This window comes from Anarhichas minor, unplaced genomic scaffold, assembly GCF_050575085.1.
Source record: "Anarhichas minor isolate MPS153535 unplaced genomic scaffold, ASM5057508v1 ptg000040l, whole genome shotgun sequence".
NCBI lineage: Eukaryota > Metazoa > Chordata > Actinopteri > Perciformes > Anarhichadidae > Anarhichas > Anarhichas minor.
Genome location: NW_027466486.1, coordinates 4868158 through 4938257, shown reverse-complemented (window position 1 = coordinate 4938257; position 70100 = coordinate 4868158). Strand labels below are relative to the sequence as shown.

The window sequence follows — 70100 nt, the reverse complement described above, 5'->3', positions numbered from 1 at the left end:
CCCACACTGCAGTGAATGAGTCAACAGGACCTTGAATGCTCATGTTACACAACACTGGGGCCGCAGTTTGCGCGCACACACACATTCTGGTCTACTGTAGACGACCAAAAAGGTCAGGAGCTTTTGAAGGTGAAGTGCAGTCGCCATAGAAACCACTGTTGACTCCCCTGTCTCCTAGCAACGGGATGTAGAGTGATGTCAATGGAAAGCGTGCTATTTTCTCCTGCTGACGGAATGATGTCACTCTGTGTGTGTGTGTGTGTGCGCGTGTGTGTGAGAACAGAGAGTGGTGGAAAGATGGAAGTTTATTTCTATATGCTCTCCTGTGTGTGTGTGTGTGTGTGTGTGTGTGTGAGCGGGGGGTGGGGGGGTGGTGATGCTGACATCCCATAGAATCAGAGACAAAAGGCAGAGGGTGAACTAAAATAGCTGTCCAAGGGTGATGAATCACGGGCCAATTAAGGGTGCAATTATGCTCCTGGTGCTTTTGTTTTTAGTTTTTTGGCCTCCAAATCATCATCCGCATCTGAATATAACTTTTAAATTAGCTCTGAAGATGGATGACAGACACGTGAGAGCATCACTTCACTAGTGTGTCTTTTGTTTTTCCTGTTTTTAGATTTGGTCCTAAAAGAGTAACTAAATAGGTGTCTCTAGGAAGCCTTGAGGAAAACTCAATGCCCTGCCCAAGAGCACTGTGGAAGTGTCTGAGGTGTAGTGGGAAAAATAGCCGTCTCTGTGAACACACCTAAAGACTATCTGAGTTTGGGCCAGATCGCATGCAGACTAATAGGATCAACAAGGCAGTGTAATTATCTTATCTGGCCCGGTGGCTTTTTCAATAAAGAGAGCGGATAATCCTGAGGTTACACGAGGACAAAGTCAAAGACTATCAATTATATAGCAGGACAGTGAGTTCTGTGGTGGTGCCTCATAAAAACACCAATCTCACCGGGCTGTTAATGCGGTGAATGCAAAATTACCTTTTTTTTGTGTTCAAAAGCCTTAATTAATATCGGTCTGAGCTGAGTCAAGTGCTGCTTAGTGCAGGGCGCCCTGAGGAGTGACTGCAGGAAAAAACACAGACACACTAAAGAAAGAAGCCTTCCAACAGGATCAGAGCTATAAATAACTCTACGGCAGCGCTGCAATATCAGTGGGTGGATTAGGAGAGAACTGTCACTGCCTATTTATAAGCCCAATGCAGTCAAAACTCATCGTGGGTGATTCATGGCGAGTACTGAAAAGGTGGGAGGAAAATTTAATTCACAAGTTTAGATGTAGTCTATTTTTTTTTTCCATAAATATTTGCTTTCTTCTCTCCGTATTTGGCTGTGTTAGGAATTAATCTTCCTTCCGCTACACTGAGTAATATATCCGACAGGTTTTCCAGACTGCAGTGAAGCTCCACAGACCCCGACAAGCAGGCTTACGTCAGAGGCAGGTAAGGCATGCATCACGCATCGTGGGGGAAAATGTCTTCAGAGATAATCCTGTCTCAGTGTCCTGCTGCCACCTACAGGTCAACACATCCCTTTATGGATATGTATGAACATGACTGTCAAACAATAAATCTGCTTATTTGAGCACCAGGTTAAAGCCACATTTTGAAATCTAAAATGCAAACATCTTAAGGACGAAGTGAAAAAAGAGGAGTATAAAAATGTAATTTGTCATTATAGCCATGTATTCACACTTTAATTATTATACTTGCTGACAAAAATAAATGTTCTAAACTATAAATCAAGCATAAATAAGACAAAGAAATGCCAACAAGACATGTTTATTTAGAAATCACATCAGAGAAAACTTTGCTATAGTCATTCAAGAAACCTTTTTTTCTCTCAATCAATACAGAAAATATACAATAAGATAAATGTATCAGTCAATAAAATAATCATACAGAGTAAAGCAAATAAAAACAATGGCCTATCAATAAAATGATGACAATATTCTGTCACGGCCATTGACTTTACACTGCGTGGACTTTGGGGATATGGATACTGTCAGTGTCATTTGTTTTGTAGAACGGCCGGAGCAGTCTGGTAGCGCCTGCAGGCATGCACACTCTGAAATGGCACAACACAACCCACTCCAAAAATAACCTAAAATGTCAGGGACATCGAGATCTTTTTGTTTTGTTACAATTTGACATTTTCATTGAAATCTCCACAGGACACTGATATAAAAACGGAGGCTCTGGCATAGTCGAAAGGACAAAGACTCAACTTTAAAGACTAGAACTCTATTAAAGCTCACTCGGCTTTGTGTTGTAAGAAACAAGTCATCTTATGACCAAATGTGCCCAAAGCCCGGGACTATAAAAGATGGAGGATGGGTCACTATCCTGAAAGTAGTTCAACAATGAAAACTGTTTAAGTATGTGGAGTACAGTCAACCTAAGGCTGGATTTAAACATATTTTCAGTGTGTCGTTTCCAACATTGTAACGTATTAACTGGTAAGAGAATGTCTGCTGTTGGTTATGAACTTGTCTCTCATTGTCTCCCAGCACTGACCACTCTCAAACGCTTGCCTGACCCATCCTCTCATAACCGTGTCCTTTAAGGGGCAGGCACCCAGAGAATGTCTCCATCACGTCTTAAGACCCACTCCTCTTCCGCCACACTGAAGAAACATGGCTGCAAGGTGCACGCTCTTCACAAGTCACCAAAGCAACACGTCGCCCCTTCACACAGCACACCACACCACACAGACACAGAATCCACGGTCACACGACAACTGTAGGACAACTGAATTAAACTGTAGGATGAATTTTCACCACGTTGTGCTGTTCAGGAGATCACCACCACACTATTAATGGGATACTTAACGCCCCTTTGTGTACATTTTAAGAATGCAACGTCAATCCAAAGAAATGCACATCATGTGAGCCACGTCTAAATAAAGTTCCCGTCATGGTCAAACACAATGTATACTTAAATATGACATCATTCTTTGTGGGGTGAAGCCAAAACGTTGCTGACCACTAAGTCTGCAGGTGGTGGTGTGCAGCACAAGGGGACACAAGGAGAGGGATAGGAGGACGCGGGAGTGAGCTTCAAGGTAATCCACGGTTAGCGGCTCATGAGTTGTCTGAAGGGACGTGCTCCTCGAAGCCCTCGCTCTCCCTAACCAGCGCCCTCTCCAGGATGACGCGTCCCTCCTTGTAGCGCTGACTGTCCTCAGTAGCGAACTCGTAGATCCAACCCAACTTGCTGTTGCAGTTCTTGCAGCTGACGTCCCTCACCATGTGTCTGCCGGTGAGCATCACTCTGTCCTGCACCTCGCTGTACTGGAGGTTCACCACCTGTGGAGTCGAGACACAAGCGCACACATTTTGAACTAGATGCTGAATCGGTGTGCCCCGTTTTTATTTAGGAGTAAACGTTGGACGTGTTATGCCGCTATTGTCTCTGTACCTTGTTGAAGAGGAAAGCTCTGCCCGTGGCTCCCGTGAAGCGCGTTGAGATGAGCTCAGACCTGTTGGTCAGGATGGTGTCACAGTTGGCGCAGGAGAAGAGGCGAGTTCCACCGATGTGGTCCAAGAAGATGCGTCCCATCGTCAAACCTCTGGGAGTGACTGGCCGAAGGCTAAAACAAGACAGAAAAAAGAGCAAACTGTGTATTGTTGGAAAGTTTAAATTAAATAGGACTGGACTATAAACAGTAACACTTTACAATATAATACCCTATGGTTACCCTATGGTAGGCACTATAAAAAGGTGAACTCTGAGAGGTTTTTCCATCACGTTTATAATGTGGTGGCTACTCCTTTAACACAGTGAGGCTATTATGGGCTATGTTGTAAATCAATGAGCAGTTTGTGACTGTTTTATGGTCACACTGGATTTTCAAGTCTTTAAGTCATCCAGGCCGTGGTATATCTAGAAAGAGTCAAAGGTAACTGCACTTGCTTCATGTAACCACAATGAAATAAGGACCAAGTGGTTTCTGTTTAGTTTCGCTTGTATGCCTCAACTCTGTTCTCATTGGGGTGATTGTTTGTTTCTTAAATTAGCATTATTTTCAATGACTCTCCAGAAAATGTACTATATTGTGTGATACATATCTATCATTAAGTTGTATGTTACTTTAATTACGGCTTCTTACCTTTTCAATTTCGTTTTAGTGGCACAAAATGTCCCCACCAGCGATAATGTCACCGATGTTTCAGGTATATTTTAGACGCACATCTGTTGTTTTTACCGTCGTCGTCGCGGCGGCTTTGTTGTTCTTTTTCAGCTGTTCCTGTCTCCGAGCTAGTATCAACATCCGGTCATGACGTCAGTCTGTGCTGCAGCGGGTGCTCCACTAGGAGTCAGCAGAGAGGTTAAAAAAAACCTTCACGTGAGCGTTGCAAATATGTTCAATGAAGTATATAGGTACTAGTCTACTAGATATATTTCACCCTGTGTTGAAAAAAAAAATATGCAAACATTTTTACCAGCAAAATCTTTAAATGTACCAATAGTTTTACCTAGACACTGGCCATCGTTAACGTTATTAGTAACACCTGTGCTTGTCTAAAAAAAGTTTTAAAAAGACCCCAGAGTTAACGGGACATCTCCAGCAAGTATGGGCTGGATCCTGGAAGATCTTAGCTTATCTTCTCATTGCACAGCTCCTGTCTTCCTCTGTTGCTCTGCTTCCAGCCTGCAGCGCTGCTTCCAGTGCAGCTTGTTTTAAGTAGAGCTTTTATCCAATCAGATTCAGCCTCTATTTCTCTATGTAAGGGGAGAGCCCTGATGCCCGCTAGAGAGCCTTTGCAGTTCAAGTAAATGGGGACGATATTGTTGATTGTCATAGTCTTCAACCAATCAGATCTTTAGTTTGACATGTTGGGCGTATTCTTTGACGTGCCAGTGGCACCAAGGTAGCCTTCTATGTACTTAACGTGCGCCGTGATTGGTCAGTGGGCCAGCACGTGACTAGTGTGAAATTTAAGGAAGCTGGCAGAAGTTAGTTGGAGTAGTAAGAGTTCAAATTGAAAGATATGGAAGAAATAACATTTTTAGGGTTTTGCGTGGTGTAGTTTATTTATTTTTATGAACAGTGTTCCTGGCTGACTGGGAATGCGTTTCATTTTAACCGAGCGTCTTGGTGTTTGGAGCTATGCTATGCTAACCTGAGGACGCCATAGCACGGCAGGACACTACTGTGCTTTTGAAAATTGTGAGGGATTTAAGTTTTAAAGCGCTCCTAATTATGGATATTATATGTTACAATGTATTTACTTAAGGAAGTTTAGACCAAGAAGTGTGTTTTAGTGTCTGTGTGATCAGGTTTGAGGAATGTGCTGGAGCGGGGGTTGGGCGAAAGTGGCTGGGTGAGGTGTTAAGATCAGAATAGGTCAACGGCCCAGGAGGGGCTTATTGGATTTCAGCCAATCATTGACCTTGAAAAAGACAAACATAAACTAACAGTGACATGTGAAGTCAGTCATTTCAGCAGTGTAAGTGAGTGGGTGCGTGTAAAGTGTATATGCAGTGTTGTATCGTGTAAAAACAAACCATAACTGCAACCGAAACCAAAGTGGGTGTCTCAGGAAGGAGCCAGAGCCAACTGAAGATCCAGAGGGTTTTATAAAGGGTGCACTGGCACCCAGGGCCAGTGTAGTTAATTGCCTCAGGTGTCCCCACTCTGCCTGACGATCCTCTACCACACCTGCAAGGAAAGCAGCCACACAGGCAGACAGGGTCCCCCCCCCCCCCCCCCCCCATAAGACGGGGGTCCCACAGGAACACCACAACAGCAAACAAACAAAACAGAAGACAAACGGCTACACTCCAACTCCTCAACTGTGCTACTGGCAAATGGCCGAACAACCCTTCCAACCTCATGAGGGGCCCTTAATTTCTCAGCCGACCAGACAACTCCCCCCCCCCCCATCAGGATCCAGAACAACATCGTCCATATCCCTAAGTGAATCTGCATCCACCTCATCAGCCCCCAACACAGGTTTCACTGCCATTGGTTCCCGCTGGCCATCACCAGGTGCACCAACGGACAAAGAGCCAAAACTCGATCACCGGCACCAAACCCACGCATCTCAGCTTGCGGACCATACCTGCTCTCCATTTTAGTCTGTGATGCAGCCAACATTTCCATCACCAACTCCCCTGCAGAACAAAGTCGATGCCCAAACACATAATCCATAAGGTTGGTGGGCGGACCTGACACCTTCCAACCATCCTTAAACACAGACACTGGACCCCGGACAGTGTGGTCAAACCGTAGGTCATTTGGGTTAATCCCTGTACTTTCCTGCACAACCTCCCGTGCAGTTAACAGCAACCACAGTAGCCCATCTTTCCAATCTCCATCTAGCTCAGTGCAATATGAGCGCAAAAAAGACTTCAGTCCTTGGTGAAACCGCTCCAAAGTGCCTTGACTCGCGTCATGGAATCGGCTCCAGTGGAGCCGGTTTAGTGACCTGATTCGGCTTACCAGTCATCTGACACATACTACAGGTTTTAATATGCATAGGAACATCCTCTTTCATTCATGGCCAGAAGAAATGGCGAAAAACCTGGTCATAGGTTTTCCGGACACCCAAATGCCCTGACCCATCATGAGCAAGTCTTAACACATGACCACGAAGCTTGGCTGGAATGACAACTTGAAAAATGGGATCCCCAACAACATCCTCACCATGGGGCACCCACTTCCTCACCAAAAGACCATCTTGAAGAAGGTAGCCCCTGGAAACATGTTTCGCCTCACCAACTGACAGCACTGATCCAAACAACTCCTCCAAGGCTGGATCTGCTCTCTATCCATTCTGCAGATCACTATGAGACAAAGGAAAATCAGGTAAACACGGCAAATTTTCCTCCACCTCCCCATTTACCTCCTTTGACTCAGAACGACTCATCGATCGAGTAACCGCACACACAGGGAAAACTTCGGGGAAGTTTACAGCACTCTCATCGGGCTGTTCTGAGGCTGAAGGAGAGAGACTGACTATCGGAGGAGGCACATCTGCCCACACACGACTGTCAGCCAGGTCGTTTCCCAAAATGATGTCAATCCCCTCCACTGGTAACGCTGGTCTCACCCCAATAGGAACTCTGCCCTGCACCAAGCCACAGTCTAGATTCAGCATATGCACTGGAACAGGCAACACCCTCAACCCTCGAACATAGGAGTTAACAGCACCTGTATCCCTCAAAATCTTAACGGGCACCTTAATGTCACTACCAGTCTGTGTTTCAAACCCTTCTGAGACAAAAGACCGATAGGACTCATCTGGGCCTCCAACCACGCCAGATTCTGCCTGCCCACCTTGCCACACTCCTACAGGACCAAGAACGCTTACAACCAGTCCAGCAGGTTTTAGCCGCCCACCTCCAGCCTGCTGCCACCTATCCCTAAGTATTGGACAGTCCTGTTTCCAGTGGCCTGCCTCACGGCAGTAATTGCACGCATCTTCTCCCATTTCAGGCGCTCCCCAAGGCGCCCTACCTGGAAAACCCCCGAAGCGACCAGATGACTCAACACCTCCATCATCCTGCAACACAGGCTCACCGAGCCAGCTTTTATGAATGAGCACATACTCAGCCAATCCCGCAGCCTGGGCGGCAGTTGTAACCTTACGCTCAGTAAGATATGTGGCAACGCGACTGGGCAGAGAGTTCTTAAACTGCTCCAAGACGACCAAATTACACAAACTTTCAAAATCATTAACATCAGAAGATGTAGACCAACGATTGAAATAATTTGTCAGCTCCCTCGCAAACTCCATATGAGACTGGTTGAATCTTTTTTCCAACATCCTAAAATGCTGTCGATATGCTTCAGGGACCAACTCGTATGCCTTCAGTACAGCATTCTTGACTGTTTCATAAGTTAGATCATTATCTAAAGCTGTATATGCCTCCTGGGCTTTTCCTGACAACACACACTGCAAGAGCAAGGTTTGCTCGGAGTCTGACCAATTTCTTGCCTATGCAATCTGCTCAAACAGTGAGAAAAATACATCCGGATCCTTCTCGTTAAACTTAGGCAAGAGATGCAAATTATTCACAATATTGCGGGAACGCGATGATGAACCATTACCCTCGTGAAGCACATCTCCAGAAAGCGTACCCTCTCTGACTAATGCCATCTTTTCCTGTTCCATTTTGTACCGTAACCGCTCAATTTCCATGTGTTTCTCCACTTCCACTCTTTGTTTCTCCACTTCCACTCTTTGTTTCTCCACTGCCACTCTTTGTTTCTCCTTCTCATGAGAAAACTGCAACAAAAGCAATTATTTTTGCTGCTCAAAGGTAAAGTTCCCTGATGGAACTGAAAGTGCCGGTGCTGCTATTGACTGACCCAGTTCCTCTTGTTTAGCAACCAGCACCCCTCTCTCAACCAACTGCTTTTTAACCATAGCCTTTACATTTTCTTTAAGCCGTTGATCACCAACACCACTTAGATCAATATCATACTCTTCTGCAATCTTGAAGTGCTGATCTCTAGAGCAACGATCCAGAACCTCCTCGCATGAAGCATCAACAAAGTCCTGTACCCCTGCCATAATAGACCAGGTCAAAGGCCACCACAAAACCAGACAGTGTTTTCTAGGTCAACTAGTGCCGTAAAAGAGACAATGATATGTCGCCCAAACTAATGTGGAAGTCCCTCTACCTAAACCAAATTAATCTACCTCACTGAACCCTAGTCTTCATGCAGATTAGCAGTAGACTTTTTAAACACTTAAACCAATAGCCCGGTTAGGCCCCCAGCAAGCTGGTTACTCACCTGACAGCTATGGATGTGTCCCCGAGACAACTGCTCTGACCGCACACCACACAAAAACAACAAACAAAAAAAACAAACCAACACAGCCATACGGACCACGTTGCTTCACCTATCCAGGGGCACTCCACAAAAGTCAAAAAATGAACACACTAGAGGACCATGTACTCACTGCTGCCAAAAAATGCATCCCCCAAACACATTGTGTGCTGGACAAAACCATTATTACTCAGAACCAAATATCAGCATCAAACCAATCAATTTGGACGGACGAGCCCCCACTTGTCACAAACCGGGCCGAACGGCCATGACCAAAAAGGGAGACGCATTCAATGAGGCAGTTGATTAATTATTTATTAAGTTTAAAGTAATGAAAAAGACAAACAAACTAACAGTGACATGTGAAGTCAGTCATTTCAGCAGTGTAAGTGCATGTAAAGTGTATATGCAGTGTTGTATAGTGTAAAAACAAACCATAACCGAAACCAAAGTGGGTGTCTCAGGAAGGAGCCAGAGCCAACTGAAGATCCAGAGGGTTTTATAAAGGGTGCATTATAAAGGGTGCACTGGCACCCAGGGCCAGTGTAGTTAATTGCCTCAGGTGTCCCCACTCTGCCTGACGATCCTCTGCAACACCTGCAAGGAAAGCAGCCACACAGGCAGACAGGGCCGTCACATTAGTGCAGCATGTCTTCTCATTAGAATCTAAAAACAACGAGCTGCTCCATTGGGCTGATGACGCCGCTGGTCACGCCGCTCGCTAATCACTCCAATAACAGCTGCTTCCTCCACAGAAATGTACAGATGTACATAGTTCTGTCATTAATAATGATGTACTCCCTCTCTGTAAAGATAACCAAGATTATTAAGAGGCAGAACATTTCCCTCTTGGGACTGTTTTACCTCCTCCACACCCTTTACAAGAACAGTGAGAGGTTACAGTCATTCTCTCTCTGAGGGTGAAGGGAAACAACTGACTCTTGGTGTGGAAGGCTCTCAGTATCTCACCTCACCATGACTAGATCTGCACTCTTCATTCTGGCAGCCCTTGTTGGATCCTGCGCTCAGTTTACAGGTAGACATGCTTATATTCACATTCATCGCTTTGACAAAATTTGTAACAAGTTATTTACGATTAATTATTGAAGTGAAAGGTGGAACAGTACTTATCTTTCTCTAGATTATGTGATTTAGGATATGAATTGCTGGAAATTTACGGTGGATTAAAACGGTATCATACAGTATTTCATAATAACAGTTAAATGTTCATCCCTCGCATGTAAATTAACAGTCAATGGCATCAATTAACCATAACGGCAGACTACTGTCAAATTCCTTGTATGTTCACCATACCATGGCAATAAACGGTTCTGATTCTGTTATTTATCAGCATAATACAGTATTTTCTGTGAAGTGGTGGAAGTACACTTCTCTATGGAAGTTTAGTGAATCACGATCCATCGACATCGTACCGTCTATTGTAGGTTAATGTATCTGTAATGACGATAGACTATTTTTTATTATTCAAACTGTTCATTGCCTAAAAGTAATTTAGCATACCACTCCAGGTAACGGTACCTACCACAGAACAATAGGAGCATACTTTAGGGATAGGTACCTACAACAATAGCATACCACTTTAGGGATAGGTACCTACATTACAGTACAGTCATTTAGCAGACGCTTTTATCCAAAGCGACTTACAATTCAGAGTCTATCACATTTCTACACCGTAGGCACAACTACGGGAGCAATTTTGGGGTTAAGTGTCTTGCTCAAGGACACATCGACATGCGACTAGCATACGGGGATTGAACCACCGACCCTCTGATTGAAAGACGGCCCTGCTATCCACTTAGCCACAGTCGCCCCGGACCTACCACTTTAGCATACCACTTTAGGGATAGGTACCTACTGCTGAACAGCATACCACTTTAGGGATAGGTACCTACAACAATAGTGTACCACTTTAGGGATAGGTACCTACTGCTGAACAGCATACCACTTTAGGGATGGGTACCTACCACTGAACAACAGTAACATACCATCGGCCACTTTTCGATCTTGGCGCTACTAGTCTGAGGTTATCCTCATGAGTTCAGTTAAGCCGGTCATTAAAGATTTTATGATTTTATTTGTTTTCTTCTAAACATGCAATACATTGTGAGTTTTGTGATGTCATATAAATGTCCTTTTATTATTTGTCTTGAGAACATGTATTAAACTGCAACAATTATGTATTGAATGTCTATTGTTTTATTTGGTGGGAATTAAATGCAAAAGTATTGGGTTGTATTACCCTTTGTAAATAAATGGTAACATTCTGGCATATTCCGTAAAACCCAGTTATCCTACTATCACATAACGCAATCCAGTATATGGTAAGATACCGTAAAAGTACATTTTGGTAGCTTCACTGTAAAAAAAAACAGTAAATTACGGGCGTCCCTGCTGCAAGTAAGTTACTGTTATTTTACAGAGAAATTGTTTAAAGTTTTTGTTGTGCAGAGTCCAAGAGAAATTTACACTATCTCTTTTAGTTACATATATATACACTGTGCACAATGGGTTTAGGATGCAAAGTCAAATGGAAAAAAGTAAATTGTCTTAGAGTTCAACACAGAATAGATTCATGATGATCATGAATCTATTCTGTGTTGAACTCTAAGACAATTCAAATGATAAGAAACATACTAACATCCTAATAGAAATTGTCCTGCCATCTAAAAAGAGCCTTTTTAGATTTAAATAAGCTGCTGTGTTTTAGTGGAAAAGGGTTTGAAATAGAAACAATTGAGGATGAAGATGTTTTTATTCTTACCTGTTAGCTTTTGACTTTTATTCTTAACAGTTAACTTGACAAACTGTTTACATAACGGAATGTTTAAGATTCAAATGTTCCCCCTTTTCCCAAATGTATTAACTTATTTTTTTGTTTCTAATGTCACGTTTAGTTGCTGTTAACATTGATGTTGGAAAAAATGAACTATCAAAAGAGAAGGTACAGTGTGACCGTCTTTATTAACAACGTGTCATACTATTCTGATACTGTATCGATGACAGTCTGAAGAATTGTTCTTCTGTGCTACAGACAGAAAGCTTCATGGACATACTCTGCTCACCAGTTGGCCTCTTATCCCCATCCTATTCAGGTACAGCACTCAGCAATTATCATCAATAATCATATTAATCTGACTTGAATGCAGATTGTTTTCTAAAACATGTTATCTCGTGTTGCACCACGACATTTCTGACTTCTTGCTTCCTCTCCATCAGTTCATACTCTCAGACCTGTTGATATCTCAGCTCTTTATGTCTTGGGAACTCCTCTCTCACACAGGTAGACAGCCACAAATACAATGCAGATACTTCCGTAATACTCGAGAAATACACAAACGTGGCATCCTGACTGAGCTGCCTTAAAGAGGAAGCTAATATTTTAAAACTTTTATCAACCCTCTCTTACTACTCTGGCAACTTGTCTGTCTTCTTCTTCAGAGATGAAGCATCCAGAGTCGTCCGTAAAGTCAATGGTAAGTCTATAAACTCTCACTCACATGCCTCTCAAACACTCACTGAGTGTTTCTACAATCAAGTAGAAATGAAGAGGTGTATGATCATCTAAAATACCAATTCGGTGTTTGGTTTTGAAAATAATTCTATTCATCTATCGAAGACAATACATTTTAATACGTCATACATATCAGTAAGTACCAGCACCTTCAGTATGCTGAATTAAAATTTTCCTTTATCATATTCTCAGACCTGGTTCAGGTCAAGGAAATGCCAGACACAGCGCACACTTTGTAGAAAAGATCTTAGAACAATAATCTTACAGTTTTGGTTAGTTAATCTATAAAGATAAGACAGGGGGCCATAAACACAGGTTCTTGACCTTCATTTCACACAAAAGTAAGCAAAACTTCCAACATAAGTGGAAGCTTTTACAATCAGCAGTTATCACATAATGTACATAATCCACCGTCTGATTGTAAAGTGTTTTACATGATGCAGATTAAGTCTAATTGTGTCTATGTGTGTTGAGTAGAGTTGCTGTCCATGTTTAACCCTGAAGTGATCACTCAACATGTGGATCAGACCACAGTGCAGCCCAGGTCACACACACGCCCACACAAACACAAACATACACACACACACAGTCGCACACATAAATGCTGTATGAGGATATTACTGCAGGTGTGTTATATGTGAGTGTGTGTGTGTGTGTGTGTGTGTGTGTGTTACAGAAGCTTGTTGGAGGAAGCTGAGGAACTGTCTCTCTCCCTTTCAAATCAGGTACACATTAACCCTCTCATAACAATTAAAAAAATAATAAGACTCTAACTGTAAATTATACAACCTGTATTTCAGAGGTGGGACCGAGTCATGTAAGGCAAGGCAAGTTTATTTGTAAAGCACATTTCAACAACAAGGCAATTCAAAGTGCGTCACATAAAACCATTAAAAACATCAAAACATAAGGCAAAAGAAAAGGAGATTCAAAAACAGTTAAGAACATTGATTGAAACATTAAAAACACTCATTAAAACATTAAAAAGCTAAAAATAGAATAAAAGTTGCAGTGCAGTTTAAGAAAATACAGTAGTAAAATGACTCTGGGAACAGAAAGTAGACCGGTCCCAGACAATCGAAGGGGTCGGGATGGTTCATAAGGTAGCAGCAGATCAGGTAGCAGTTTGGGGGGCAACCGTGGCTCACTGGCTTAAGAGGGTTGTCTGGTAACCGCAGGGTCAACGGTTCGATCCTCAACTGGGACGTGTCACGTGTCGTAGTGTCCCTGAGCAAGACACTGAACCTTGGGCTCCCCGGGCGCCTGTCATTGGCAGCCCACTGCTCCCTATATACAGGGATGGGTCAAATGCAGAAGTCAAATTTCATGTATATGTATATGACAATAAAAAGGGATTCTATCAGAGATGTATTTTGGCCCTGAACTATTCAGTGCTTTATAAACCAACAGCAGGATTTTTCAAAGAGTGATGTGATCCACTTTCTTGGTCTTAGTGAGGACTCGAGCTGCAGCGTTCTGAATCAGCTGCAGCTTTCTGATTGACTTTTTACAGAGACCTGTAAACACACCGTTACAGTAGTCCAGTCTGCTGAAGATAAATGCATGGACAAGTTTTTCCAAATCCTGAGACCTACAATTAGTTTTTTTTGTTGACCACCAAAATTTCTGAAAGCAAATTAAATTATCGTTGGTAATTTTTTTCCCCAAGTGCCGAGTGAAGTCTATTCACTGTGTTCAAGTCCAAGTCGATTTAAAGTATTTTTTGATTTTGTCAAGTCGAGTTTAAGTGATGAAATTTGTGACTCAAATCTGATTCGTGCAGGTGACACACTGGAAGCTTGTGCTGCTGTTTGCCCCGGCAGATTCCCTGTGTGACTGTTCACCAAATGTAAGATGTCTAACTACAAATAAATCATGTTTGATGGAGCAAACGTACGACTAAGTAAAGGATGTTAAGAGTGTATAACTGTTTATTTTGTTCTTCAGGTTGCCGCAGATGTTAAATCTGTTGTGCAGGAAGTGGAAGCAGCTCTGCAGTTGCTGCAGAAAACGGTATTTTACTTTTTATTGAATACAGTTTTGCCAAAAATAGTGAATAGAAAAAGAAAAAGAAAAGAAAAAGAAAAAACTCTAATTAGCTGGGTGTATGTTTACAGTTGCATCTCACTTTGGTTCACGTCATGGTCTGGAGTTCAAATCATCAGCAGGACAAGTGAGTGTTTAGAATTTTAGGTATTAAAAATCTAGCAAAATACCTAATATAAATTATAATTAGTCATTTATTTTGACATGATAGAAATCCTTTTCTTATGTACTATATGTATTATATCGTGTTGTCATCCTGTTGGTTGTCAAATGCATGTGGCAGTGATGTGCTCGCTTTTTATTTGCTGGCAGGTGTCAGTGTATGAGGAATGAAAGCATAGACCAGCGATTACGTAAAGCAACTCTTCTGAAAACACTGCAGGTAAAATACATATAAATAAATGGCAAATGTGTGGCTCATCTGAGTCATGTGATTGGCTACCTGCTTGACACATATCCATTTGTCTTGTTTTCAGGACTCTCTAAGTCAAGTCTTGGAAAATCCAAAGTGGAACAGTGAAAGGGCCGACTTCACTGCTGTGCTGCTGTCTGAGCCAGTTATCCTTGAACCCATCTCAGATTCAGTAAGTAAAGAAAATTATTTCCAGACACCAGTTATAATCAACAATACTGTTAACAACTGTAAATTATTCTTTCCAGTAACAATGCAAGAAAAACCCTTGAAATTGCTAATGTGTAACCAGCATATATCGTGTGTTTCTTTGTAGGAGAACACATGGTCTGACCTAAACCAATTAGCTGTCCAGCTGTGGAAAAACATGGTACGTTCTTATTAATTAAAGTCCTTGACAACATTTACAGGATAGGCTACTGTGTATATACTTTAGGCTGTCTGACAAACCAGCCGGCTGTAAACCTTTTTGATAGATATGTTGTTCTGACATTAAAATTGTCCCGCTCCCTCACCCTTTCCTGTCTATCTTCATCAGTATAAAAAAAAATCAAAATGCTCAAAGAATAATCCTAAAAAGAAGAAGAATATTAGATAGGAGATGTAAAGATTAACTTGATGAGATTGTGGATGACTCTTTCCAGCTTTGCTCGTTCTGCCTCAATCTATATGCAGATACCAGAATTGTGTAACCAGTACTGTTTGACACTGCATGGTCATTGGCTGCACAGCATTGCCCGCACATGAACCGGAAATCTTACGATCATAACTTTTCCTACTCCAGCTTCAGCCGTCGACAGGTGAGGCAGAGGTCATGGACACAAGTGTCATTAGTTCACTTTGCCCTACCGAGGTGAGATCCCGTAACACTGCTACAGAGAAATGTTTCAGTACTCAAGATACAATCAAGGTTATGATTTTAAATCCGATACTTATTGTTTGAACTGCAAACGTCTTTTCCATTCTCATCCCAGGAACAACTGTTCCTGCGTACAAATAAATATTCCCCCACTAAAAGGGAAGGCATAGTTTACAGGAACGCCTCTACACCAGCAGATCCTGTAAGTCTGTCCAGTCACCCTCAGAGCTAAAGTGTAGAATGGCAGCACATACAGTTAAATGTACTCAAATTTACTGTATGTTTTTCAGGTTACGGGTACTGAGATACCTTGCACAGACCGAAGTCCATCTCCCACTACACCCACTTCAGGTAGAAAAAAACCCTTTTGCTCTTATTCTGCTTCTGTGTTTTGGGAAATGTAGTTCAATCCAACCACTTTGTTCTCGGTGTAGTTCATGAACTCCGACCTGGAGATGTCAAGGTGGTGGCAGCAGTAGGCGACTCTCTGACAGTGAGTGTTTCCCTTCTCCTACTTTTTGTTGCTACGGCCTGAATATATATCTGAAAACATACTCATCCCAATAGGCATGAATAAAGATGAAGACCAGACATACACTTTATATAATGGTGCTTTTGTGTTGTGTGTGGATGTGTGCAAACTCAACTACCAAGAGATGAAACACTGGGAGTTAGGGTAGATTATAAGGCTCAAACGGCACTCAAAATGTAACTCTAATACAGAAAAGGTATTTGCAGATCTCCACAGCTGCAGGATCTGGCTCATTAAAAACTTCCTCTGGTTCTACTCCACTCTTACGATCTCACATCTGCTGTTTTTCTGCAGGCGGGCAATGGTGTGGGCGCAAAGAATGACAACCTTCTGTTAGTGATTAATGAGTACAGAGGACTGTCATGGAGGTAGGATAAGCTAAAGCACACCTTTGTTCTAATTTTGATCGTGTGGGAAAATACTTCAACAATTCATTTGGTAATTCTGTGAGCTGCTTTTGAAACTAACAAGCTGTTTCTTCATTTTTCAGCATTGGTGGTGATGAAAACATTACCACTGTGACCACTCTGCCAAGTATGTTTACTTCTTATTTATTTATTCTTTAAAATTGTAAAAGCCTTGCCTAAAATTAAATTTCATAAAAGCACTTGCTTAAGGTTTATCTCATCAAATATCAGATGTCCATCATTGGCCAGTTGTAGCCATGATAATGTCTATAATGATGGTGTTTTATCACCATCATTATAGACCTCTGCAGTTCTCATTTTTATGTCCGAGTGACCTGAATCAACTATATTTTTTAGGATACCTTTGATTATAAATATTAACATTCTACATCTTCAATAGCTATACAAAATGAACATACAAGTATTCAGAAATATACCAGAAGCTGGAAATTGCTTGTTTAAATAACACTTCAGAAATCCAATAAATCAAAGAATAACATGGTGAATTCAACTGGTTTGACAAAAAGAAAAACCTCAATGTTCACTTAACTTCATGTCGGGGTCTTGGGTTAACTGAAGATTTGATCCACACTGATTGTTCCAATATTTTTGCTGTTTGTTTGAAACAAAAATTCTATATTAATAACCGCATGTTCTACTAAATAATATAGAATGTGCGCCATTATGTGTATCATGTGTATGTGTGCTTTTTCTAACCTTCCCTGTGTTTGTGGTCTGCAGACATCCTGAGGGTGTTTAACCCCAACCTGACCGGCTTCTCAGAGGGGATAGGTAAAGAGGACTCTCCTAAAGCCTTCCTCAATCAGGCTGTGGCAGGAGCCAAGAGTGGGTCAGTCACAATATTAGTATTATTTATTTTTTACTCTCACTTACCCTTTGAATCTTGATAAATGAAACCTTCGCATTACTTATGGAACACAAGAACAAGAACAAGAATTTTACCATCAAACCTTTCTATTTTCAGGGACATGGTGCAACAGGTGCGCGTCCTAGTGGACAAAATGAAAAATGATTTGGTAAGGCAGTGAGTGGTAACCTACGGTAAAAACAAATGCTTTGTCTCAGTTTTATATTCCAATTTGTCTCAATTAACGCAACATTTACCTCTTATCTCCGTTACAGCGCATTGACTTCCACAATGACTGGAAAGTGATCACCATGCTTATTAGTGCCAATGACCTATGTGACGTCTGCACAGACAGCGTAAGCACTACTCTTTGGCATTATGCTTTGCTTTGATGTGATTGTTGAACTGTCTTACATTATCTGCAAAATTACAGATTTAGGATCTGTTGACATTTCCAAAAATGCTGTTCAAGATCTACTTCATAATTCCTTTTTCATATTGAAAGCCCTGATAATACAAACCTTAGTAAGCAAAGCCTTTATAATTGTTTTATGTCTGCAACTGACAATTATAATCATTTGTTTTGTTAATAAAATGTCAGAAAATACTGAAAAATGTCCATCAAAATTTCCCAGAGCTCAAAGTGACGTATTCAAATTGCTTGTTTTGTTGGATCAACAGTCCCAAACATAAATGATTAAGAAAACCAGCAAATCTTTCATGCTTTGGGTCTTGTGTACTTCCACAGATTGTTTTCTCACCCAGGAATGTGGTTGACCGTATCCGCCAAGCTCTGGACATACTCCATAGTGAAGTATGTTTTCGCCTTCATCACACAAACATACAACCTCACTCTATGTGAGCAATTTAAAAGTCATAATCCAAATGACAGACAGTCTACAAGCTTTGTGTTTTGTATCATCCAGGTGCCTCGTGCCATTGTCAATCTGATAGAGGTGTTAAACATTTTACCATTGCGTGATCTGTACAACGATAATACTCTGGGCTGTCCCAGCTCGTTCATAAGGTCAGTGATTTTTATTTTGGTTGTGTAAGACAAAAACAAACTAACCAAGTCAATCTTTAACAGTTTTGATGTTTGTGTTTCAGTTTAGTTTGCCCCTGCGTACTGAAGCCTAAACCAGGATCCTCTGAACTCCAGAAGGTCAAAGACCTCAACAAAGCCTATCAGGTACACAACAAAGCAGAGGGTTTTTTTTGTCCATATTCTTAAGCGCTTTACAAATGTACTTCATAGACACAAATTTACTACTCTTAATTTGACTTTGAGAATATAATTTAAACATCCATTCCAGGGGTTAAATCTTCATCATCATTATAATTAATTAACTTCACAAATATGTTTTAGCATCTACTGCATTTTTATCTGTATTATTTGAAAGTTCAAGTTATTGTCAATCTGCCCTTGTTTGAATGTGGAGCTACATATCTTGTATGAAAAAGTGCTTATTATTCATTATTAAAATATGTCACTCAAAGGTCAAACTCTTCTTTTTTGGTCTTCTATCTCTTGGCTGTCTTTCCGTCTAGCATGCTATGAGAGAGCTAATTGACTCTGGGCGGTATGACACGCACAACAACTTCACTGTGGTGCTGCAGCCTTTCCTCAGGGAGGTTGTCCTTCCCAAGTTAGAGGTAACACACCTGAAACATTACATATTCCTAATGAAGTTTTATTCATTTATTGTTCGTTTATTTTAACATTTTTTAAAGTTTCCTCCCTGTCCTTTCTTTTTAAAAGGATGGCCGGCCTGATCGCTCCTACTTTTCACCCGACTGTTTTCATCTCAGCCAGAAAGCTCACACTCTCATGGCTCAGGCTCTTTGGAACAACATGGTAGGATTTTCTTTATTATAAGACATTTCATTTATTGTATTTTGGCACATGTGGTGTTTATTTCTGTTGTAATGATCCAAAATAAATCACTGACTCTCACCATCTCTAGTTAGAGCCAGTGGGAAACAAGACCTTTACACAAGACTTCTCAGTTGCCATTGATCTGAAGTGTCCCTCTAAGGTGAGTGAGTCCAACAACTTATCAAAACCGACATACTACATAATGCTGTTTTATAATTTTTGCGTACTGACATGTTTTTGATTATTTCTTTATTAGACCAACCCATTTTTTAGGACTGCTGTCAACAGCAACTACACCGTTGCAGGCCCTCCCCCCACTCCTGCTCCTGCTACAGTATGTCATAGTTTCTGTCTTTCATACTCGGCACAACTTTAAAATGTAAAGTACTTATTATTTATGCATGATGCCAAAACTATAAATCCCTAAAACATGTTATTCTTTAGAATTGGGGCAGTGACTTCTCCTGCGTTAACACAGCTCCATCCAACTCTGTGCCCACTTCAGGTAAGCATTTTAAGGTGTCGCTATTACCTAAAGGCAATTAGAGATGTTAGATGTAAAATAAGCTCATTTTGATATTTGTAGCTCACAGGTTACGACCAGCAGATATCAAAGTGGTGGCTGCTGTGGGAGACTCTCTAACGGTATGTTTGTACACAAGAATGTGACCAAGGATTTTGTTCATTTTGCGCAGTAAAGAGATCTCAAGGCTCATGTAATATTTTTTTCCTAAAATGTTTCGTTTTATCTTGATATACTTATTTTATCCTTGTTTTTGCGTTTTGTCTTTGTCTCTGTTTTGAAATGCATTACTTCACAAGTGGTGGCGCAAATAATGCAATAATTATAGAAAGAGATGGAATAGATTCGTTTGTGCAATAAATTTAGCATTTTCTTTTCTTGTGCATCATTTTCACACGGTTTCTGCACAAGGTTGTCATATGTGGTATCATTTGTAGTTTAGAGAGCATTAGTATTATTAATTGAATGGATCAGAGAGAGAAACAGAGAAATGACAACCATCATTTTCTGCATGCAGGCCGGCTTTTGGTGCTCAGGCAACGAATCTCCTGCAGCTAAGAACTGAGTACAGAGGGGTGTCATGGAGGTGAGATACTGCACACAAACTACATACACAACACATATATGTACATTGGATTGTAATCATTGTATTCATTGTTTGCTTTTCATCAAAAAGCATTGGAGGAGACAAAACTCTTGAGACTGTCACAACATTACCCAGTAAGTTCAAAACCGTATCTGTCGCTCTGTTGCTCTATAGTGCGCAATAGCACCACTAGATGGCAGATTTGGACTGTAACAGAACTTTGTCTTTTGTGCAGTAATTTTCCTACTTTTTCACATCAGATATCCTTAAGAAGTTCAATCCTGAAATCAAAGGGGTGTCAAAGGGACAAGGGACAAGTCAGACTGGCTTCAACATGGCTGTATCAGGAGCTACAATATCGTGAGTTCCAACATTTCTTTGATCTGTCAGCAGGTTTGAATGGTTCACTCGTGTTTTAAGCTATGTTTGTCCATTTGAAAATTTCATACAGAGGAATCCCAGGGCAGATCCGACGCCTGATTGATACCATGAAGAATGACTCAGTGAGTTTAAATTGTGGTTCTATACTAAAACATGCACTGATGTTGTTTTGTGACCACAAATTTGCAAGAAAAGTAATCTTTGTTCTCTTTCTCTCTCTGTCTTTCTTATCGTTTCTCCATCGTTTCAACAAAAATAGACGGTGGATTTTGAGAATGACTGGAAGCTGGTGACCCTCTTCATTGGAGGCAATGACCTGTGTGATTACTGCAATGATCGGGTGAGTTGCTTTAACAAGTCGTCACAAAGCAGGAAAAGCAGGAGGAAGGACATTTTCAAAGCACTCCTTCCAGGTTGAAAGATTCTCCTGCCATGGCACAGTGGCCAAACATCCCGTAGTGTTGTGTGACGCCCTGTGTAGAGCCGTCTCATGATATCACTGTCCAAATGGGACCACGCACTGGAGCAGAATAATTAAGCTTTGTGTTGCAGCCCTCCCCTAATTGTTTTATTGTGTCAGAGTAAGATAAGAGCAGACGTTACATTACAGTCATTTAGCAGACGCTTTTATCCAAAGCGACTTACAATAAGTGTATTCAACATAGGTATTCAAGAGAACTACTAGTCACCAGAAGTCATAAGTGCATCTCCTTTTTTTAAACAAGCATCTAAGAGCATAAACCAGAGCAAAAGTACAGTGCAGAAACAAAGTAATACAAATACAATAAGTGCTAAGAAGGCTCAGGGTAGTACTTCTTGAAGAGGTGAGTTTTCAGCCTGCGCCGAAAGATGGGCAGCGACTCTGCTGTCCTGACGTCAGTGGGGAGATCATTCCACCACTGTGGGGCCAGGACAGAAAAAAGCCGTGACCGGGTTGATCGGCTTTTTGGTCTGGAGAAAGAGCTGTTCCTTTCACTGCCCTGTAGGCTAGCACCAGAGTCTTAAACTGGATGTGAGCTGTTACAGGTAGCCAGTGTAGAGAACAGAGAAGGGAAGTTGTGTGGGAGAACTTGGGGCGATTGAACACCAGGCGAGCTGCAGCTTTCTGGACAAGCTCTAGAGGTCTGATGGCCGACGCCGGGGCTCCGGCAAGTAGTGAGTTGCAGTAGTCCAGGCGGGAGATGACAAGAGCCTGGATGAGCACCTGTGCCGTCTCGTCAGTGAGGAAGGGGCGAATCTGCAGGAGCATATAACCGATGCAATGTTTGCTGAGAATGACAGTTGGTCATCCAGGGTCACACCCAGATTCCTCACAGTCCGAGTTGGCGTCACCACGGTATTGTCAATGGTGATGGACAGGTCTCGGTGCGGGCAACCCTTCCCCGGGAGGAACAGTAACTCGGTTTTGTCCAGGTTGAGCTTGAGGTGGTGTGTCGTCATGCACTTCGAGATGTCAGCCAAGCACGCATCGATGCGTGCCTCCACTTGAGTGTCACCGGGGGGAAATGACAAGACCAGCTGGGTGTCATCGGCATAACAATGGTAAGAGAAGTCATGCGAGTGAATAACAGAACCCAGAGATGTTGTGTAGAGCGAGAAGAGAAGAGGGCCCAGGACTGAACCTTGTGGAACCCCCGTAGTCAGCATGCGTGGTTCCGACACGGCCCCCCTCCATGTCACCTGGTAGGATCGACCTGTCAGGTAGGATGCAAATAGGGAGAGTGCAGAGCCTGAGACGCCCATCCCCTCGAGGGTGGAGAGGAGGATCTGGTGGTTCACCGTGTCAAATGCCACAGACAGGTCCAGGAGAATCAGGACAGAGGAGAGAGAGTTCGCTCTCGCGGCGTGAAGCGACTCTGTCACCGCAAGGAGGGCTGTCTCAGTCGAGTGACCCACTTTGAACCCGGACTGGTGGGGGTCCAAGACGCTGTTCTGGTGGAGATAGGAAGACAGTTGGTTCCATTTTGGGGAAATTAGCAGGCCAGTACCACCGCCTCGCAGCTCTGGGAGTGTGAGAGTAAGAGTACACATCTGACAATGCTGCGGGTGTGGTAGTGTTTTCTGGTGTGATCCAGGTCTCAGTTAGAGCAAGAAAGTTGAGGGAGAGCAAGGATGCGTAGCCTGAGATGAACTCAGCTTTCGGGCACTGCCGACTGGCAATTCCAGAGCCCCCTGCTACCACTTGCTCGCCATTTTGCCTCCATTTCCCATTTTATCTCTCTCTCTCTCTCTCCATTACTCCCCTCGCACACCACTGACAGTGTAGTCTCTCTTGTAATGTTTGTGCTTTGAAGCAGAATATCAAAGCACAGCATCAATCTAAGATGGGCTCTGAGACTGTGGTAGTGACAGCTTAGAGTTAGTTGTTGCTTGTACGCTCATACATAGAAGAGTTGTTAATGACCAAATAAGGCATGAGTACTCGTGTTCACTATTGATTAATAAAAAGCCTTGTGCTTTGTGTGTAATTGTATTATTCTTTTGTTCTCAAAACTACAGGCCTCTTTGTCACCTCAGAACTACAGGCAACATTTGATGACAAGCTTGGATATACTTTACAAAGAGGTAAAATAATGATGTTACCGACTAAGAAATAACTGTTGATTACACAAAAAATACTGTAATGTAAATTCACAGTTTCACCTCCCAGATTAAATAGGTTTACATTTTCTTCTCTTCTGACTGTAGGTTCCCAGGGCAGTTGTCAACGTCGTGGAGATCCTAGAAGTTGAAGGCCTTCGCAGGCTCAAAAAGGATAGTTTCGGGTGCAATGTGTTACAAAAGTACGCCCGATCGACCCACACATGCCAAATCAATTCTACATGGATTCAGACCACTGAGTCCAAGGCACATTTGCTCCTTTGACTACAGCACTTTTCTTGATATTGATCTAATACCTAGTCAGTCCAGCAAAGAAATATATTATGATTTGGTGTTTATTAAAGAATACCTCATCCCTGAATCAATGACACATCATATCATGTGCTATGCAAAAAGCAGCACTCTGTATTCAGTGATGATTTGATTTTACTATCCTAGATCAACTCTTTATTTTCACCCCTGATCCTCAGGCTTGTCTGCCCATGCTTCTTGTTACCAGCAGAGGATTCCCCAGAGCTGGCTGAAGTAAAACGGATCAATCGAGATCTACAGGTGAACAGACTGGAACTGTGTGACCAGCATCTAGTTAAAGTTCCCTTGTCTACTCAAAATTGTGTTTGCTTAAATCTGACATTTAGACATGTACTCACAAACATTACAACTAGTTTAGAAGCCAATCATGGTCCAATATGCAACATACAGAACATATAAGTGTGATGTGGACAGGTATTTCAGTGTAGTAAGAGACATCTTATCTTCAGTAGTTAAATTTTTGTAGTGAAAATATTTGCATTTTCATAGATTCTGGATTTTTTAATGAGTGAGAAGAAGCAGATGGATTTTTTTAACAAGATATTTTAACTTTTGTGGTCTTTCTTTCAGTTTGAGATGCAAAAATTGGTGTATGAAAGCCGCTATGATGGAAGAGAGGACTTTACTGTGGTCGTGCAGCCCTTTTTTAGGAACACCATCACTCCTTTGAATGTTGTGAGTCTTCCGTGTACCCCTGAGCCTCCACTGCACTCGACAAATACAAACATATACGCTAGCTTTAGTGCAGTAACAAGCCCTTGATGTTGTGTTATTTCTTCTCCAGGACGGCATACCTGACACCACCTACTTCTCTCTGGACTGCTTCCACTTCAGTGAACGAGGACAGGCTGACATGGCTGCAGCTCTCTGGAATAACATGGTGAGTCCGGCAAGGCGGGCAGTTAATGGCTAAGGGTTTGACAGGGGAAGGGTTGTGGATAAGTCCATGGATGGATTATGAGATAATGGGCCCCTGGGCACAGACATATAAAGGCCACGTCGCCTCTCCTACATAGGAGCAAGACACACAACTTTATGGTTATTTAGCCTCTTTTTGTTGTGTCTCTTTGTGGTCATGTTGTGTCTCTTTGTAGTTACTTTGTGTCACGATGTAGTTGTTTCGCCCCTTTTCATAGTCGTCATGCGTACCTTTTCTCTTTGCAGCTTTTTTGCATCTCTTTGTAGTTGTTTTTGTGTCTTTGTAGTCTTTTTGTGTCTCTTTGCAGTCGTTTATGAGTGTTTGTGGTAATCTTTTCCTGGTTGGTACGTGTCACTTTGAATGATATTTTGTAGGTTTAGACCAGGGAGGGGGCCGTAACACTTGTTGCCCCGTTCAGTTATTCATCGAGAAGTCTTTCTAAATAACCACATCTCTCTGCAATTTAGTCATGGTCTGAGCAAAGATGTACTCTGTTTTATCTGTAGCTGGAGCCAGTGGGTAAAAAACAGACGTACAACAACTTCACAAATACCAGAAATAACGTCAAGTGCCCCACTGAGGTAAGGAATCTGCCACACAAGCACTTCTCACCTGCTGCTGCTGACCTACTTGAGAGTTATCCGTACAATTTGTGTATAATTGCAATAATGGTTCATAAAAGTGTGTGTGTGATTAAATAGAAGACCTTCCCTCTTATGCGTTCCAGGAGAATCCTTACATCTTCACAAAGGTGAACAGCTTGGCCAGTTCGACCATCACCACCACCCCAGCACCCACAAGTCACAGCCCAGCCCTGCCTCTCACCCCCGGTTGCACAGAAAGTGTGCCAGTGTGGCTCGCTGCTGTACTGGCTGCTGTACTGCTGTACTGACCAATCAGGTCTTCTGATTGGCTGGTTTGTCACCTGGCTCCTCTTCTCCTGCAGAGCCGAGAGAAGCAAGCGGAGGATGACGACTGCAGTGGAGATGAAGGGCAGATTTCATGTGCAAACATAAAGGCTGAAATTGCTGCCTTCACATTAAGTTATTACTGCTGTTATGATTGTATTAAAAGGGTCTAATGATAGAGGGTGTCGTTATCTGTGCAGCTTGTAAAGCCCATTGAGGCACATTTGGGATATTGGGCTATATGGATACAATTGACTACTTAACTTAAAGTAAAATATATTTGCATTCAGTGCTGTCATACTTTTAACCAGCTCCTGGTGGATGGAAATATAAACCTTGTGTGGATTTTGTGCAATGATGAATACTTGGAAAGACAATGTAATCATGCCTTCTAATGTCTTTGATTGTAATAATTCTCAATGTTTTTTTTGGTTATTTGGAATAAATAATTTGCAATAATAAATATAAACTGTGATGGAGCATGATTGTTGAAGTGACATCCGGACAGCCGGACAACGACCTGTCCTGACATGTTGTAGTCTGCCAGTCCAGGAAACCATTACTCCTTAATGGTATTTATTTTAGATACACCGGAAATACAGAATATCACCGTATCATAAATTACACAAACCACCCATGCAAAGATTATTCTGCTTGCGTCACACCACACATCAGCCTTCATATACTTCCATCATCAGTGAGGTGAGTGGGGAAAGACACCGGCTTTATAAAACTTTATAAAATATGATTTATTGCTATACAATATATAAAATAATGAATATTAGCCCAAACATAAAATTATTCTTTACATGTTCATGCATCAGTAATAATGATTATTTAACTATTATAAAGTTTACAACTTACAAGCAGGATTATACCTCCTTATATTATTATATTTCCCCTACCATTATATTAGGGGGGGGGGGCGCCCCGTCCCCCTTGAAGCTCAAATTTAAGGTTTGTTTAATTTTATTTTCTATATAGCGCCAGATCACAACAGAAATCATTTAAGGTTCCCTTTCCTATAGAACAGGTCTATACCTTGTTATTTTATTAAACAAACTAAACAGCCTTATGTTCTTTATCTTATACACACACACAGACACGTGCGCGCACACTCCCACCAGCGGACAGAGAGCGCGCGTCGGAAAATATGTTGCGTCAACCACCTGAAAAGCAGACAACGATATCTGCGTTGTTTAAACGCTCCCAGGGTGGTGAAGATGGCAACAGTCGCTCTCCTGCGAGTAGCAGCCGGAGTAGCTCTCCTACTCCGGGTCCAAGTACAGAAAAGAGCCCAAGTGCTGCACGTGTGCTGTATGTGTCGGTGTCCCACAGACCCTGACAGGCAGGCTACCGTCAGAGGCAGGTAAGGCACTCATCATGCATCGTGGGGGAAATGTCTTCAGAGATAATCCTGTCTCTCAGTGTCCTGCTGCCACCTACAGGTCAACACATCCCTTTATGCATATGTATGAACATGACAATGTCAAACAATAAATCTGCTTATTTCCACTTTTGTCTTGAGTACCACATTCTGAAATCTAAACATCTTAAGAAGTGAAAAAATGTATAAAAATGTAATTTTGCATTAACATAGTCATTATAGCCATGTGTTCAAACATCTGTCCTCTTCTACAGAAAGAGCGTTTTAGAAACAAACTGTATTCACAAACATTGATTATTATGACTATTGCACTTGCTGACAAAAATAAATGTGTTCTAAGCTATAAATCAAGCATAAATAAGACAAATAAATGTAACCCAGCAAGACTACATGTTTATTTAGAAATCACATCAGAAAACCTTTCAAGAAGAAACCTTTTTTTCTCTCTCAATCCTCCAACACAGAAAATATACAATAAGATAAATGTATCAGTCAATACAATAATAATCATATAGAGCAAAGCAAATAAAAACAATGGCCTATCAATAAAATGATAATGACAATATTCTGTCACGGCCATTGACTTTACACTGCGTGGACTTTGGGGATATGGATACTGTCAATGTCATTTGTTTTGTAGAACGGCCGGAGCAGTCTGGTAGCGCCTGCAGGCATGCACACTCTGAAATGGCACAACACAACCCACTCCAAAAAAAACATATTTTCAGTGTGTTGTTTCTAACATTGTAAGGTATTAACTGGTAAGAGAATGTCTGCTGTTGGTTATGAACTTGTCTCACATTGTCTCCCAGCACTGACCACTCTCAAACGCTTGCCTGACCCATCCTCTCATAACCGTGTCCTTTAAGGGGCAGGCAGCAAGAGAATGTCTCCATCACGTCTTAAGACCCACTCCTCTTCCGCCACACTGAAGAAACATGGCTGCAAGGTACACGCTCTTCACAAGTCACCAAAGCAACACGGCACACCACACAGACACGGAATCCACGGTCACAAGACGGAGACTGGGACAACTGAATTAAACTGTAGGATGAATTTTTTTAAGAATGCAACGTCAATCCAAATAAATACACATCATGTGAGCCACGTCTAAATAAAGTTCCCGCCATGGTCAAACACATACTTAAATATGACATCATTCTGTGCGGTCCTTATGGTATCATTTGGACGTGAACAAATATTTTAAACATTACATTCATTACACAACTGGCTAATAAAAGGGTAACTGACATAGAAATAATAACTGTCGTGGTCTTAATTGCATCCAGTGCTCACCGGAGACAAATACAAAAAGGTCACAACGAAGAAGCACGAGCCCCACGGAAGCAACTATGTAGAGTGACACCTCCATCGGTTCATTTAACATCGCTTTGCTCCTGTCTGGGTGATGAACATACTCCGCTCTACTGCCTCCAGTTATCTAAAAAAACAAAACAACTACCTGATGTGGCTTTTTTTGTGTGTGACCGACCATGTCTATAATCATGCACGTGTTTAATTACCATATGAAAAAGGGTGGAGCATGCCGTGTGAGGTGGTGAAGATTCAGTGTGTGGTGTGTAGTTACAGCTCCCTATCTGTGTCCCCAGCTGTTTTTTGGGGGGGTGGTGCCCTGCGACACATAAATAAGGAAGTACTTTGAGGAAGCATATTCAGCAAGTGTAGAGCCAGCGAACCAATCTTCTAATCAGCAGAGGTCTAAGGTCATAGGCTAGAGACAGGGAAGTGGTGTAAGTCTGCAGGTGGTGGTGTGCAGCACAAGGGGACACAAGGAGAGGGATAGGAGGACGCGGGAGTGAGCTTCAAGGTAATCCACGGTTAGCGGCTCATGAGTTGTCTGAAGGGACGTGCTCCTCGAAGCCCTCGCTCTCCCTAACCAGCGCCCTCTCCAGGATGACGCGTCCCTCCTTGTAGCGCTGACTGTCCTCAGTAGCGAACTCGTAGATCCAACCCAACTTGCTGTTGCAGTTCTTGCAGCTGACGTCCCTCACCATGTGTCTGCCGGTGAGCATCACTCTGTCCTGCACCTCGCTGTACTGGAGGTTCACCACCTGTGGAGTCGAGACACAAGCGCACACATTTTGAACTAGATGCTGAATCGGTGTGCCCCGTTTTTATTTAGGAGTAAACGTTGGACGTATTATGCCGCTATTGTCTCTGTACCTTGTTGAAGAGGAAAGCTCTGCCCGTGGCTCCCGTGAAGCGCGTTGAGATGAGCTCAGACCTGTTGGTCAGGATGGTGTCACAGTTGGCGCAGGAGAAGAGGCGAGTTCCACCGATGTGGTCCAAGAAGATGCGTCCCATCGTCAAACCTCTGGGAGTGACTGGCCGAAGGCTAAAACAAGACAGAAAAAAGAGCAAACTATGTATTGTTGGAAAGTTTAAATTAAATAGGACTGGACTATAAACAGTAACACTTTACAATATAATACCCTATGGTTACCCTATGGTAGGCACTATAAAAAGGTGAACTCTGAGAGGTTTTTCCATCACGTTTATAATGTGGTGGCTACTCCTTTAACACAGTGAGGCTATTATGGGCTATGTTGTAAATCAATGAGCAGTTTGTGACTGTTTTATGGTCACACTGGATTTTCAAGTCTTTAAGTCATCCAGGCCGTGGTATATCTAGAAAGAGTCAAAGGTAACTGCACTTGCTTCATGTAACCACAATGAAATAAGGACCAAGTGGTTTCTGTTTAGTTTCGCTTGTATGCCTCAACTCTGTCTCTCTCACGCTCCCTTTCTCTTGCTCGTTTCCTAACAATGTTGTGAGGCTTTTATTTGTGTTTTGGGAGGATAAAGAGTGCCCCCGAGTCATGTCAACCCACAAATGGACAGCATCTTGTCATGTGCCACCACGTGTCTACACGGCCTTTCAAGTGCGAGTGCTGGTAGAGACTGAAGAAGGTAATTTAATTTAGCAGGTGCGACCTAGATTCTACCAAATCAATGTGTGATGATCGATGGTCTTAAACACTACAGAAGTTAAATGCCTCACTTGTGAATAATGTAGAAGCCTTTTCAATGAGGGGTGAGACATCTGAGAGAATGTAAGGCATTGGGGTGATTATTTTTGTTTCTGAAATTAGCATTATTTCAATCACTCTCCAGAAAATGTACTATGTTGTGTGATACATATCTATCATTAACTTGTAAGTTACTTTGATAAGCATTTTGTCACCCAAACAATATCCAGGCCCTTAACCATCTTTAAAATTATGCATTTTACATTAACTGTCTCAAAGGAAAACATATTGAGTTCAAATTTGTATTTACTGAACTATATTTGAGGGTTTAGTGGTACCTCCTCTTGCCGTAGTTGGCTCTTTGTTGAGCATTTTACGGATTTCAACAAGTACTTGACTGGCTTGTCGTGAGGATTGTTGACTGTAGATGGCAGCTGAGCTTCGAATACAGCTGGAAATAAAAAGCCATTGAGCAGAATAATGAAACAAAGATGAGTACTTTTGACTAACTGTCAACAGGGAACACGTTTGCTGCTTCCCCCCCGAGGTTTTGAACATGTTGGCTGAGCGGTCTCGAACTAATATTATCAAGTCGAAAGAAGCTAACGTTATATTAGCCGTCGAGCTAATATAGACAACGACGGCAAGCTAGGAACAAGGAGAACAACAACAACGTATATTTGTGCTTAGCGCCAAACTACAGCTTCTTACCTTTTCAATTGTGTTTTAGTGGCACAAAATGTCCCCACCAGCGATAATGTCACCTATGTTTCAGGTATATTTTAGACACACATCTGTTATTTTTACCGTCGTCGTCGTCGCGGTGGCTTTGTTGTTCTTTTTCAGCTGTTCCTGTCTCCGTGCTAGTATCAACATCCGGTCATTACGTCACATCCTGTGCTGCAGCGGCCCACGGGTGCTCCACTAGGAATCAGCGGAGAGGTTAAAAAAACCTTCAGTTGAGCATTACAAATATGTTCAATGAAAATAAAGTATATAAGTACTAGATACATTTTACCCTGTGTTGAAAAAATAAGAAGATATTTACCAGCAAAATCTTATCTTAAATGTACCAATAGTTTTACCTAGACACTGTCCATCGTTAACGTTATTAGTAACACCTGTGCTTGTCTCACTAGTTCAAAAAGACTCGAGAGTTAACGGGGACATCTCCAGCAAGTATGGGCTGGATCCTGGAAGAGAAGAAAAGGATATTGTTGAAATAAAATATTCAGAAGAATAACAAATAAAAGGAAAATAATACATGCTTAGTAAAGTTATGAGCACCCAGAACATTTTGATGCGTAGGCCTAAATTTATTTGGATGCAATATTGTTGAAATCATGGAAATCAGATAACTCCACAGCATCAAGATAACTGGTTCTACTCTGTGGACTCCAAGGGTCAGGGTATCAGCAAAGCCAATCTGAGTACAAACTCATAAAGTATTTAGCAATCTAATCCTATCTCATCACATCTCCAAAACTAAAACCTGTACAGTTTCACTAAATTGCTGGTTGTTAAGCTATAATTATAAAACCCTATCTTATGGATATTGCAGCACTAGCATGACTAGAAGTTAAAGATCAACACATTAAAAATGTGTTGAAACTAGAATGTCATCCTTATGATTTACATAGTTCTGTCAATATTAACAATGATGCACTTCCTCTCTGTAAACTAGATAACCAAGATTATTAAGAGATTAAGAGGCAGAACATTTATGGTTGTTTGAGCTTTTTACACTCAAATGAGTTTTGTTATGAACCACAAATACATTCATTTCCCTGGAAAATCACTCTGGTTACTATCACTGTGTCCACAAACTCTGTCCTGTTCTTTGAAATGGAGCAGCTTCAAATTGTGTCTCCTGATGGCGTGTCTTACCGCTAATGGAGATGTTTATGGGCAGAAAACAATTATCTAAGCTCTCTTAAATAACAGTAGAAAAATAACCAACAACAGTAAAAACAGTTTCCACTTAACAATAACATAGACAAACTGAAAACAGCAAGCTTAGAGAAGTTACATCTCATTAAATATGATTTTAAAGGTGTCTGTCAATTCAAATGGTATTTGATGATCATTTTATTTGGATATTAGGTCAAACAGTACTGTCCAGCTGTCACAATTCAGAAACAAAAATATGATATTGGTGTGGTTCACAAAGGGGTGGTGTATTTAGTCCTTTTCATCCATAAAACATATGTTGTAAATATGCTTTATGATTTATCACAGTGAGAGCCATAAACTTAACTTTACATCTCAAAACCTTCAATAATGTGTCAGTTCGGTCTGTTGTGCAACATGTTGACGTTCTTGAGTTTTACAAGAAAAATAGCAGGCGACAAAGACATGGACAAAGGAATGCAGAGATAGTGAGGCGGTGGTATGACTTGTAATTTGTCTGATTGTTATCCAGATAAACTGATAAGAAGAAGATAACTGATAATAAAAGAATGAGATTAATTGTGTTTTTCCTCTTCTTTTCCTTTATAAAACGTTGCCCTCTTGGGAACTTGTTTTACCTCCTCCACACCCTTTAAAGGTACAGTGCAGTCTCACAGTCAGTGAGAGCTTACAGTCATTATCTCTCTCTGAGGGTGAAGGGAAACACCCTTAATGTAGGCTCTCAGTATCTCACCTCACCATGACTAGATCTGCACTCCTCATTCTGGCAGTCCTTGTTGGATCCTGCGCTCAGTTTACAGGTAGACGTGCTTATATTCATCACTTTGACAAAATTTGTAATGAATTATTTACGATTAATTATTTAAATGAAAGGTTTCTTTTCTTTATTTACGACGCTGTGTTGCGCAACTTTGTCAATAAAGTAAAAAAAATAAATTTACGGCATCACTGTTCGTGAATCAAACCAATTTACATTAAATGTGCATATGCATCAAGAGACGGCACTGGTGTGACTGTGGACCTTCACTTTCAAGTGGCACCTGCCTTCAGCAAACGGTTTGCCGTTGGAAAACGAGCGGCATACCACTCTAAGGATCGATACATAATACCGCTGAACAACATACCAATCTAGGGATAAATACATCCCGCTGAATAACATACTACTCTAGGGATAAATACATACCAATGAACAACAGTAGCATACCACAGGTATCGGTACCTACCACTGAACAAGTAGCATACCAAGTAGCACCACTTTAGGGTAGCATAGCTAACATCGGCCACTTTTCGATCTCGGCGCTACTGGTTTGAGGTTATCCTCATGAGTTTAGTTAAGCCGGTCATTAAAGATTTAATGATTTTATTTGTTTTCTTCTAAACATGCAGTACATTGTGAGTTTTGTGATGTAATACAAATGTCCCTTTATTATTTGTCTTGAGAACATGTATTAAACTGCAACAATTATCTATTGAATGTCTATTGTTATTCTTTTATTTGTTGGGAATTAAATGCAAAAGTATTGGGTTGTATTACCCTTTGTAAATAAACGGTAACATTCTGGCATATTCCGTAAATCCACCGTAAAACCCAGTTATCCTCCTATCACATAACGTAATCCAGTATACAGTAAGATACCGTAAAAGTAAATTACGTAGTTTAACCATAAAAAATCAGTAAATTACGGGCGTCCCTGCTGCCAGTAAGTTAACGTTATTGTACAGTGAAATTGTTTAGAGTGATACTTTTGTTTTTTGTTGCTGATGTGCAGAGTCCAAGAGACGTGTACAGGATCTCTTTTAGTTACATATATATACACTGTGCACAATGTGTTTAGGATGCAAAGTAAAATAAAGTAAAATGAAAAAAGTAAATTCAGTCATCATGAATCTTTTCTGTGTTGAACTCAAAGACAATTAAAATGATAAGAAACATACTAACATCCTAATAGAAATTGTCCTGCCATCTAAAAAGAGCCTTTTTAGATTTAAATAAGCTGCTGTATTTTAGTGGAAAAGGGTTTGAAATAGAAAAAATTGAGGATGAAGATGTTTTTATTCTTACCTGTTAGCTTTTAACTTTTATTCTTAACAGTTAACTTGACAAACTGTTTACATAACGGAATGTTTAAGATTAAAATGTTCCCCCTTTTCCCAAATGTATTAACTTGTTTTTTTGTTTCTAATGTCACGTTTAGTTGCTGTTAACATTGATGTTGGAAAAAATGAACTATCAAAAGAGAAGGTACAGTGTGACAGTCTTTATTAACAACGTGTCATACTATTCTGATACTGTATCGATGACAGTCTGAGGAATTGTTCTTCTGTGCTACAGACAGAAAGCTTCATGGACATACTCTGCTCACCAGTAGTTGCCCTGTTATCCCCATCAGGTACAGCACTCAGCAATTATCATCACTAATCATATTAATCTGACTTGAATGCAGATTGTTTTCTAAAACATTTTATCTCGTGTTGCACCACGACATTTCTGACTTCTTGCTTCCTCTCCATCAGTTCATACTCTCAGACCTGTTGATATCTCAGCTCTTTATGTCTTGGGAACTCCTCTCTCACACAGGTAGACAGCCACAAATACAATGCAGATACTTCCGTAATACTCGAGAAATACACAAATGTGGCATCCTGACTGTTAAAGAGGAAGCTAATATTTTAAAACTTGTATCAACCCTCTCTTACTACTCTGGCAACTTGTCTGTCTTCTTCTTTAGGGATGAAGCATACAGAGTCGTCCGTAAAGTCAATGGTAAGTCTATAAACTCTCACAGCCTCTCAAACACTCACTGAGTGTTTCTACAATCAGAAATGAAGCGGTGTATGATCATCTAAAATACCAAATCGTTGTTAAAATAATTCTATTCATCTCAGACAATACATTTTAATACTTCATACATATCAGTAAGTACCAGCACCTTCAGTATGCTGAATTAAAATGTTCCTTTATCATATTCTCAGACCTGGTTCAGGTCAAGGAAATGTCACAAGAAATGCCAGACACAGCGCACACTTTGTAGAAAAGATCTTAGAACAATAATCTTACAGTTTTGGTTAGTTTATCTTTAAAGATAAGACAGGGGGCCATAAACACAGGTTCTTGACCTTCATTTCACACAAAAGTAAGCAATACTTGCAACATAAGTGGAAGCTTTTACAATCAGCAGTTATCACATAATGTACATAATCCACCGTCTCATTGTAAAGTGTTTTAAATGATGCAGATTAAGTCTAATTGTGTCTATGTGTTGAGTAGAGTTGCTGTCCATGTTTAACCCTGAAGTGATCACTCAACATGTGGATCAGACCACAGTGCAGTCCAGGTAACACACACACACACACAAACACACACACACACACACACACACACACACACAGAAATGCTGTATGAGGATATTACTGCAGGTGTGTTATATGTGAGTGTGTGTGTGTGTGTGTGTGTGTGTGTGTGTGTGTGTGTGTGTGTGTGTGTGTGTGTGTGTTGCAGAAGCTTGTTGGAGGAAGCTGAGGAACTGTCTCTCTCCCTTTCAAATCAGGTACACATTAACCTTCTCATAACAATTTAAAAAACAGTAAGACTACACTGTAACAAATTTCTCTGTTAAATAACAGTAAAGTGCTGGCAGCAGAGACGCCAGCTCTTTACTGTTATTCTACAGTACTCATACCGTGAAATGGCATAACAGCATAGTACTGTAAAAGTAGAATACAGTATATTTCTGTATTTTTTTCAATCTACAGTATAATACTGGCAGCAGAGACGCCAGCAATGTACTGTAATTCTACAGTATTCATACCGTGAAATACTTAACAGCCTATTACTGTAAAATTATAATACAGTGTGTTTCTGTATTTTTTTCAATTTGCAGTAAAATACTGGCAGCAGAGACGCCAGCAATGTACTGTAATTCTACAGTATTCATACCGTGAAATACTTAACAGCCTATATTACTGTAAAATTATAATACAGTGTGTTTCTGTATTTTTTTCAATTTGCAGTAAAATGCTGGCAGCAGAGACGCCAGCAACATACTGTAATTCTACAGTAGTCATACTGTTGAAATATTTCACAGTCTATTACAGTAAAAATGAATGCAGTATTTTCCAGTGATTATTTGAAGTAACATTCTGATTAAGGGGTTATATTACTTTAAATTCTCAGTGTTTACTGTATACGGGCAACATTGATAATACAATAACTCAATTTAACAGCTTAGAATATCTAAAATATCAATCTGCAATGCAATTAACATTACAATTTTATTTTTCTGTGGGCAACAGACATCTGCATTATCATGTAAATTATGCAACATAAGCAATAAACGACTTAGAAAGGATATAAATCAAACAAACGTTTATTTAACAGGACAGTGTCAACATAAATATCGCTAGTGTACAAAATAATAATAACCAAAATAAAACACTTGGACGACCCAGCTTGTTTGGCAGCGAAACAAGCCAAAGAGATTTTTTAGTAGCAAATTAAAAACTGCCATGTCTGCCTGAAACAATGGCAATACATTTGAATTCCTAAATTGCATGTCAACGACTTGAAAACAATTGAGACATAAGTTTTAAATTAAATAGTTGGGCTGAATACCAAGGTAACTAATACAAAAGAAATAACGAATAATTTGAGATACGTTGATGTTCTCTCAAAAAGTTGTTTCGAATAGTGACAATATCTAAATGTACTGCAATGCATTCTCTACTGTCTGTAAAATATACATCAGTAAGAACATTTCGAAGATATGCATAATCAGCAACATTTGTAAACTATACTAACTATACTATGAACAACATTTTAAACGTTAATCAGTAAGGACATTTTGAAAATTAGCATTAAGACTATTTAGAAAATATACATCAATATCAACATCTTGAAAAAAATAAAGTGAAGGTAGGCTTGTGCTTTACCTCTTAAGAGTCCTGTGAGGTAGGTGCATGAAGAAAAGTCTGGGTGGTTGTGGACAGTCCTTATTTATAGAGGAATCTTCTGGGTCAGGTAGAAATGGCCATCACCTTGCTGGTGGTTGTTCGTCTCCATAGATACATTCCAGTGTTGCCACTGTAAAACAACAACAAACAAAATAATTAATCAAAATAACTCTAGAGTCAGGAATGTACAATAACAACGTCCAATCAATGCTTATGTAGCTGATAATACCAAAGTGTCTTGTCGCTTAATGTGGCAAAGTCAGTATGTCAAAACAACATATGGAGTGAGAGAGTGAGAGACGAGAGAGAGTTCACTGACCTATATGAAGTCCCATTCAAAGTCCAGGAGGTTCTTCAGTAGTGAGGAGACGTGTGTATTGACGGTGGTAGACTTCTTCTGGATGATCACACTCGTCTTCTTGGAGACAACCTTGCCCCGTATGGCCTTTGTTCCTCTCTCTGGATTAATACCAATGAAGCGCCTAAAATCACAATAGTGTAAAATCAGAGACTGAATGAAAAACTATTAGGAACACTTTGTAGTCTTAAAGGGGTAGTTTCAATTTTCTAACATAAGGTGATATGAGTTACTAACCAGTTCTGATGTCATGAGGTATTTTGTGTAATTCCGGTGCTGGATTTTCCTATCAGACCTTTCTATATCTTGGAACTATATTATTTGTTGAAAGTTGCCAGTGACTGGCAGTATTACTTCGCACTGGAGCCAGTTCACATATTACGCCTCTAATAAAGCTCATAGGCAGCGTGATATGAGAATTGGCTCCACTGCATAGTAATAATCTGACGTAATTCAACAAAGAAAATATTTTTAAGATACAGAGAGATCGGACAGGAGCATCAAGCAGCAGAATTATCTTAATATATGTATGAATGCTTCATGTTTTTTTGTGTGTGTTGTGGCTTGAAATGTTTTTGTTACCTGATACTGTTTAGGGGCTCTGTGCAGTTGCTTCAAATGGGCCAGCCCACAATGCATTGCAGACTACAGTACAAAACCGTATTACATTAATACAGTAGATTACTGTTAGAAATTGGCTGTAAATTAACAGCAATTGGTTACAGTGTAACTGTGTAAATTATACAACCTGTATTTCAGAGGTGGGACCAAGTCATGTAAGCCTTTGCAATCAAGTTCAGAGTCAAATCCCAAATTGAGACTGCCAAGTCCCAAGTCCCAAGTCCTAAACTTTGAGTTTTAAAGTGTTAGTGAGTGTTAGTCATAATTCGCTCTTCATCAAATATAATGCCGTTTACATCTCCGTATGCAAACTGCAATTATTTTTTTAGTTGACCACCGCATAGTTTCTGAAAGCAAATTAAATTATCGTTGGTAATTTTTTTTTTTCAACTCCCGAGTGAAGTCTGCATGGTGTTCAAGTCCAAGTCAATTGAAAGCTTTTTTGATTTTGTCAAGTTGAGTTTAAGTGATGAAATTTGTGACTCAAATCTGATTCGTGCAGGTGACACACTGGAAGCTGGTGCTGCTGTTTGCCCCGGCAGATTCCCTGTGTAACTGTTCACCAAATGTAAGATGTCTAACTACAAATAAATCATGTTTGATGGAGCAAACGTACGACTTAGTAAATGATGTTAACTGTTTTTTTTGTTCTTCAGGTTGCTGCAGATGTTAAATCTGTTGTGCAGGAAGTGGAAGCAGCTCTGCAGTTGCTGCAGAAAACGGTATTTTACTTTTTGTTGAATACAGTTTTGCCAAAAATAGTGAATAGAAAAAAAATCTAATTAGCTGGGTGTATGTTTACAGTTGCATCTCACTTTGGTTCACGTCGTGGTCTGGAGCTCAAATCATCAGCAGGACAAGTGAGTGTTTAGAAATTTAGGTATTAAAAATCTAGCAAAATACCTGACATAAATTATAATTAGTCATTTATTTTGACATGATAGAAATCCTTTTCTTATGCACTATGTGTATTCTATCGTGTTGTCATCCTGTTGGTTGTCAAATGCATGTGGCAGTGATGTGCTCGCTTTTTATTTGCTGGCAGGTGTCAGTGTATGAGGAATGAAAGCATAGACCAGCGATTACGTAAAGCAACTCTTCTGAAAACACTGCAGGTAAAATACATGTAAATAAATGGCAAATGTGTGGCTCATCTGAGTCATGTGATTGGCTACCTGCTTGACACATATCCATTTGTCTTGTTTTCAGGACTCTCTAAGTCAAGTCTTGGAAAATCCAAAGTGGAACAGTGAAAGGGCCGACTTCACTGCTGTGCTGCTGTCTGAGCCAGTTATCCTTGAACCCATCTCAGATTCAGTAAGTAAAGAAAATTATTTCCAGACACCAGTTATAATCAACAATACTGTTAACAACTGTAAATTATTCTTTCCAGTAACAATGCAGGAAAAACCCTTGAAATTGCTAATGTGTAACCAGCATATATCGTGTGTTTCTTTGTAGGAGAACACATGGTCTGACCTAAACCAAGTAACAGTCCAGCTGTGGAAAAACATGGTACGTTCTTATTAATTAAAGTCCTTGATAACATTTACAGGATAGGCTACTGTGTATATACTTTAGGCTGTCTGAAAAACCAGCCGGCTGTAAACCTTTTTGATAGATATGTTGTTCTGACATTAAAATTGTCCCGCTCCCTCACCCTTTCCTGTCTATCTTTGTCAGTATGAAAAACATCAAAATGCTCAAAGAATAATCCTAAAAAGAAGAAGAAAAAATTATTTAAAAATGAGCAAACAGCTAAGAGTTATAATCTCTCAAAGCAAAAGTCAGATGGAACAATGATTAAAGTGAACATTTATATCCCAATCTGAGATTAGATAGGAAAGCTGGAAAGAGTCATCCACAATCTCATCAAGTTAATCTTTAAGTCATCCACAATCTCATCAAGTTAATCTTTACATCTAAAGATTAACTTGATGAGATTGTGGATGACTCTTTCCAGCTTTGCTCGTTCTGCATCAATCTATATGCAGATACAAGAATTGTGTAACCAGTACTGTTTGACACTGCATGGTCATTGGCTGCACAGCATTGCCCGCACATGAACCGGAAATCTTACGATCATAACTTTTCCTACTCCAGCTTCAGCCGTCGACAGGTGAGGCAGAGGTCATGGACACAAGTGTCATTAGTTCACTTTGCCCTACCGAGGTGAGATCCCGTAACACTGCTTCAGAGAAATGTTTCAGTACTCAAGATACAATCAAGGTTATGATTTTAAATCCGATACTTATTGTTTGAACTGCAAACGTCTTTTCCATTCTCATCCCAGGAACAACTGTTCCTGCGTACAAATAAATATTCCCCCACTAAAAGGGAAGGCATAGTTTACAGGAACGCCTCTACACCAGCAGATCCTGTAAGTCTGTCCAGTCACCCTCAGAGCTAAAGTGTAGAATGGCAGCACATACAGTTAAATGTACTCAAATTTACTGTATGTTTTTCAGGTTACGGGTACTGAGATACCTTGCACAGACCGAAGTCCATCTCCCACTACACCCACTTCAGGTAGAAAAAAACCCTTTTGCTCTTATTCTGCTTCTGTGTTTTGGGAAATGTAGTTCAATCCAACCACTTTGTTCTCGGTGTAGTTCATGAACTCCGACCTGGAGATGTCAAGGTGGTGGCAGCAGTAGGCGACTCTCTGACAGTGAGTGTTTCCCTTCTCCTACTTTTTGTTGCTACGGCCTGAATATATATCTGAAAACATACTCATCCCAATAGGCATGAATAAAGATGAAGACCAGATATACACTTTATATAATGGTGCTATTGTGTTTACTGTTTATTTGTGGATGTGTGCAGACATGCAAACTCAGCTACCAGAGATGAAACACTGGGAGTTAGGGTAGATTATAAGGCTCAAATGGCACTCAAAATGTAACTCTAATACAGAAAAAGTATTTGCAGATCTCCACAGCTGCAGGATCTGGCTCATTAAAAACTTCCTCTGGTTCTACTCCACTCTTACGATCTCACATCTGCTGTTTTTCTGCAGGCGGGCAATGGTGTGGGCGCAAAGAATGACAACCTTCTGTTAGTGATTAATGAGTACAGAGGACTGTCATGGAGGTAGGATAAGCTAAAGCACACCTTTGTTCTAATTTTGATCGTGTGGGAAAATACTTCAACAATTCATTTGGTAATTCTGTGAGCTGCTTTTGAAACTAACAAGCTGTTTCTTAATTTTTCAGCATTGGTGGTGATGAAAACATTACCACTGTGACCACTCTGCCAAGTATGTTTACTTCTTATTTATTTATTCTTTAAAATTGTAAAAGCCTTGCCTAAAATTAAATTACATAAAAGCACTTGCTTAAGGTTTATCTCATCAAATATCAGATGTCCATCATTGGCCAGTTGTAGCCATGATAACGTCTATAATGATGGTGTTTTATCACCATCATTATAGACCTCTGCAGTTCTCATTTTTATGTCCGAGTGACCTGAATCAACTATATTTTTTAGGATACCTTTGATTATAAATATTAACATTCTACATCTTCAATAGCTATACAAAATGAACATACAAGTATTCAGAAATATACCAGAAGCTGGAAATTGCTTGTTTAAATAACACTTCAGAAATCCAATAAATCAAAGAATAACATGGTGAATTCAACTGGTTTGACAAAAAGAAAAACCTCAATGTTCACTTAACTTCATGTCGGGGTCTTGGGTTAACTGAAGATTTGATCCACACTGATTGTTCCAATATTTTTGCTGTTTGTTTGAAACAAAAATTCTATATTAATAACCGCATGTTCTACTAAATAATATAGAATGTGCGCCATTATGTGTATCATGTGTATGTGTGCTTTTTCTAACCTTCCCTGTGTTTGTGGTCTGCAGACATCCTGAGGGTGTTTAACCCCAACCTGACCGGCTTCTCAGAGGGGATAGGTAAAGAGGACTCTCCTAAAGCCTTCCTCAATCAGGCTGTGGCAGGAGCCAAGAGTGGGTCAGTCACAATATTAGTATTATTTATTTTTTACTCTCACTTACCCTTTGAATCTTGATAAATCAAACCGTAGCAGTACTTATGGAACACAAGAACAAGAACAATTTTACCATCAAACCTTTCTATTTTCAGGGACATGGTGCAACAGGTGCGCGTCCTAGTGGACAAAATGAAAAATGATTCGGTAAGGCAGTGAGTGGTAACCTACGGTAAAAACAAATGCTTTGTCTCAGTTATATATTCCAATTTTTCTCAATTAACGGAACATTTACCTCTTATCTCCGTTACAGCGCATTGACTTCCACAATGACTGGAAAGTGATCACCATGTTTATTAGTGGTAATGACCTATGTGACGTCTGCACAGACAGCGTAAGCACTACTCTTTGGCATTATGCTTTGCTTTGTTCCCATGACAATGATTGTTGAACTGTCTTACATTATCTGCAAAATTACAGATTTAGGATCTGTTGACATTTCCAAAAATGCTGTTCAAGATCTACTTTATAATTCATTTTTCATATTGAAGGCCCTGATAATACAAACCTTAGTAAGCAAAGCGTTTATATTTGTTTTATGTCTGCAACTGACAATCATTTGTTTTGTTAATAAAATGCCATAAAATACAAAATAAAGTCCATCAAAATTTCCCAGAGCTCAAAGTGACGTATTCAAATTGCTTGTTTTGTTGGATCAACAGTCCCAAACCATCATAAATGATTAAGAAAACCAGCAAATCTTTCATGCTTTGGGTCTTGTGTACTTCCACAGATTGTTTTCTCACCCAGGAATGTGGTTGACCGTATCCGCCAAGCTCTGGACATACTCCATAGTGAAGTATGTTTTCGCCTTCATCACACAAACATACAACCTCACTCTATGTGAGCAATTTAAAAGCCATAATCCAAATGACAGACAGTCTACAAGCTTTGTGTTTTGTATCATCCAGGTGCCTCGTGCCATTGTCAATCTGATAGAGGTGTTAAACATTTTACCATTGCGTGATCTGCACTACGATACAACTCTGGGCTGTCCCACCTGGTTTGTAAAGTCAGTGATTTTTATTTTGGTTGTGTAAGACAAAAACAAACTAATCAAGTCAATCTTTAACAGTTTTGATGTTTGTGTTTCAGTTTAGTTTGCCCCTGCGTACTGAAGCCTAAACCAGGATCCTCTGAACTCCAGAAGGTCAATGACCTCAATAAAGCCTATCAGGTACACAACAAAGCAGAGGGGTTTTTTTTGTCCATATTCTTAAGCGCTTTACAAATTTACTTCATAGACACAAATTTACAACTCTTAATTTGACTTTGAGAAGATAATTTAAACATCCATTCCAGGGGTTAAATCTTCATCATCATTATAATTAACTTCACTAATATGTTTTAGCATCTACTGCATTTTTATCTCAAATTGTATTATTTAAAAGTTGTTATATGTTCAAGTTATTGTCGATCTGCCCTTGTTTGAATGTGGAGCTACATATCTTGTGTGGAAAAATATGTCACTCAAAGGTCAAATTCTTCTTTTTTGGTCTTCTATCTCTTGGCTGTCTTTCCGTCTAGCATGCTATGAGAGAGCTAATTGACTCTGGGCGGTATGACACGCACAACAACTTCACTGTGGTGCTGCAGCCTTTCCTCAGGGAGGTTGTCCTTCCCAAGTTAGAGGTAACACACCTGAAACATTACATATTCCCAATGAAGTTTTATTCATTTATTGTTTGTTTATTTTAACATTTTTTAAAGTTTCCTCCCTGTCCTTTCTTTTTAAAAGGATGGCCGGCCTGATCGCTCCTACTTTTCACCCGACTGTTTTCATCTCAGCCAGAAAGCTCACACTCTCATGGCTCAGGCTCTTTGGAACAACATGGTAGGATTTTCTTTATTATAAGGCATTTCATTTATTGTAATTTGGCACATGTGGTGTTTATTTCTGTTGTAATGATCCAAAATAAATCACTGACTCTCACTATCTCTAGTTAGAGCCAGTGGGAAACAAGACCTTTACACAAGACTTCTCAGTTGCCATTGATCTGAAGTGTCCCTCTAAGGTGAGTGAGTCCAGCAACAAAAATGACATCCTACATAATGCTGTTTTATCATTTTTGTGTACTGACATGTTTTTGATTATTTCTTTATTAGACCAACCCATTTTTTAGGACTGCTGTCAACAGCAACTACACCTTTCCAGGCCCTCCCCCCACTCCTGCTCCTGCTACAGTATGTCATAGTTTCTGTCTTTAAAATGTAAAGTACATATTATTTATGCATGATGCCAAAACTATAAATCCCTAAAACATGTTATTCTTTAGAATTGGGGCAGTGACTTCTCCTGCGTTAACACAGCTCCATCCAACTCTGTGCCCACTTCAGGTAAGCATTTCAAGGTGTCGCTATTACCTAAAGGCAATTAGAGATGTTAGATGTAAAATAAGCTAATTTTGATATTTGTAGCTCACAGGTTACGACCAGCAGATATCAAAGTGGTGGCTGCTGTGGGAGACTCTCTAACGGTATGTTTGTACACAAGAATGTGACCAAGGATTGTCTTCATTTTGCGCAGTAAAGAGATCTCAAGGCCCATGTAATATTTTTTTCCTAAAATGTTTCGTTTTATCTTGATATACTTATTTACCCTTGTTTTTGCATTGTGTCTTTGTCTCTGCTTTGAAATGCATTACTTCACAAGTGGTGGTGCAAATAATGTAATAGTTATAGAAAGAGATGGAATAGATTAGTTTGTGCAATAAATAACAATGTAATACCAATTTTTTACTTATTAGCCTTAGCTGGTTTAGCATTTTCTTTTCTCGTGCATCATTTTTCACACACCAGAGAGAGAAACAGAGAAATGACAACCATCATTTTCTGCATGCAGGCCGGCTTTGGTGCTAAGGCAACGAATCTCCTGCAGCTAAGAACTGAGTACAGAGGGGTGTCATGGAGGTGAGATACTGCACACAAACTACATACACAACACATATATGCATACATAACCCATTGTATTGTAATCATTGTAGTCATTGTTTGCTTTTCATCAAAAAGCATTGGCGGAGATAAAACTCTTGAGACTGTCACAACATTACCCAGTAAGTCCAAAACCTTATCTGTCGCTCTGTTGCTCTATAGTGCGTAATAGCACCACTAGATGGCAGATTTGGACTGTAACAGAACTTTGTCTTTTGCGCAGTAATTTTCTTACTTTTTCACATCAGATATCCTTAAGAAGTTCAATCCTGAAATCAAAGGGGTGTCAAAGGGACGAGGGACAAGGCAGACTGGCTTCAACATGGCTGTATCAGGAGCGAAAATATCGTGAGTTCCAACATGTCTTTGATCTGTTAGCAGGTTTGAATGGTTCACTCGTGTTATGTCTTAAGCTATGTTTGTCCATTTGAAAATTTCATACAGAGGAATCCCAGGGCAGGTCCGACGCCTGATTGATACCATGAAGAATGACTCAGTGAGTTTAAATTGTGGTTCTATACTAAAACATGCACTGATGTTGTTTTGTGACCACAAATTTGCAAGAAAAGTAATCTTTGTTCTCTCTTTCTCTCTCTGTCTTTCTTATCGTTTCTCCATCGTTTCAACAAAAATAGACGGTGGATTTTGAGAATGACTGGAAGCTGGTGACCCTCTTCATTGGAGGCAATGACCTGTGTCAGTATTGCAATGATCGGGTGAGTTGCTTTAACAAGTCGTCACAAAGCAGGAAAAGCAGGAGTAAGGACATTTTCAAATCACTCCTTCCAGGTTGAAAGATTCTCCTGCCATGGCACAGTGGCCAAACATCACGTAGTGTTGTGTGACGCCCTGTGTAGAGCCGTCTCATGATATCACTGTCCAAATGGGACCACGCACTGGAGCAGAATAATCAAGCTTTGTGTTGCAGCCCTCCCCTAATTGTTTTATTGTGTCAGAGTAAGATGAGAGCAGACATGGTTTCTTTTCAATGAGCACATTCTGTCACACAAAACAACCCCCCCCCCCCTCCCTCCTCTATCTCCTCTATCTCAGCCTCTGTCTGCATGAAACAAGCACACGAGGCACAGTGACAGGCCTTGTTCTCCAAGAGGCATAAACAACACAGAGGTCAGCCCAAACCCTCTTCATCCTGTCTCTCCTAGCACTCCTCCTTCTTCTTCCTCTCTTTCTTTCTGCTTTCTTATTTTGCCTCCATTTCCCTTTTTATCTCTCTCTCTCTCTCTCTCCATTACTCCCCTCGCACACCACTGACAGTGTAGTCTCTCTTTTAATGTTTGTGCTTTGAAGCAGAATATCAAAGCACAGCATCAATCTAAGATGAGCTCTGAGACTGTGGTAGTGACAGCTTAGAGTTAGTTGTTGCTCGTATGCTCACACATGTTGCATGGCGTCGGCTCTTTTGGTTGATTTGCACTTTTTAGCTACAAACTTGGCCACTTTCCCCTGAAATGTGCCTTAAATATTCTGCTTGTCTGTGGCCACAACAGAGAAGAGTTGTTGATGACAAAAATAAGGCATGAGAGTACTCGTGTTCACTATTGATTAATAAAAAGCCTTGTGCTTTGTGTGTAATTGTATTATTCTTTTGGTCTCAAAACTACAGGCCTCTTTGTCACCTCAGAACTACAGGCAACATTTGATGACAAGCTTGGATATGCTTTACAAAGAGGTAAAATAATGATGTTACCGACCAAGAAATAACTGTTGATTACACGAAAAAATACTGTAATGGACAAGAAAATGCACAGTTTCATCTCCCAGATTAAATAGGTTTACATTTTCTTCTCTTCTGACTGTAGGTTCCCAGGGCAGTTGTCAACGTCGTGGAGATCCTAGAAGTTGAAGGCCTTCGCAGGGTCAAAAAGGATAGTCTCGGGTGCAATGTGTTACAAAAGTACGCCCGATCGACCCACACATGCCAAATCAATTCTACATGGATTCAGACCACTGAGTTCAAGGCACATTTGCTCCTTTGACTACAGCACTTTTCTTAATATTGATCTAATACCTAGTCAGTCCAGCAAAGAAATATATTATGATTTGGTTTTTATTAAAGAATACCTCATCCCTGAATCAATGACACATCATATCATGTGCTATGCAAAAAGCAGCACTCTGTATTCAGTGATGATTTGATTTTACTATCCTAGATCAACTCTTTATTTTCACCCCTGATCCTCAGGCTTGTCTGCCCATGCTTCTTGTTACCAGCAGAGGATTCCCCAGAGCTGGCTGAAGTAAAACGGATCAATCGAGATCTACAGGTGAACAGACTGGAACTGTTCTTTTACTTTAACTGCTGGTGTGACCAGCAGTTAAAGTTCACTTGTCTACTCAAACTTGTGTTTGCTTATTGTTATTTCTCTCAGACTGTGCAGAATGATGTATGTGCAGACTTTGACACTTGGTGGCTGTTTTCACATTCATCTGCTGAAGGGGGGAAGTTTCTCTGTGCTCACCTTAAATCTGACTTTTAGACATGTATTCACAAACATTACAACTAGTTTGGAAGCCAATCATGGTCCAATATGCAACATACAGAACATATAAGTGTGATGTGGACAGGTATTTCAGTGTAGTAAGAGACATCTTATCTTCAGTATTTAAATGTTTGTTGTGAAAATATTTGCATTTTCATAGATTCTGGATTTTTTAATGAGTGAGAAGAAGTTTTTTTTAACAAGATATTTGAACTTTTGTGGTCTTTCTTTCAGCTTGAGACGGAAAAATTGGTGTATGGAAGCCGCTATGATGGAAGAGAGGACTTTACTGTGGTCGTGCAGCCCTTTTTTAGGAACACCATCACTCCTTTGAATGTTGTGAGTCTTCCGTGTACCCCTGAGCCTCCACTGCACTCGACAAATACAAACATATACGCTAGCTTTAGTGCAGTAACAAGCCCTTGATGTTGTGTTATTTCTTCTCCAGGACGGCATACCTGACACCACCTACTTCTCTCTGGACTGCTTCCACTTCAGTGAACGAGGACAGGCTGACATGGCTGCAGCTCTCTGGAATAACATGGTGAGTCCGGCAAGGCGGGCAGTTAATGGCTAAGGGTTTGACAGGGGAAGGGTTGTGGATAAGTCCATGGATGGATTATGAGATAATGGGCCCCTGGGCACAGACATATAAAGGCCATGTCGCCTCTCCTACATAGGAGCAAGACACACAACTTTATGGTTGTTTAGCCTTTTTTGTTGTTGTTGTTTTGTGTGTCTTTGTGGTCATGTTGTGTCTCTTTGTAGTTGCTTTGTGTCTCTTTGTAGTTGCTTTGTCCCTTTTCATAGTTGTCGTGCGTCTCTTTTGTCTCTTTGCAGCTTTTTTGCATCTCTTTGCAGTTGTTTTGGTCTCTTTGTAGTCTTTTTGTGTATTTTTGTGTCTCTTTGCAGTCGTTTATGTGTGTTTGTGGAAATCTTTTCCTGGTTGGCACGTGTCACTTTGAGTGACATTTTGTAGGTTTAGACCAGGGGGGGAAGTCCCTAACACTTGTGGCCCTGATCAGTTATTCACCCATAGATAAGTAAATAACCACATCTCTCTGCAATTTAGTCATGGTCTGAGCAAAGATGTACTCTGTTTTATCTGTAGTTGGAGCCAGTAGATAAAAAACAGACGTACAACAACTTCACAAATACCAGAGATAACATCAAGTGTCCCACTGAGGTAAGGAATCTGCCACACAAGCACTTCTCACCTGCTACTGACCCACTTGAGATTTATCCGTACAATTTGTGTGTAATTGCAATAATGGTTCATAAAAGTGTGTGTGTGATTAAATAGAAGACCTTCCCTCTTCTGCGTTCCAGGAGCATCCTTACATCTTCACAAAGGTGAACAGCTTGGCCAGTTCGACCATCACCACCACCCCAGCACCCACAACTCACAGCACAGCCCTGCCTCTCACCCCCGGTTGCACAGAAAGTGTGCCAGTGTGGCTCGCTGCTGTACTGGCCGTAGCAGGTCTTCTGATTGGCTGGTTTGTCACCTGGCTCCTCTTCTCCTGCAGAGCCAAGAGAAGCAAGCGGAGGATGACGGCAGTGGAGATGAAGGGCACTGTGTTTTAAGATGCTTACTGAATTTTTGCACTGGACTATTGAAGAACCATAAATAACAAAAGAACACTGCAATATTTTAAATGATTGTGGTCATAATACTAAAACAGTTTTTCACGATAAGACATGATAAGATAGCCCTGTCTGATTCAACCAAGGTAATCATTGTCCTTGAACAACAGAAACTATTACTGGATGCAAAGGTGGAAAGGTACACCAGTCTTCACCTAAGGAAATAACTCCATTATAAGTCCTGCATTAAACCTCATTTAAGTGAAAGGCGTATTTCAATGTTGTAGCTGGTCTTACAACTTAATGCAATGCAGTCACCAACCACAACAAATCAAACACAGTAGATTTCATGTGCAAACGTAAAGGCTGAAATGACTGCCTACACATTAAGTTATTACTGCTGTTATGATTGTATTAAAAGGGTCTAAGGATAGAGGGTGTCGTTATCTGTGCAGCTTGTGAAGCCCATTGAGGCACATTTGTGATATTGGGCTATATGGATACAATTGACTACTTAACTTAAAGTAAAATATATTTGCATTCAGTGCTGTCATACTTTTAACCAGCTGTGGAGGACACTCCTGGTGGATGGAAATGGAAATCGTGTGAATCTTGTGTGGATTCTGTGCAATGATGAATACTTGGAAAGACAATGTTATCCTTTATGCCTTCTTTTTTTATAATGCCTTTGATTGTAATAATTCTCAATGTTTTTTTGGTTATTTGGAATAAATAATTTGCAATAAGAAATATAAACTGTGATGGAGCATGATTATTGAAGTGACATCCGGACAGCCGGACAACGACCTGTCCTGACATGTTGTAGTCTGCCAGTCCAGGAAACCATTACTCCTTAATGGTATTTATTTTAGATACATAGGAAATACAGAATATCACCGTATCATAAATTACACAAACCACCCATGCGAAGATTATTCTGCTTGCGTCACAGCACACATCAGCCTGCATGTACTACCATCATCATTACCACCATTGAGAAAGCCCACTGAAGAAACATAAACATGGTTATGTTAGGACCTCCGAGAGGTGAGTGGTTGAGGTGACCGGCTGCTTATGTTGATTATGTTGCAAAAACAAACTTGTGGAAAGTCTCAACTTCTAAAGTACAATTTTAAATTATCTTTCTTTACTTAAGTATTTTCATTGAGTACCGTTTTATAATTCTCCTTCACTGCATTTTAAGTGGAAACATTGTACTATTTACTCAACTAAATGTATTTGAGAGCTGAAGTTAGTTTGTAGATTAAGCTTTCACCAACAAAACATGTGATGACTTTATGAAATATGATTTATTGCTATACAACAATATACAAAAATATGAATATTAGCCCCAACATAAAATTATTCTTGACACGTTTATGCATCGGTAATAATAATTATTTAACTCTTATATTATAGCTTACAACTTACAAGCAGGATTATACTCCTTATACTGTTCATACTTAAAGAACATTTTGTATCTAATAATACTTTTACTTTGACAATATTCTAAATGCATGACTTTTACTTGTACATTTTCATTTATTTTGTATGTTTACAATGTTATATGGCTACTGCTGCTTGAGGCCATGATCTGAATACTTCTCCCACCACCGCAAACATATTTTTTTTAAATATAATATGTGTGCTGGATGGCATTTAGTATGGGATATACAGTATCTCTGTCACCTTGTGTCACAAATAAACTCATTGTATGTCATGCAAAGGTGGTTAAAGTGAGTTAAAGTGTGGTCGCTCTTCACTAACGTCACCCTCATCTCCATCCACCGGTACTGTTTTCATGACAACAGCGCCTCCTGGTGTCTGTAGGGGGAATCTAACTGGCCAACACCACCAAATCAGTTTGAAGATGGCGGAGGGTGAATTGAACGTGGACAGCCTCATCTCTCGGCTCCTGGAAGGTGAACAATTTCAATACAGTCTCTTTATGTCACACAGACTCAACCGTTTACGTTCATTAAGCCCGGTCCGATTTGTGTTCTGTAACTACCGCGGTTGCCTCACAAAACGCAGGTAATATGTTAGCTTGTGGGGCTAACGCCAGCCAATCGTAACGATGTATCTCTAGCTCTGGCTAACGTTACTGTTAGCTGGCCGTGTTTACTAACACTGTCAGCGGTGAACGCCTACGTGTTTCAGTTTTTCGCAGTCATTGCGACGTTACTCTTGGCCCGTAATTTGATTGTGCCATGGCCTTTGCTTTAACATGTAATTTAACTTTATGACTCGTGTTTTTAGCATATATTCTCCAAATGATGTACAGCTAAGGCAGGGCTGGGACGTTTGTCCTGTAATTACGGTAATACAGCCCAGAAGCAATTGCCATGCTTCTAACGGCTGTAACTGTTGCGCACGTTAATATTCAGCAAGTTAAGTAAATTAATATTTGTTAAACAAAGGCATTAACATCGATTTTCACCAGCCCCCTTGCATATATCCCATAGGTTATCGTTATGATATACTCTTGATATTAACTATTGGTGTTATACATTTTTGAAAAGGGCACTTTTTTTGTGAATAACTAAACTAAAGTTTAAGAAAATTAAAAGAGATGGAGGAAGTATTGTGTGTTACTCTGACCTCTCCACAAACAGTTCTTATCTACAGTTTAAAGTATGCCATCTTGTGTTGCCGTGTTCACGGTCCCATTATTGCTTTTGTACTTGGTAAATAAAAGGACTTTTGTTGTGTTTTTGGCAGTGAGAGGGGTGTGTGCAAAAATCCTTTTGTGTAGGCCGATCACCTGCACAAGAGAAGGCCGGGAGCTTTCTGTTCCCCTCCCTGTGGTATATATCTCTGAGTCAGAGCAGACCACTAAGGTAAATTCAGCTGTCCTTGGCATACTTTCCACCAGTATCTGTGACTCTGCTGGAGGGATGAGACACCAGCATGCCAGGCACTGAAATGCTAAGATTTGTTATTTATAGAAGCTGCTGGAAAATGCCGTCACACTGCAGATGCCTTGGGTTTCTTGCAGTTTTATGTTTACATTGCTACCAAATGGTGAAATGAATTAGAAATAAATGATATCATTGATTCATAGACTGCAATCAACTTTTTGTGTTCTGCGTGTGGAACTTTTATTTTTTTCAGCTGGAAAGCTTGTTGATCCTTCACACACTGTGTTTCCCTGTTTCTCAGCTTGCACTGCAGTGACTTGTTGATTGTGTTGCACATGTTTTGAATACGAGGTGGACTTGGCATCTCTCATGAGTGGTCAGTGTTGTTGTGATCCTGTTGGTGCAAGATGGCTCTTCAGACAAGTGATCACACACATGGATACAATGTCATCATTTCAGAGGCTTCTCACATAATATTTCAGTGTTGTGTGAAAATGGTGTGGCAGTAAATTGTTAACATGTAGTTAACATAATTCCCTGGTGCTTAATTTGAAAGGTCTCACTCTTAAGCCCTTATTTTGCATCCCAACATCGCATAAATAGCTTAACTGTATGTTTTGCAGCCTCTGGAAATTTGGTCTTGAGGAGAAGCCAAGTGTCAGTGAGAGTGCCTATTCATTGGAATTAAAAGTTGTGAAACACTGTGCCACTTTCTCACACACGCACACAAGCAGTGATTTGGTTAATGATGGTTGCAAATCCTTGTCATTGCTTCATTTTAGCCTTTTGCCCCCTCAATGTTCTTAATAAGAACGTAATCTCTTTTAAAAATGCCAGGCTGCAGAAGTGCGAGCAGTGAAAGGTTCTGTGTCAAAGCCGGGCAGGCTAAGCTTCCAAGCTTAACTAGCTCGGCTCTGATGACGCTCGGTAGTTGAGTGAAGAGCCCCTACTTCTGCAATCCCATCCTTTCACACCATGGCACATATGAAGCACTGCGGGTACTGTAGATGGTCGATAAAGGAACATTGATGGTGAAAAGCAACGCTTGGTTAATGTTGGTGGAGCCCTAGAATAGTTTTTTGTCACTTAGATTCACCTTCTGTGAGGCTGCATAGATTTGGTTGGATTACATGATGAGTACAATGTGTAAGTAGCATGTGTACATGCACACGTGTGCATTTATCTATGCACAAAAATGCATGCTCTGAGCTTTAGGAGTTGCTCACCAATATATCAGTTAACCCATTTTGAACAGCTTCCTGTCCTTTTTGATCGTTCCTGGCTAATGTGTCATTCTTTAAGGAAACAAAAAGCAAAAGTGTTTACTATACTTGTATTAATATAGTGACAAGGCATAATTAGTCACTGTTACGTCACCACTATAATAATAATAATAATAATAATAATAAAGGTATGTATAGAACGGAAGATATAAACAAGATAAAATTATTTTTAAAAGTTCAGAAAAAGCCATGAGGTAAAAGTGAGTGTGAATATTGAGTTTACGTGTTTGAGATCCTCCGGCCAGAGTTAGCAGATCACAGGTATCGACAGGAGGCAAAGGAGTCCAAGGCTTTAACAACAAGCAATCAAATCTGAAAATCAATTCAGAAACTCGCAGGTAACAAGTGAAGGGCAGCAAGAAAAGCCCGGCAGCAACGTTGGATGTTCCGCCTGATCATACCAGAATAAGACATTGATTTTGAAAGAAAAACAGTGCGTTCCAGAGTTGACTATAAGACCATTCTTCAGCTTAATATTTATTTATTTGGACATCTTTTTCTACTGTTTTCACAAGTCACCTTTAGCTTAGTTGTTACATCACGTTACTGATTGTGGCTTTTTTTTTTTTTAAAGGATGCCATCTTTCAGAAACATTGTGCTAATCAGGCTGTCCAACAGGGTGTGAAAATACAGACCTTTGAAACTAGATGGATCTTAACTTTAGTCTACCATAGCAAGGAAGCAGTTTTTTATGTATAATCCCACTTTTCATATCTCTTGATTAGTTCAACTGCTGACTCTCGCCAACGTTTGCAACTCTCACTCTTCTTCTTCTCATCGTTTGTGAGATAAATCTGCTTCCAGAGCTGTGGCACGACGCCACAAAGTAGGCTTAAGCTAACGGTGCAACTACACGGCCAATAAACCCACACCAGTGCTGAAGATGCAAGCTGCTCTCGTAGTCTAAGTATGGCTGAGACTCAGCAGCCATGAGCTCCAGAACCATTACGCCCACAGCTCATCAGATTTTAAGATTGCCTTGTGATCCTCCTGAAAGTGTTGGGGTCTGCCGGTGCAGCTTTGTTAACACTGCCAATGAATCTAACCCAACGGTATGTTGACGTAGCACTGACGGTGTCTTTCTCTCCTCTCCAGTACGGGGAAGTCGCCCGGGGAAGATAGTGCAGATGACCGAGGCGGAGGTGCGCGGCCTCTGCATCAAATCCAGGGAGATCTTCCTGAGCCAGCCCATCCTGCTGGAGCTGGAGGCCCCCCTGAAGATCTGTGGTCAGTGTGTTGTACATGTGTGGCCTTGTATTAGGCCGTTCTCTCACAACCTCATGTATGTTTGCCTGGGTCATATTAAGTCACCGTTACTCTCGACTGGACTACCCTGTGTATAATATAAAAGGATGCATATAGGGGAAAGGCACACATCTAAACAGATTGTGTATCGCTATATTACACACATAATATGAACTCCCTGTCATCAGGCGAAACGCTACCACTATCTCTGGCTGGCTCCAGCACATCTCTGCACACTCCCACGTGCTTTATCTCTTTCCTCCAGTGCAGCGCTGCGACTGCGAAACAACTCAGAACTGTCTACTATACATGCCAGCCCTTGAAAATACAGTACACAAGGGCACACACATAGAGGTTCAAGCCTACACACACACACACACACACACACACACACGGTTCATTTGTGGCTGTCCTCATACCAGTTTCCTCCCACACACACGTTTACTTTGAGATTGTTGTTCTGCGGACCTAATACTGTGTCAACCTCAGATGGCAGCATTTGTATTTCAAGTGATAAACGTGATAATTTAGTATTGAGACTATGATGTTATCCATATGTTGACATTAGAATGATTGACTTCTTAAAGGCTTCATCCATGTAGCCCTAACCCTCAAATATATTACTCAAATATGCACGAGTTAAAGGTGTTATTTTGTTGTTGTTGTTGTTGTGGTACCCCTATCCCCAGACTGATTACTTGCCTTTTAACCCACGGCCGTGACGACAGGCTGTCAGAGCACCAGCACTGAATATAAAGACAGTGAATGCCTTAAATTATTAACTAGGGCCACATGGATCGGGTTCAGCGCTTACCCTCTCTCTCACATCTTAACCTTAATGTCTCTGGCATGCTTTGGTCCAAGCTGGCAGCTTTGACTCTGTTTTTGCTTTATCATTTATTTAAACGCGTTACAATGTATTTTCTGATTAGAGCGTTGTTGACAATGGTGTTCCTTGTGCAGCGACGGGGATGATAATAACCAAACCGTCTTTGTGAGGATGGGTGGACCACAAGCATGCACTCTGATGTTTGTACTGTTTATGTGTAGGTTTGCGTTCTGCGGCCTTTCATACATGTTCATGGTCTCATGAGGTGTTATGTGTATTCATAAGGAGATTGTTTTTTAAGTTTTCAAATCCAACACATGATATATAATACCACATATAGTATTATTTCATAAAGTATTTTTGCTATTTTTGTGTGTCATGCCATCTACGGACTGTATTACAGTCATGGACCGTAGCCTGTATTGCTTAGTGTTTTTGTGTTTATTTGTTGTTTTCATCTTGTTTTTATGTGGGTGCTTTTGAACCTGTTGATTATCTAGCTAGACGAGGTCAGGCAAAAGCACACTTGATTGTAGCTGTGTTCCTTAAGTACCAGTACCCTGATGGTAGGTTAATCATGCATAGACATTGTTATAGTTTGTGTCATTATACTCCATCTGATTTGTCTTGTGGCCTGATCTTTCCGTGTCCTTTTTTATTATTTTAGAGTTCTATTATCACCATTGTTTTTATATTATGTTGTCTTCTGAGACGCATCACATTCATTTTTTAACTTTCAGCCTTTTTGCTCAGCTTTTTAAACCCTACATCTCTGAGCTGCTATTCTCGGACTGTCGTACCACTGCAGTCAGTGCTGCTGAGTAAATAATTCACGGTCATCCTACAGTTTCTTTTGAGACGGCAGGCGGGCGGGAGGGCTGCCTGCCCTGTAGAAAGCCAGTCTTTGGTGAAGCTCGCGAATTCACATTCAGTCACGCAGCAACTCTTAGTGGGGAAGAGTGAAACTAACCCGAGGCAGACATTTTCCAACAGACAGCCAATCAAATGGTGGTCGTTGAGCTGACGTTTGCTCTGCTTTTACAAAGTTCACTCACCCCTAACTGTCTGCGCAGAGATTACAGTCTATGATGCCATGTCTCTGTGTTCACCATTCTATCCAAATGTGGTTTTGTTCCTGCATTTAATTTGCTTTTCCAAGCAAACTGCCACAAAAAGAACAAAATAGCAAAGCTAATTGCCTCATGTCCATTTTTGTTTTGGTGCAAGCAAGAATTATTGTTTTGTTGTCCTCTGTGTTTACTCTGTTGTTCTGTGGGTGTTGCCTGCCTAGTCTAAAAAAATCAGTGTTTGTCAAAATTACTATATTCATAATTGTATGTAGTATTTGTAGCTTATAGCAGCCTTTAACTTGACCTAGGTTAGCACAATGTAAAGTTAAAGTGGTATGTGCAAACTATGATTCATTTAGCAGTTGTGGCAAACTTAACATTGAAATATTGTTAATTGGAACACAAAAAGAAATGCAATGTCTGAAGTGGCAGACCAAAACACGTTGAGTGGCTGGTAGAAATATTCAGGGACCTTCAATAAGAAGTTAAAACTCAAAATAGGGTCTAAAACGGCAACTAAAATAGAAATTAAGTTAATTGTCGTGAATGCTCACGAGGAGTCACTCGGCAGCTGCCACCCTCTGATTGCTGCTAGACAGACGCAGCTGAATACAGGCTTTTACTGTCTGTCCCCGAAGTGAAAAAGAAAAGGACCGTTCCTGTTTCTTTGAATTATTTTATATTGTATTATTAATGTGAAGGATTTTGAAGTTGTTAGCATTACCAGTACTTGCATCAAAACTAGATGTCAAGCTGGGGCAAAGAACCAAGCGGCTGAGCAGCTGAGCACGGAGTAAAAGACCGAGCCGGACTTCAAACATTCAGAACTGTTCTTTTAATCATTCATTTGCACGTAAAAAAAAAAGTTTTTACATGCCATCCTAAGACACAGGCAAGAATAAGTACAGGCCTGTTGCCATATAGGTCGGATGCCAGTCGTGGTTCGGTGCCTAGATCACTGACGGGCACCATGAAATACAAAAAATCATGCCAGACACTCTCATGATAGAAAGTTGTAATTTGTGTTGGTCATTTTAATCTCAGGGCCAGACAGCTGCAAATGTCAACTAGCCCTATTATTTCATTTTAATGTGTATTTGGTGCCATCTTGTAATGAAGCATTGCCATAAAAGAGTGTGGCACGTGAACTTGCTTTTCAGTTTTGTTCAAAAATAAAGCCTGTTATTATTGCCCGAGTCTTTTTGGTGAGGCTCACTGCAGTCACCTCTGTCTGAAGCACAGCCTGAGTCCTCTGCCTGAGTCCTGGGAGAGTTTTTAAATTGAGTTTGTGTGGACACGTGTATGTGCTTCCTTTTTGTGACTAACCTGGATTGTCAGCATTCCCATGGGCCATGGCATCGATCTGGTGGCAGTTGTAATGGCTCCCTGTCGTCCCTGTAAAAGCATATGCACAGTCATATATATCCCCAGCAACCTACATGTCTGTGCTCTGAATATCAAAATGGATTCAGAGAGATAGGAGTTGGTTGTATGTATATTTGTGGGGGGTGAATATGTGGTTTAGAGATCTGTAATAAGTCCTCCGCTGTCATTTTCTACATCTTGCATCACCACTGTTTGTGATGCGCTCTTCCCTTTCGCTCCACTATCTTTTATTCTTTTCAATGTTTCACTATCTGTAATACATTCATGTTGAGCAGCATGTCCTTGTGACTGCACTTACAGAGAATAGTCAAACTAACGCCTTGTCTCGCCCCCCTTTTTAGGTGACATCCACGGGCAATACACAGATCTTCTGCGGCTGTTTGAGTATGGGGGTTTCCCTCCAGAGGCAAACTACCTGTTCCTGGGTGACTACGTGGACAGAGGGAAACAGTCCCTGGAAACCATCTGCCTTCTGCTGGCCTACAAGATCAAATACCCAGAGAACTTTTTCCTGCTCAGGGGCAACCACGAGTGTGCTTCCATCAACCGCATCTACGGTTTCTACGATGAGTGTGAGTTGAAGTAAACTAAACCTGCACACAAACAAGCAATGAAGCACACGTGTAGTTTGGGGTTTTAAATAATGTGTGTTTTATGTGTTCCGCCAGGCAAGCGCAGGTTCAACATCAAGTTGTGGAAGACCTTCACCGACTGCTTTAACTGCCTCCCCATTGCTGCTATCATTGATGAGAAGATCTTCTGCTGCCATGGAGGTAAAGAGAACTGTTTGCACGTATTTGACCCCCTTGTCCCAATTGTAAACTAAACGTTTTGATGCCCCGGTTCGAAATATAATCGCAGTAACTCCAAACAGAAGTAACCTCTTTTATCTTCTATTTTAGGGCTATCGCCTGATTTGCAGTCAATGGAGCAGATTCGAAGGATCATGAGGCCAACAGACGTGCCTGATACAGGTACTGTATGTGTGTGTGTGTGTGTGTGTGTCTACATGCTCATACTGACTGTATTCTAGGGAGAAATCCAAAGGAAGTGAACTTACGTTTTCCTGATTAAATGACTTATTACATCAGTAGACCTGCTGTGTTTCATCAGCAAAGTCAGGATCTTTGTTCTTATCTCCATCTCTCCTCTCTTTGTGTGTCTCAGGCCTGCTGTGTGACCTTCTGTGGTCAGACCCAGATAAGGATGTACAAGGTTGGGGTGAGAACGACCGAGGGGTCTCCTTCACCTTCGGAGCAGATGTGGTCAGCAAGTTCCTAAACCGCCACGACCTGGACCTCATCTGCAGAGCCCATCAGGTAATTCTGAAGGGAATGAACGTAGAGAGCCTGGACGTGGAGTGTGTGGTTGCAGCAAGTGCATGGCAAGCAAATTTAGCTTTTTTTCTTAGAGACGTAACATTGGTTGGCCATGCACTTTAATGATAGCTCTATTAGTTTGTATGTCTTTGGCACAAGTAACTAGACACAGACACAAGAGTTAAACCACACATTAATAGACGTGCAGCAGTCTAGCCGAGTGCATTTCTCCTTTTTCTCCACGCATCATTCATTATAACTTTGTTAAATACTCAGTTATTGTATAGTATAAAACTGAGAATGAGACGCTGGCATCAGGTTTATTTACCTGAAGGATGACTGAATACAATTCATTATCTAAATTGTAAAGTACAATTTTTCTGTTACACAACAGCTATTTCGGCTCTGCGTTGGGCGTTTCGTATTGATTCAAGTGTGGGTAGTTATGGACACTCGACCATGATAGCAAAATTGGGTTCTGAAACTAGCTGAAGATCTGTTTTCTTGGTATTGATCGCTGTAGGCGGTGGAATAATGTCATGCGTCTTCTAACAGGTTGTGGAGGATGGATACGAGTTCTTTGCCAAACGCCAACTGGTCACACTTTTCTCTGCTCCAAACTACTGCGGGGAGTTCGACAACGCCGGCGGCATGATGAGTGTCGATGAATCCCTTATGTGCTCCTTCCAGGTAGTCTAAAGCTTTACACAGGCACATGAATGCCGATTGACTTATCTGAGAAACACTTAACACATGCGTCTTCTTTCTCTCTCTGTGTCCTTTTTGTTATTATTTAAAGATCCTAAAGCCCTCAGAGAAGAAGGCTAAGTATCAGTATGGAGGTGTGAATTCTGGTCGGCCCGTCACCCCACCCCGCACCACCCAAGCCCCCAAGAAGAGGTGAACGTACAGCCTTGGCTCTCCCCCCTCCTCCTCACCCTGTCCGTCCCTGTTCTGCGATCACGGCAACCCCTGTAACTCCCCTGTATAGCGAAGATACAGGGCTTATCTAATGGCCTGAATCTTTCTCCTCCTTTCTCCCCACTCACCCACCCACCCCAAACTCCACTGACAGCTCTTTTCTTAATGTGTATGTGTACATAAATTTGCTGTGACCAATCTGTTTTATTTTTTGCCTGTTTGTCAGTATTTTTGATATTATTAACAGATTCTCTTGTTTGTGGTTTTACTTCCAATGCCATTCAAGGTTTTCTGAGGATCTGTGTCGTCTCTGTTTAGAGGGGCAAAGTGACTGAGTTAGAGGAATTATTTTTCAGTTTAACAGAAAAACCGTAGAGATTGAACATTGTTTTTGCCTTGAACTCTCAAAAAAAAAAAAAAAAGCAGAGAGAATCCTTCCAATGTGTTTTAATGAGACTGCGGTGTCCGTGCTAAATCCGTAGACACGAATAACATTTCTTATATTCCGGTTTAACAGTTTAAACACATTACAGCTTATGCGGTGCACTTGCGGTTGTTGTGCCGTGGCACGTTTGATATATTTAACCCCTGAAAAAGTGCACCTCCCCATGAGTAGCAAAGAATGTGAAGAGACCGGCTTGAATGCAAAAAGTAGAGGATAAATCGGATGCTGCTGGCAGTGGACACTCCCCGAAACACAACGCCCTCTGGGCATCGATTCCTCCGCTCTGTTATGCCTCCCTGTGCCTCGACACCCCTCAACATCACAAAAGCCTGCCGCTCCTCACACTGAGCTGGTATTGACATTTTCCTGGTTCTGTTTGTTGTTTGTTCTCATTAAGATAATTTCCCCCGATATTATCCTCTGGTGTACTAAAAGTGCTTATAAAATTGTCCTTTCCTAGTAATTGTATGAGGAAGGATAGAACATATCTTAACAGCACCGGTTGCAATTTTGTAAGTGTCTAACGTATCTTAAGTAAGCCGTACAGTGTTAAAAAGACCAAATAAAAATAAAGCAAGCCTCATATAATGCTCCACAGTATTTGAATTGTTTAGTGCTGTGTTTATAGAGTGCATAAAAACATAATGATGAAAGGTTTCTCTTGGAAGCTTAGAGCTTAAAATGACTGCTACCCTCCTGTCGCATCACCCGAATCCGTTCTGGAGTATGAAAACCGGAGGAGTCGGGCGTGGGCGGCAGGACCAGGCAGTTATGCTTTGGGAAGTGATGCCACCTGGTGTATAAATACAGTAGTACAGTACAGATCAGATGTGAATTTCAAACAGCTCAGGCTTTTCACTACATCGCTGGTACAAAATGTTGCCGTTCACCATGAGAAGGTACTGGCAGATATCTACAGTCGACTGCAAATGAAATGCAGCTGACTTTGTGGAAAACGGTTGCCTCTTCCTTTTTATTTTATGTTTTTTGCTCTTTGTGGTATTATTCTTTCTGTTGTATTTCTCTATGTTCTCTATTCACATTGCTTACTTTTTATCCACTTAATTTATTTCCTAATACTGATAATATCAAAACGATGAGGTGTTACCAAAAGCTGTTTTGCGATTTGTACAAGTTTGTTTGAAAGTCTGTAAATTCAATAAAATGGATGGAAACCAAAATTGTTTTGTTTGTCTGTAATGTCAAGAAATTTGAGACGTTGTAAAGTTACTATTCTTTACACTTCTTTATCTCAACATACAACTGATACTCTGGATGTGTTCTTGGTAAAAGTGATTGTAAAGCAAAGGGACTCTTTTCCTCTCCTGTTCATCATTGAACGCAGTGATGGTTTAAGCGACCGGGTCCCGCAGGCGCGTCTTTGCCCAGTTCAGAGCTCCGTTCAGAGCTCCGTGCATCGGCCCTGAATACAACCAGAGGATCAGCAGCAGTAGAAAACATGGAACGACCAGGTGGAGGTGGGACAAGATCCAAGCCAAGATGATCCACAGTCCCACTAGAAATAGGAGACTGTAGTAGATGATGGCCTGTGAGGAGTCGAATGTGGAGTCAGCCTGAGGACAGATTTAAATCTATTAATTTTAACATGTATTTATGATTAAAACAGGCTATGATGGCTGTTAAGTTTAGGTATATGTGAACCAATAGCCTGTCTTGCCAAACCTGTACATCCTGTACTTTCACTGCATCAGTCATCACCATATCAGCCCCGTTACCAGACCTCAGGAAGTAAGGGGGCCGATGGGAGACAGTCCTCCTTTCCTTCTTCTTGTGCCCAGAAGGCTTTCGTGGCCGTGGTTCTTCCATTGCCAATGTGTCTGCCCAAGAAGATGTTGGGGTTCAAGCACTTGAAACAACTATGGAATATTATAAATCAAAATATTAAAGTTAAAACAGATCTATCTAATTGATCAATCAAATCAAATAAGCTTAATGGCTTTACAGTTGATGTTACATTATTGCCAAAGCTCAATTTCATATGAATAAATATTTGATTTTAATAAGAAAAATAAATAAGTCAGAATTACGAATCAACGTAGAAGCAAGGAGGGGACTCTTGTTTTCTCTTAGTTTGTGGAAGCATATACATATCTTTTGTAGCCATATTTATCAACATTAACATCTGATGTATTTGCAATCTGCTTCACTTACCACTTACACAAGATTGTGCCCGATGATGGAGATGAGCAAATTTTGTTTTCCCAGCAGTTGATGTGAGCGACCACTGCAAACTAACCTTGGAATGTTTTCTTCCAAAACAGGAATGTTCTGATTCTAATAATATTATACAAACATATACAATCTTTCAATTGATTGGCCTCTCTAGTTCGGATCGTTTTGTGTAATACACCTCTCCAAACACACGGGGGCGACATGTATCCCTTTGATTCAGTGAAACTGCTCCTTTGACTGTCGTTGACTGGACGGGACGCAGCGCGTGACATCAGATCTGTATACAACACGGATGGGTCACGGTCACTGCGCAGTCGCAGTGGGAGCGATTTACACATCAGCGACGTTTTTCGGGACAAGCTACAAACCAGAAGTGCATGTTGTGTCCCCGTCCTCTGCATCTCATACAAACGAAAATAATTGATGAAGAGTCTCCCGAGCTGTGCAGACTGTTTGCGTTTAACTCTAACGCTATATATTGTATTTAAATTAGCGTAGTTTGAACACGGAAACAAGTGACGTGTTTGACGGTTGGAGGCTAAAACTCATATTGTGTCAGCCCTGTTATCCTCAGCTGCTGTTGACTAGTCTAAAGTTCATCAATAGAGGTAGAGTTGAAGTGGCTAACGTCGTTAGCTTGTTCATTGTTTCTGAATGCATTGCTAAACTGTGTGCTAGTAGCTACATGTGCTTTCTGTAAGTGGTAGCTAGTTGCAGTCATTGAGGATAGTATAGCTTACTCTCTGTGTCTTTCTCTGCCTCTTTTATTTACATTTTTAGAGATTAATTGGCAGCTGTTTTGTTGTGAACATATTTTTCCAAACATGTGATGGTTGCAGACTCAAACAAATGTGAGAATTTGCTGATTTCTAGTAAACTGAAATAGAGCTGCAACAATTTGAGGGTTTTGGACTGTTAGTCGGACAAAACAAGACTTTTTTTTAAGGCATCACCATGAACTCTGAGAAATTTTGATTTGGTATTTGTGACTATATGATACATACAGCTAAAATACTCTATACTAATATTAGTTACACCCTTAAACTAAACATCTTTGGGTTCGGACTGTTGGTCAAACAAGGAAGTTATGATATTTCTCTTTGAGTCATGGGAGATTCTGATTGCCATTCTCACTATTTCCTGACCTTTTTATAGGGCAGATGATTAGTTTATTAAACAAGAACAATTATCATTAGTTGCAGCCCTAATGTTCTTTTGTAACACTGATATTCCTTGCTTCCTCAAACCTCCAGGCTGAACAAAAACTCCCTTTTTGGAGCTTCAATGGCATCCTGTCCAACGATCCCAATCCGCTGTCTCAACAATGACCTGTGGAAAGCCTCGAGCACTGACTGAAGAATGGCGAGGTTTAGGCGCAAGTCTTGCATCACACTAGTTGTTTTGGTGCTGCTTGTGCTCATAGTGACGGTGGTCTTGAAGGCACTGACACCGGAGGACTCTCCGTTTAGCAGCCCTGTTGGTGCGGAGCTGTTCCCGGACAGAAAGAGTCCCACTCACATCCAGAAAGAAAACAACAACAACAACAAACCTGACCCGTTCAAAATGAGTGACTCGGATCAGTCAGACAAACTGGAAGCTGCACTGAGGAAGTTCCCTCCTCCAAACTACTATCTTCATGCTTTCTACTACCCGTGGTATGGGAACCCCAAGTTTGACGGCAAATACATCCACTGGGACCACCCGCAGCTGCCACACTGGGACTTAAAGGTGGCTCAGGGGTATCCGCAAGGGAGACACATCCCACCTGATGACATCGGGGCCAACTTCTACCCGTCTTTAGGGGCTTACAGTTCCAGGGATCCCTCCGTCGTAGAGTCTCACATGCAGCAGCTGCGCACAGCAGCCATTGGTAAAACAATGAATCTAAACAGAGCTGGACAATAATTCAACATTATCACTTTCCAAAAATTGTGTGATTCCCTAAAATTTGTCATTTTAGGGAATCACACAATCAGTAGTCTTATATTTAAAGTAATTATCATTTAACGATTTAACATACATGAACTATATTTTTGACTCATGTCAGAAAAATGATAATTTATGCCCCTACTGTATTACTCCTACGACTCGTTCTATGTCACTGCAGTACATTTACACTATAGGAGTAACATATTCTATTTATGAACAATTATACGAGTGTTTTCTTGCCTGTTTGAACTGTAACTGTGTTTATACTCAGGTGTCCTTGCTGTCTCATGGTATCCTCCTAATATGAAGGATGATAATGGTGAGCCACTGGATGACATTGTGCCTTTGCTGTTGGAAGTGGCACATAAATACCATATTAAGGTCTGTATGAAGATAGTAGTCAGTTCAGTAGCCCTTTTTGTTTTGTATTTAGCAGTAGACAAAATGTTTGATGTCCCAGGTTCCTTTACAATGTCTTAATATTCTGAAAAGACATTCTTGTCTATAAGAACCTTTTGTGTTGCTGTCGTTCCTGTGTTCACAGGTGGCGTTTCACATTGAACCCTACAAAGACAGAGATGAAGTCAACATGTTCGCTAATGTCAAATACATCATTGAGAAGTGAGTGTGTTTCTTCAGCACCATAATCTTACACTCCCTCTGGAAATCCTTCAGATGTATATAGTTTGTTCCTGTGACATTTCCCCTTTTTGCTTGTTCATCTTGTGTTGTTTACCTCCTCCTCTCAGATACGGGGAGCACCCTGCTTTCTTCAAGTACCGGACAAACACTGGCAAGCTTCTTCCCCTCTTCTATGTGTATGACTCATATCTGATGAACTCGGAGCAGTGGGCCAAGCTGCTCAAACACACGGAGAGTAACAGCATCAGGAACAGCCCGTATGATGCCATCTTCATCGCCCTGCTGGTTGAGGAGAAACATAAGAGGGATATCCTGACTGCCGGTTTTGATGGTGTCTACACCTACTTTGCTACTAATGGGTTTTCCTATGGGTCCACTCAGCGTAACTGGGACTCTGTTAAAGCTTTCTGTGAAGATAACAACCTGATATTCATCCCAAGTGTGGGCCCCGGCTACATTGACACGAGCATTCGACCCTGGAACTTCCAAAACACTCGAAACCGCATCAACGGCAAATACTACGAAACCTCGCTGAGTGCTGCGTTACAAGCCAGGCCTGATTTCATCTCGATAACATCTTTTAATGAGTGGCACGAGGGGTCTCAGATCGAAATGGCAATTCCCAAAACAGGCCAGACTGTGTATCTGGACTACCTGCCCAACAAACCTGCAATCTACCTGGAGATAACTCGCAAATGGGCTGCGATCTTTGGTGGAGAGCGACGGAAATGGCAGGATTGAGCTTACTAAGAGTTTATTCACGGTTGTATAAAATGATTACATGAAAGCTATATGAAGTTGTAGTTGCAGAATGCACAACAAAATGCAAAATGATGAATAATTTTCTCAGCCAAATGACTTTTAAAGCCACAAGCAAGTGAGCTAAATTATCTTTATTTGGGCTGCAATGATGTATGTGATTTTTTTACATTTTGGTAAATTATTGTTAATTTAACTGATGTCTTATTACTTATGTTTACACAGCCGTGCACATTTTGGGATTTGTAACGTAATCAGCATGTCTTTTCACCGACTTCAAAGTATCCAACTAAAATCTGTGCCTCTATTAAACCTCAATAGAAATAAATAAAGTGCACCCTGGAAAGGAGTGAAAGTAAACAAAGCAGTCTGCTGGTATAAAGCTGTCGCCTCGCTCTTCTTCCATCTCTGCCTCAGCCCAAAAACAATACAAGAAAAAGCACAACATAGATCTTGACATTAGAAAGGAGAACCTCAAATCTGAGATGAGTCACGGGGATGAAAACAGTGGAGGGCTGACAGGACAGCAGTTCAGTTATTGAGAGAGAGAGAGAGACTGCAGCGCAGAATGAAAATGATGCTCATCTGTGGAATAGCTTACCTTTATAATAAAGGTCTGACACCAATGAACATGCCAAGTCTCTGTTTATTTTGGAACTTCTTTGCTGCAAAAGTTGCATTTTTGAGAATTTCTTGCCACCAAAGTCGTGTTCAGGCCACCCGGCAAACTCCAATATTGTTTCTCTTACAGTCTGTTCTTTGGTCGATGAACGGATGAGGGAAATATCTGGCTCTTAAACGGCTAAATGCTGCACGGTGTTCACCAGCTATAGTCGTAAATAGGATAGGAAGGAGATTACATTTTATACTTTTACTTTGGTAACTACCATGCAGGTTATAATCCCTTTCTTCAACTGGTTATCAAAATCTTAATGTATCACCAAATTAAAGAACAGAACTTAAATACAATTAGTATAGTATAAATGTTTTAGAACATTTTACACTTTTATGCTGTATATCAAATTCTCATGAAGACATGATGAAGTGGTGTCTGGCCCTTTCACTCATCACCTCTCAGCACACGCAGCAGAGCTGGTTACATTCACACCTATTCTGCTTACACATGATGATGACACCTATGTGTAAAGAATAATCTTTTTACCTCCATAGCTTGTACTTATCTTAGAAATACTTTGAAATGTATTAGCCTCATGAATTGTTAATGCAGATGTTCAAGTGGATTCCTGAAGCGATTAATTGACAATCAGTGAAACAAATATACAGGGCAACCAGTTATGAGGAGATGATGTATTGATAGATACAACTGTTTAATGTACTCACTATAAATAGTGAGTAAAGGGGGAATTGTGAGGAATTTAAGTTTTAAAGCGCTCCTAGCGATGGATATTATGTGTTACAATATGTTTACTTGTAGAAGGTTTAAACTAAAGGGAGAGTTACTGAATTTGTTGTGCACTGTGAGAGAAACCAAAGAATTTATGACACCGCCATGAAGTCAGAGAGAGGGGGTGTTAAAGAAGCCCAGTCGTGTGGCTGTAAGCTCCTGAGGTGCTCCTCCCTCGGAGTAGCCTGGTTGACGCGCTTGCGGTAGGCTATGCTAAACTATCTGTGAGGTGTGGTGCTTTTGACACATCACAGAGACCTTTGTTTGCTGATCGATAGCACATTTATTTTCGTCGTGGAACAATGTACAGAAAGCCACTCTTTCTCACGATGCAGTAAAATGTGTATAGTATCGCGGTCAAAACCTTTTGCCCTTCCGGGGTCAAACACCTGACAAACACAGTGATTTCAGGACCTATATACCCGAGCCCCGGACAGGAATACAGCGCCACCCAATGTACACACAAAGAAGTACAGTTGTATTTATAATACCATTTTTGGCTCTAACACACCGGCCCCTAATTGTTAACCCAGACAGACATAACAATTCAAACAAAATACAACAAAGGAGCCAAAATGTTAAGTTATGACCAAGTGCATTACAGACAAATCAATTTACACTCCCTGTAGCAAAGATAGTTTTGTGACTGGCCTTTCAAGAATGTTAGATTTGGTCTGTAATCTCACCGAACGCACTAGTCCCTTTTTGTCCGTAAAAACTTCCAGAACCTTGCCCAGTGGCCATGAACCACGAGGAGCTGAAGGATCCATGATTACCACGATATCTCCAGCGACCAAACTCCTTTTCCTCTGGTTCCATTTTTGTCTTTCTTGGAGCAAGGGTAAGTACTCCTTCACCCATCTCTTCCAGAAAAGATCTGAGAGGTACTGCACCTGCCTCCATCGTCTTCTTCCATATTGGTCATGAGGCTCGAACACTCCAGGTGGCAAAGCTGGTTTACCCTTCAGGAGAAGTAGATGATTAGGCGTGAGCGGTTCCAGGTCATTGAGATCATCAGAGAGCTTGGTAATTGGACGATCATTCAAAATAGCCTCCGCTTCACAGAACACTGTATGAAGCCCATCATCATCCAAGCTCTGCTGACGTATAACGGAGCTGAGAACCCTTCTCACCAGGCGGATCAACCGTTCCCACACCCCACCATGGTGTGAACCTGCTGGTGGGTTAAAACTCCAACGAATTCCAACTTGTGACAGGACTCCCTGAATCCGATCATGATTCAAAGCAGTGAGTGACTCCTTTAGCTCTCTTTCTGCCCCAATGAAGTTGGTACCATTGTCTGACCTCAAGCTCACCACTTGTCCTCTCCTGCTGATAAAGCGCCGTAAAGCATTGATGCATGCGTCTGTTTCCAGTGAAACGGCTACCTCCAAATGAATGGCCCTGCTCGCCATACAGGTAAATATAACACCATATCGCTTACAGGTTGACCTTCCCCTCTTTACTTCAATTGGTCCAAAGTAATCTACCCCCGTGTTGGTGAATGGTGGTAGATCGGGAAGAATTCTCACCGTAGGAAGATCTGCCATCTTTTGTTCCACTGCTCTTCCATTGTAGCGTTTACAAAAGCTGCATTCAGCAATGATCTTTCTGACAGCGGAATTGGCCTTGGTGATCCAAAACCGCTTCCTCACCACAGACAGTGTATGAGTCCTTCCACCATGGCCCAGATTCTGGTGTACATGCTTGAGAATGAGCATGGATACATGTTGGTCCTTGCAAAGGATTAGTGGATGTTTGGCTTCTTCAGGCATTGCTCCTCTGCTCAACCTCCCTCCAACTCTCAAGAGTCCATCCTCCAAAATTGGATCCAACTTATACACGGGACTCAGTCGACTCACGGTTGCTTTCCTGGATGACAGGGCAGAAATCTCCTCACTAAACCTCTCTCGCTGACAGTAGCAAATGATGGCAATCTCTGCTCCCATTAGATCATCCAGTGTCAAGATGTAAATCTTTGGTTTCTCTATGACACCTTGTCGTTTAGCCTGCATCGACCTATCCTGACTGGTGTTCTCCGGATGATTAGCCACAGACGCTTCCAACTGCTTTCTCGAGCGACTCTGTGCCAACAATATGGCCTTTAACCTGAGAAACCAGGCAACTGCTTTCTTGAGCCTGATCCAGTCAGAAAAGTATGCAATGAGTTGATCAGTAGGACTAGACACGTCAAACACACAGATGACATTTGCTGTGGCCTTCTTTCTCACCTCTTGGTCATCCGAGTCCACGGACACTTCCAACACACTTTTAGGCCAGTCTTCCTCCTGCTTCCAAAGAAATGCAGGACCTTCAAGCCACCTGCTATTCTTCAGAAAGTCTGAGACCTTCATTCCCCTCGACGCATCGTCCGCTGGATTGTCCTTGGAACTGACATGTCTCCACTGTGAGGGCTCAGACGTTTCTCTGATGGTCGAGATTCTGTTGGCCACAAACGTGTGAAAGCGCCTGTCCTCATTGTTAAGGTACTTCAACACTGCAGTGCTGTCAGTCCAAAACACTGAATCCTCCAACTGGAAATTCAACTCTGCCTTTAACATCAAGTCCACTCTGACAGCAAGGACGGCTGCTGACAACTCGAGTCGAGGAATAGTTACAGCCTTCAGTGGTGTCACTCTGGCTTTGCCGAGTAAAAAGGTGACCTGGATGCGGTTTTCCTGATTTAATATCCGGATGTATGTTACAGTTCCGTACCCATCTGTGCTGGCATCAGCAAAGTGATGTAGTTGGGCTTGTCTGACCTCTCCAAAATCCACTGACTTAACGCACCTGTCCACGTTGAATGCAGCCAGCAGATCCAAATCCTCCAACCACTTTTTCCATGGGTGTAAGATGTCTTGTGGTAAAGCATCATCCCAGCCACATCCTCTCCTACAGAGTTCTTGCTGCAAAATTTTGGCCAGCAAAGTGACTGGTGCCAGGAACCCCAGAGGATCATACACTGAGCTGGTAACTGACAGCATACCCCGTCTGGTGTGAGACTGT

At 41.0% G+C, this 70100-nt stretch overlaps 5 protein-coding genes and 1 pseudogene across 10 annotated transcripts; 4 read left to right on the top strand and 2 right to left on the bottom strand.

The window, feature by feature from the left end:
* Positions 1 to 1767: 1767 nt before the first annotated feature.
* LOC142968372 (protein yippee-like 5) lies at positions 1768 to 4271 on the bottom strand. 2 transcript variants are annotated; one of them, XM_076108206.1, is made up of 3 exons: positions 4113 to 4271; positions 3422 to 3593; positions 1768 to 3309 (listed from the first exon to the last, which is right to left on the bottom strand). In XM_076108206.1, exons 2-3 carry the CDS (start codon positions 3560 to 3562, stop codon positions 3085 to 3087), a joined length of 366 nt encoding a protein of 121 aa, XP_075964321.1. In that variant the 5' UTR covers positions 3563 to 3593; positions 4113 to 4271; the 3' UTR covers positions 1768 to 3084. The 2 variants fall into 2 exon arrangements, with proteins under 2 accessions (XP_075964321.1, XP_075964322.1); XM_076108207.1 differs by having other exon boundaries at positions 4209 to 4245.
* A 7579-nt stretch (positions 4272 to 11850) lies between these two features.
* On the top strand, positions 11851 to 26005 carry LOC142968261 (phospholipase B1, membrane-associated-like; annotated as a pseudogene).
* A 1304-nt stretch (positions 26006 to 27309) lies between these two features.
* Positions 27310 to 30815, bottom strand: LOC142967939 (protein yippee-like 5). 4 transcript variants are annotated; one of them, XM_076107594.1, is made up of 4 exons: positions 30640 to 30786; positions 30267 to 30379; positions 29123 to 29294; positions 27310 to 29010 (listed from the first exon to the last, which is right to left on the bottom strand). In XM_076107594.1, exons 3-4 carry the CDS (start codon positions 29261 to 29263, stop codon positions 28786 to 28788), a joined length of 366 nt encoding a protein of 121 aa, XP_075963709.1. In that variant the 5' UTR covers positions 29264 to 29294; positions 30267 to 30379; positions 30640 to 30786; the 3' UTR covers positions 27310 to 28785. The 4 variants fall into 4 exon arrangements, with proteins under 4 accessions (XP_075963709.1, XP_075963710.1, XP_075963711.1 ...); XM_076107595.1 differs by having other exon boundaries at positions 30736 to 30786; XM_076107596.1 differs by lacking the exon at positions 30267 to 30379 and having other exon boundaries at positions 30736 to 30815.
* A 1763-nt stretch (positions 30816 to 32578) lies between these two features.
* LOC142967936 (phospholipase B1, membrane-associated-like) lies at positions 32579 to 49548 on the top strand. The gene is made up of 44 exons (XM_076107591.1): positions 32579 to 32639; positions 34035 to 34081; positions 34172 to 34229; positions 34354 to 34417; positions 34569 to 34603; positions 35108 to 35174; positions 35339 to 35387; positions 38271 to 38336; positions 38425 to 38490; positions 38573 to 38628; positions 38814 to 38883; positions 38978 to 39085; positions 39230 to 39283; positions 39872 to 39940; positions 40062 to 40148; positions 40237 to 40297; positions 40381 to 40439; positions 40788 to 40861; positions 40984 to 41027; positions 41642 to 41750; positions 41883 to 41934; positions 42041 to 42121; positions 42521 to 42586; positions 42699 to 42799; positions 42883 to 42964; positions 43315 to 43419; positions 43526 to 43621; positions 43731 to 43802; positions 43894 to 43971; positions 44064 to 44124; positions 44206 to 44264; positions 44630 to 44697; positions 44797 to 44840; positions 44967 to 45066; positions 45163 to 45214; positions 45354 to 45434; positions 46343 to 46408; positions 46539 to 46633; positions 46922 to 47003; positions 47454 to 47558; positions 47668 to 47763; positions 48331 to 48405; positions 48549 to 48588; positions 48634 to 49548. The coding sequence occupies exons 1-44, from the start codon at positions 32579 to 32581 to the stop codon at positions 48804 to 48806; spliced, it is 3234 nt and encodes a 1077-aa protein (XP_075963706.1). The 3' UTR covers positions 48807 to 49548.
* Positions 49549 to 50648: 1100 nt separating this feature from the next.
* LOC142967937 (serine/threonine-protein phosphatase PP1-beta catalytic subunit-like) lies at positions 50649 to 61347 on the top strand. Its single transcript, XM_076107592.1, has 8 exons — positions 50649 to 50728; positions 54047 to 54178; positions 57823 to 58053; positions 58150 to 58254; positions 58384 to 58455; positions 58649 to 58800; positions 59356 to 59490; positions 59600 to 61347. The coding sequence occupies exons 1-8, from the start codon at positions 50677 to 50679 to the stop codon at positions 59702 to 59704; spliced, it is 984 nt and encodes a 327-aa protein (XP_075963707.1). The 5' UTR covers positions 50649 to 50676; the 3' UTR covers positions 59705 to 61347.
* A 1321-nt stretch (positions 61348 to 62668) lies between these two features.
* On the top strand, positions 62669 to 66319 carry manea (mannosidase, endo-alpha). Of its 2 annotated transcripts, none has more exons than XM_076108353.1 (5): positions 62669 to 62967; positions 63613 to 64229; positions 64560 to 64669; positions 64833 to 64909; positions 65038 to 66319. In XM_076108353.1, exons 2-5 carry the CDS (start codon positions 63719 to 63721, stop codon positions 65669 to 65671), a joined length of 1332 nt encoding a protein of 443 aa, XP_075964468.1. In that variant the 5' UTR covers positions 62669 to 62967; positions 63613 to 63718; the 3' UTR covers positions 65672 to 66319. The 2 variants fall into 2 exon arrangements, with proteins under 2 accessions (XP_075964468.1, XP_075964469.1); XM_076108354.1 differs by lacking the exon at positions 62669 to 62967 and adding an exon at positions 63001 to 63210.
* Positions 66320 to 70100: the final 3781 nt, after the last annotated feature.

What these genes read in the sequence shown, in the direction of transcription:
- LOC142968372 (XM_076108206.1), bottom strand. Translation starts at nt 3,562, where the DNA reads ATGGGACGCATCTTCTTGGACCACATCGGTGGAACTCGCCTCTTCTCC. An exon ending in GAGCTTTCCTCTTCAACAAG is followed by an intron (nt 3,310 to 3,421) that starts GTACAGAGACAA and finishes TCGACTCCACAG; the next exon opens with GTGGTGAACCTCCAGTACAG.
- LOC142967939 (XM_076107596.1), bottom strand. Translation starts at nt 29,263, where the DNA reads ATGGGACGCATCTTCTTGGACCACATCGGTGGAACTCGCCTCTTCTCC. An exon ending in GAGCTTTCCTCTTCAACAAG is followed by an intron (nt 29,011 to 29,122) that starts GTACAGAGACAA and finishes TCGACTCCACAG; the next exon opens with GTGGTGAACCTCCAGTACAG.
- LOC142967936 (XM_076107591.1), top strand. Translation starts at nt 32,579, where the DNA reads ATGACTAGATCTGCACTCCTCATTCTGGCAGTCCTTGTTGGATCCTGC. An exon ending in CACTGTGACCACTCTGCCAA is followed by an intron (nt 41,028 to 41,641) that starts GTATGTTTACTT and finishes TGTGGTCTGCAG; the next exon opens with ACATCCTGAGGGTGTTTAAC. An exon ending in GTCAGTATTGCAATGATCGG is followed by an intron (nt 45,435 to 46,342) that starts GTGAGTTGCTTT and finishes TCAAAACTACAG; the next exon opens with GCCTCTTTGTCACCTCAGAA.
- LOC142967937 (XM_076107592.1), top strand. Translation starts at nt 50,677, where the DNA reads ATGGCGGAGGGTGAATTGAACGTGGACAGCCTCATCTCTCGGCTCCTG. An exon ending in AACAGACGTGCCTGATACAG is followed by an intron (nt 58,456 to 58,648) that starts GTACTGTATGTG and finishes TGTGTGTCTCAG; the next exon opens with GCCTGCTGTGTGACCTTCTG. An exon ending in TCATCTGCAGAGCCCATCAG is followed by an intron (nt 58,801 to 59,355) that starts GTAATTCTGAAG and finishes GTCTTCTAACAG; the next exon opens with GTTGTGGAGGATGGATACGA.
- manea (XM_076108353.1), top strand. Translation starts at nt 63,719, where the DNA reads ATGGCGAGGTTTAGGCGCAAGTCTTGCATCACACTAGTTGTTTTGGTG. An exon ending in GCTGCGCACAGCAGCCATTG is followed by an intron (nt 64,230 to 64,559) that starts GTAAAACAATGA and finishes GTTTATACTCAG; the next exon opens with GTGTCCTTGCTGTCTCATGG. An exon ending in CACATAAATACCATATTAAG is followed by an intron (nt 64,670 to 64,832) that starts GTCTGTATGAAG and finishes CTGTGTTCACAG; the next exon opens with GTGGCGTTTCACATTGAACC.